General features: G+C 45.1%; 2 protein-coding genes across 11 annotated transcripts; one reads left to right on the top strand and one right to left on the bottom strand.

Annotated features, from left to right (window-relative positions):
- Positions 1-14,623: 14,623 nt before the first annotated feature.
- SMIM29 (small integral membrane protein 29) lies at positions 14,624-32,435 on the top strand. Of its 2 annotated transcripts, XM_084853016.1 has the most exons (6): positions 14,624-14,665; positions 14,867-14,944; positions 20,237-20,412; positions 22,323-22,348; positions 24,889-24,994; positions 26,997-32,435. In XM_084853016.1, the coding sequence occupies exons 3-6, from the start codon at positions 20,302-20,304 to the stop codon at positions 27,057-27,059; spliced, it is 306 nt and encodes a 101-aa protein (XP_084709142.1). In that variant the 5' UTR covers positions 14,624-14,665; positions 14,867-14,944; positions 20,237-20,301; the 3' UTR covers positions 27,060-32,435. The 2 variants fall into 2 exon arrangements, with proteins under 2 accessions (XP_084709142.1, XP_084709143.1); XM_084853017.1 differs by lacking the exon at positions 14,867-14,944 and having other exon boundaries at positions 26,997-29,125.
- On the bottom strand, positions 28,437-58,243 carry HMGA1 (high mobility group AT-hook 1). Of its 9 annotated transcripts, XM_084853010.1 has the most exons (6): positions 57,229-57,452; positions 49,900-50,025; positions 48,560-48,668; positions 45,538-45,621; positions 41,631-41,684; positions 28,437-34,130 (listed from the first exon to the last, which is right to left on the bottom strand). In XM_084853010.1, exons 3-6 carry the CDS (start codon positions 48,659-48,661, stop codon positions 34,074-34,076), a joined length of 297 nt encoding a protein of 98 aa, XP_084709136.1. In that variant the 5' UTR covers positions 48,662-48,668; positions 49,900-50,025; positions 57,229-57,452; the 3' UTR covers positions 28,437-34,073. The 9 variants fall into 9 exon arrangements, with proteins under 9 accessions (XP_084709136.1, XP_084709134.1, XP_084709141.1 ...); XM_084853008.1 differs by lacking the exons at positions 49,900-50,025; positions 57,229-57,452 and adding an exon at positions 57,869-58,243; XM_084853015.1 differs by lacking the exons at positions 49,900-50,025; positions 57,229-57,452 and adding an exon at positions 58,156-58,243.
- Between the last annotated feature and the right edge of the window lie 12,963 nt (positions 58,244-71,206).

Below are 71,206 nucleotides of genomic sequence, written 5' to 3'. Positions count from 1 at the left end.
AAGGGAGGCTGGAGATCTAGACCAAAGTTCAAGTGCATGTTTTAGAACCCAGTCCTGACACTGAAATTGGATTCCTTGTTGTTCCTTGGCTCAACTGAAACTCTGGGATTTGCAACAAATTGATAGAGGGGCTCACCTGGTGAGGCTGAGCCTAGTACCCTGTGACATTACACGTATACATAATGAAGTGGGGTTATGGTTATGCATTCCTGTTATAGCTCTATATTTAGGGTGAGTATCTCTGGTGTGAGAGAGTGAGGGAGATGAGTGACAGGAAGAATGGTGGATCTGCATATGTCTGATGATTGGCTGAGAAAGTGTGTGTGCGCGCTGTGTAAACAGAGTGCTGTGTTTAACAGAAAGACAGAGATAGGGTCAGATAGGGTTTATAGAAGAGATGAGACAGATATAGTTGAGATAGGATTTTAGGATTGAGACAGAGGTCTGTGGTAATTGTGAGGTGATTATATCACACTCTCAGTCAGAATATTGTGTATTATGAGAGATCATATATTGATAAAGCCACTGAAAGTTACTTATCTACTGTTCAACAGTTTAATACTGTAATAAAGTTTCCTTTGTTTCTTTTCCTTTCGGCGCCAGGTGAAGACCTTTTTATTTTCCCAGGCATTTTAGCTTTCTAAATTTTTATCTTTGCTGTTTTAAATCTGTATTTTAAACGCCTGCACTGCTGCTAGGTTTTATTGTGGTTGTATTGTTATATTGTGGTTTTAATGTTCTGTATATTTTAAATTGTTTTATTGTGTGTTGCTTGGATTTAATTTTTGTGAACCGCCCAGAGAGCTTCGGCTATTGGGCGGTATAGAAATGAAATGAATAAATAAATAAATAAATAAATAAATAAATAAATTTGTTTATAAAATCCTGCTTGTCTATATAAGAGTTAAGTAATAAAGGGAAATAGTACAGGTTATAGAATGAAAGTATCTGTGTTCTCATAGCTTGAGGACAGAGTAAGAAGGGTTGGACCTGAGCCTAAAGGTCCTAGTGGTAGCAAAACCGAGTAAGTGTGTGAGAAGGTGTTTCCTGCTGTGGTGAGAAAGGCCTTAAAGAAGGGGAATTCTCACTGGGAATAGGCAGGAACACCACATACCCCCTCCCTCCTCATCTCCTGTCTCACAAGGTCTAATGGCTGACTATGAAATAGCTACATAGAAAGAGATGCTGTCAAGCTGTTCAGTGTTTCAGGGTGCAGTATGAACAGTACACCCCTTGCAGTGCACAGATCTTTGGGCACTAAAAGCAAAGTTTGTGGGATCAGTGGGGATAGTGCCAAGGGTAGCAGCAGCACCAATTCCCTCCTGACTCTCCATACTGGAGTATCAGAACAACATCACAGTAAATTGCCAGTCATAATAGTTTACACTTATGACATGAATTAAATGGCAGCATTTCTGTTTTTAGTCCTGGTATAAACAGTGGTGCAGCTAGGGCTGGACTTTGGAGTAGTCAAAATCCAGGACCGCACAGCCCCCGCCCCCAATGACAACACAGAGTGGCAGGTGATGAGGGCAGCAGACAAACTCCTTTTTATTCCTGTAGTCATGATGGTGCTATGATTTAAGTGACTTTAAAATACAAAACTGCACATACTCAGAATATTTTTTTAAAATCAGGGTTGGCAAACAGTTCTGTTGTAGTGGTGGTTGTAACATAAGGAATATCAAGGCATAGGATGGTGGTTGTAGAGGGAGAGGGAAATGTTAGTTGTGTGCTTCACAACTGAAGTAATACACATGGCTGTCTAAAGTGCCCCCCCCCCCGCCCGTTAAGTCCAGGGTCTAAAATTACCTCGCTGCACCAGTGGGCATAAATGTACTGTTTAGGGGTTTTCTATTCACCTACACTTTAAAGTTAGGCATCTGCCATGCCACCCTCCCTTTATTGCTAAGGGACATGTCTTTCCCTATCCCTGTGCTGTGGCAATGCTTCAATACATTACGTTGAATAAAATATCCTTGAATGAAATAAAAATATCAGTGGCAAAATCATTGCTCCACTAATAATGACCTTTGGCTGCAATTCTATGCACACTTACCTGGGGGTAAGACCCATTGAATTCCGTGGGACCAGAATAAACATACATTGGATTGGACTGCATGTTTACATCAGGTATAGGATCATAGAATCATAGAATAGTAGGGTTGGAAGGGGCCTACAAGGCCATCGAGTCCAACCCCCTGCTCAATGCAGGAATCCAAGTCAGAGCATCCCTGACAGATGGCTGTCCAGCCTTGTCTTGAACGCCTCCAGTGTGGGAGAGCCCACCACCTCCCTAGGTCATTGGTTCCATTGTCGTATTGCTCTAACAGTCAGGAAGTTTTTCCTGATGTTCAGCCGGAAACTGGCTTCCTGTAACTTGAGCCCATTATCCCGTGTCCTGCACTCTGGGATGATCAAGAAGAGATCCTGGCCTTCTTCTGTGACAGCTTTTCAAGTACTTGAACAGCGCTATCATACCTCCCCTCAGTCGTATCTTCTCAAGGCTAAACATGCCCAGTTCTTTCAGTCTCTCTTCATAGGCCTTTGTTTCCAGTCCCCTGATCATCTTTGTTGCCCTCCTCTGAACCCTCTCCAGTTTGTCTGCATCCTTCTTCAAGTGTGGTGCCCAGAACTGCACACAGTACTCCAGATGAAGCCTAACCAGTGCTGAGTAGAGGGGAACTAGTACTTCCCAGGATTTGGAAGCTATGCTTCTAATAATTCAGCCCAAATAGCATTTGCCATTTTGCAGCCACATCACATTGTTGGCTGATATTCAGCTTGTGATCGACAACAGTTCCAAGATCTTTCTTGCTTGTAGTGTTGTTGAGCCATGTATTCACTATCTTGTAACTGTGCCTTTGGTTTCTTTTTCCTAGGTGCAGAACTTGGCATTTATCCCTATTAAATGTCATTCTGTTGTTTTCTGCCCAGTGCTCCAGTTTATCCAGATCACTTTGAATTTTGTTTCTGTCTTCCAAAGTATTAGCTATCCTGCCCAATTTTGTGTCATCTGTAAATTTTATCAGCATTCTCTGCACCTCCTCCTCCAAGTCATTAATAAAAATGTTGAAGAGCACTGGGCCCAGGACTGAGCCCTGCCATACCCCACTCGTTACCTCTCCCCAGTTTGAGAAGGTCCCATTGATGAGCACTCTTTGAGTGCGATCCTGTAGCCAACTGTGGATTCACCGGATTGTTGTTTCATCTAGTCCACTTTGAGCTAGTTTGCTCATCAGGATATCATGGGGCACTTTGTTGAAAGCTTTGCTGAAGTCGAGGTATATGATGTCTACAGCATTCCCACGGTCCACAAGGGAGGTGACTTGATCAAAAAATGATATCAGATTCGTCTGGCAGGACTTGTTTTTGAGAAATCCATGTTGGCTTCAAGTAATCACTGCATTGTTTTCAAGGTGCTTCCAGATGGATTGCTTTATAGTCTGCTCCAGAATTTTCCCAGGGATTGATGTCAGACTGACTGGTCTGTAGTTCCCAGGTTCCTCCTTTTTGCCCTTTTTGAAGATAGGGACAACATTAGCCCTCCTCCAGTCATCTGGCACTTCCCCCATCCTCCATGATTTCTCAAATAGAACAGACAGCGGTTCTGAGAGTTCTTCTGCCAGTTCCTTTATTACTCTAGGATGCAGTTCATCTGGCCCTGGAGATTTGAACTCATTCAAAGTAATTAGGTGTTCCTTGACCATATGCCTATCGATCTCAAGCTGCAATCCTGCCCCTTCAGCCTGTACTTTGCCTTTGCCAGGGGGATCATAGAACCTCTTTTGGGAGAAGACTGAGCCAAAGTAGGAATTGAGCACCTCTGCCTTTTCTTTGTCATCTGTTATCGTTTTGCCCTCCTTATTTAATAGCTGAACAACCATTTCTTTCCTCTGCCTTTTACTATGCACGTAGCTGAAGAAAGCCTTTTTGTTGTTTTTAGCATCCCTCGCTAACCTCAGCTCGTTCTCAGCTTTAGCCTTCCTGACGCCATCCCTGCAATTCTGTGCTACCTGCCTGTACTCTTCCTTTGTTACTTGGCCTTCTTTCCACTTCCTATATGTGTCTTTTTTTGTTTTCAGGTCATCCTTAAGCTTTTTGTGAAGCCACATTGGCTTCTTCTGTTGTCTTCCACCTTTTCTTCTTGTTGGAATTGTATGTAATTGTGCCTTGAGAACTTCCTTTTTTAAAAGCTCCCACCCATCTTGGACTCCTTTTCTCGTTAGCGTCGCTTGCCATGGGACCTTACTGATCATTGTTCTGAGTTTATTAAAATCAGCTTTCCTAAAATCCAGGGTACGCGTTTGACTACATTCGGCTTTTGCTTCCCTTAGAACCAAGAACTCAAGTACAACATGGTCGCTTTCCCCCAGAGTTCCTGTAACTGCTACTTTATCCATTAAGTCGTCTCTGTTGGTTAGGGTCAAGTCAAGGATAGCCAGTCCTCTAGTTCCTTCCTCTACTTTCTGTAGGAGGAAGTTATCCGCCACACAAGTCAGGAATTTCCTGGAGGGGCCATGTTTTGCAGAATTTGTCTCCCAACAAATATCGGGGAAATTGAAGTCCCCCAATACTACTACATCTGCTTGGCTGACCTTCAGCCTCTTGCTCACTCTCATGTAGGTTCCCCTGTGATTGTTCCTCTGCAGGCTGTCCTCCAGTCTCATCTGCAAGTACCTGGAATCGGTTCCACAGTTCCACTGCTTGCACTGGTGCAGAGTGGCATCTAGTTCTTCTTCTCCTGTCACCCTTTTCCAAGGAGTATCCTCTACTCCATTTTTCTTCACCTCAGCATTTCCCACTTCTGCCTCAGCTTGCTGTTGCTCTTCAAGCTTCTGGTCTTCCCTTTGCTGCTGTAGTTCCCCCATTCTGTCCAAGAACTCTTTGTGTTCTCTCATTCCCCGGAGGGTCGACAGTCACCGCTCCAGTCCACTTACTTTTTCTTCCAGCAGCGTGATCAACTTGCACTTGTTGCAGCTGTAGGCCATGTTGTTCTTAGGCAAGAAAACAAACACCGCACACACCTTGCAGGTCACCACCACTGGAGAGTCCTGTCCTTCCATTGCCTCTTTTCCCTTTTTGTGTCTAGCTTTGTGATTGTCCTAGACTAGCCTGCGCCTGCTCCTCTACTCAGTAGAGGTTAAAAGCAGAGTCCCACTGGTGTGGAAGTGTGTGTTACAAGACAAATAAATGAAAAAAAGTTAATTAAAAAAATAAAATAAAAAAAGGAAAAAAAAAGTTAGGGGCCTCCCCCTTGACCTCCCCTGCTGAACTCCCCTGGCCAACTCCTGTTTGCTCCCCCTGTTCACTCGCTCTGGTCGCTCGCTCTCTGGGAGCTTGCTTGCTTCTGTAGTCCCTGGACCAGCTGGAGCAGCTTGCTCTGCTCTGCACTGCTCAGCTGGGAGGCAGGAAACAGACTGAAGCTTCCCGCTCACTCAGCTGCTGGGAGTACTCAGGCCACCCCCCCCCCAATTCAGTTGGAGCTCTCAGAAGCACCTGGTGAGCTCACAGCCACTCAGAAGGATAAAGGGCAGCCCCCTGGGCTTCCTGCAGCCCACTGGGCTTCCTGCAGCCCACTGGGCTTCCTGCAGCCCACTTACCTCTTAGCCTCTGTCTCCTTTGCCTCCTTTGTCACTGCAACTCCCGTTGTCACTGTAACTCCCCTGGCCAACTCCTGTTTGCTCCCCCTGTTCGCTCACTCTGGTCGCGCTCTCTCTCTGGGAGCTTGCTTGCTTCTGTAGTCCCTGGACCAGCTGGAGCAGCTTGCTCTGCTCTGCTCAGCTGGGAAGTGGGAAACAGGCCTCCCATATACCAATTGGGCTGCCTTGGTATAAGGCAACCCAATTTTGTTCTATGGAACTTGCTCCCTAGGACAGGCATCTCCATCATTTTTGGACCCGTGGGCACATTTGGGAATTTGAGAAACTGCAGTGAGCACCACCACAAAATGCCTACTCAGTGGATTGCCTCTTTGGCTTCTACCTGTCATGTCTATGGATCCTAGGCTGTGTCTAGGAGCTTCTCTACATCAGCAGTTTATTGCATGCTTGTGATTGGCCACTCATGGAAGTTTGTGGGTCCATTACATGATGTCGTCAACATTCACGGCCCCTCCTGTGCTTTTTCAGGTTTATCCTGGGGCCAATCCAAATGGAAACGCATTGTGAAATGATTTGGGCAAAATCCGCATTTTCACACAAATGAATTAGCTCTTTTTATGGTACACATAGTGCTGTATTCCTCTGCTTTTGTGGTGTTTACAGGGACTGAAGCTGCATTAGTTGGGGTGGGCGAGTCCCGCCACAAGTAGAAATGAATGTCAGCAATTGCATAGGTGCAGGGCAGCCAGTGAGCAGAGGCTTGCTCCCCCTCCCTCACGTGTTCAACGAAGTGCAATGGAGGACTTGCTTACGAGCAGACGTTCATGACAAACCCCACATACACACACACACACACACACACATTTATGAGGCAAGCAGGCAGCCGCTGCTGTCTGGAGACTGAGCAGAATGAGCAAGAGTGCAAGAGGTGCTGGGAGTGGACAGCGCAGAGCCAGCGAGGAAGGAGACCAACTAGCACATTGTCTTTGATGTATATTAACTGCCCAATCAACAGGCTCCCCCCCACACCTCCCACAAACATGGGCTCAATGAAGTGCTTCTGAGTACATGTTCATCATCTGCCTTGGCATCCTTCCTTTCTTAGCTGCACAGCTTCGAATCAACAGGCATCCACTGTTTCTCAGCTATGCTCCTTTGTAGCTGCACAGTTTCAAAACAGCAGGGCTGGCTCCTGTCTCCACTCCCAAGCTCAATGACTGTTTAAAGTGAGAGGCAGTGACTTAGCCCATGTTCGCAACAGTGCAGTTTCAAAGCAGCAGGGCTGCTCCTGTACTCAACAAAATGGAACTGAAGGCAATGAGTTACTTCTGGGTAGACATGTTTACCTCTCTGCTCTCCCCATGCCCCCCCATTACTTTCCCTTCTGCCAATCAGTGCTACTTCCACCAGCTCACACAGAAGCCAGCTGAGGTCACACAGACTCCAGAACAACACTGAAGCCGCTGTGACAGGAAAATCCAATACAAAATGAGTTTGAAAAAAAAATAGAAAGATTTAGGGCAAGAAATGTCAGGCTAGCTATGGAGAGCAGCACGTGTCATCTGACACTATCAATTTGTGGGTGGAGTAGAACTGGAATAAAAGCCCCATGTAGATGGGGCGGCACTCTAAGAAACACCGGACTAAATCTGGTATTTTTAAAAAATGCACAAAATTGGTAGCATGTAATGTCAAAGGGCCGCGGTGGCTTAGTGGTTAAGACGCTGAACTGCAGACTGGAAGGTCGGCAGGTCAGCAGTTCGAGACCCGAGTGCTGTGTGACGGAGTGAGCTCCCGTCTTCAGTCCCAGCTTCTGCCAACCTAGCAGTTCGAAAGCAAGAAATTGCAAGTAGATAAATAGGTACCGCCTCGGCGGGAAAGGTAACAGCGTTCCGTGCACCTCGGTGTTCAGTCATGCCGGCCACATGACCACGGAAGCGTCTTCGGACAGCGCTGGCTCTTTGGCTTAGAAATGGGGATGAGCACCGCACCCTAGAGTCGGACATGACTGGTTGGGGACACCTTTACCTTTTTTTTTTTTTTTAATGTCACTGTAGTGCTATATTTCAGACACTAGATGGCACTGTCTAAAGGAAAACAGGAAAAGTGCCAAAACAGAAGGTTTCCATTCAAACCATGCGGTCACCTGTGTCCACCCCTGTAATGGAGCTGATTGTAATCCTGCAAAGAATCCAGAAGCAGAAAGCCCCGGTAAGGCAGTGGGATTTTCCATTAATGTGGAAAAGCCCTTACTGAGCAAAAACTGTTGTTTCGCATCTACTTGATACCACAATGTCTCTTTAATAAGGGGTTGTCTAATTTGGCTATATGCTGGCAGTGCAATATAGCTAATGCTTCTTTTATACATATGTTTTGGCAATGTTCAGTAATTAACTTCTTTTTGGGAGGAGGTTATTACACAGATAAATTTTGTAGTGGAACAGTCTTTAATATTTATTGATGTACATGCTCTTTTAAATTATTTACCTTGTTGTGGTGTTGGAGCTTGAGCACCTCAATGACGCCATGAGCTAAACCATGAAGGGACATCCAAGACGGGAAGGTCATGGCAGAGAGGTCAGACTAAATACGATCCCTGGGGAAGGTAACGGCAACCCACCCCAGTATTCTTGCCGTGAAAACTTAATGGATCAGTACAACCAGAGATATGTTGCATACCATCGGAAGATAGGACCCCCAGGTCAGAAGATGGTCAAAATGCTACCGGGGAGGAACAGAGGGTAAGTTCAACTAGCCCCAGATGTGATGACGCAGCTAGCTCAAAGCCAAAAGGACGGCTAGTGGCCAACAGTGCTGGCGGTGAAGAATGAATCTGATGTTCTAAAGATCAACACACCATAGGAACCTGGAATGTAAGATCTATGAGCCAGGGCGAATTGAATGTGGTTATTGGGGAGATGTCAAGATTAAATATAGACATTTTGGGTGTCAGTGAACTGAAATGGACTGGAATGGGCCACGTCACATCAGATGACCACCAGATCTACTACTGTGGACAAGAGGACCACAGAAGAAATGGAGTAGCCTTCATAATTAATAATAAAGTGGCTAAAGCAGTGCTTGGATACAATCCAAAAAATGACAGAATGATCTCAATTCGAATTCAGGGTAAGCCATTTAACGTCACAGTGATCCAAATATACGCCCCAAGCACAGATGCTGAAGAAGCAGAAGTAGATCAGTTCTATGAGGATCTGCAGCACCTACTGGATAATACACCAAAAAGAGATGTTATTTTCATTACAGGAGACTGGAGTGCTAAGGTGGGTAGTCAAACGACACCTGGAATTACAGGCAAGCATGGTCTGGAAGAACAAAATGAAGCGGGGCATAGGCTGATAGAATTTTGCCAAGACAACTCACTGTGTATAACAAACACTCTCTTCCAATAACCTAAAAGACGACTTTATACATGGACTTCACCAGATGGTCGACACCGAAATCAGATTGACTACATCCTTTGTAGCCAAAGGTGGCGGACATCTATGCAGTTGGTAAAAACAAGACCTGGAGCTGACTGTAGTTCAGATCACGAACTTCTTATTGCACAATTTAGAATCAGACTAAAGAGAATAGGGAAGACCCACAGATCAGTTAGATATGAGCTCACTAATATTCCTCATGAATATGCAGTGGAGGTGAAGAATACATTTAAGGGACTAGATTTAGTAGATAGGGTCCCGGAAGAACTATGGACAGAAGTTCACAACATTGTTCAGGAGGCGGCAACAAAAAACATCCCAAAGAAAAAGAAAACCAAGAAGGCAAGATGGCTGTCTGCTGAGACACTGGAAGTAGCCCAAGAAAGAAGGAAAGCAAAAGGCAACAGTGATGGCGGGAGATATGCCCAATTAAATGCAAAATTCCAGAGGTTAGCCAGAAGAGATAAGGAATTATTTTTAAACAAGCAGTGCGCAGAAGCGGAAGAAGATAAGCAAGGACAAGAGACCTCTTCCAGAAAATTAGAAACATCAGAGGTAAATTCCAGGCAAAAATGGGTATGATCAAAATCAAAGATGGCAAGGACCTAACAGAAGTAGAAGAGATCAACAAAAGGTAGCAAGAATATATGGAAGATCTGTATAGGAAGGATAATAATATCGGGGATAGATTTGACGGTGTGGTCAGTGAGCTAGAGCCAGACATCCTGAAGGGTGTGGTTGAATGGGCCTTAAGAAGCATTGCTAATAACAAGGCAGCAGGAGATGACGGTATCCCAGCTGAACTGTTTAAAATCTTGCAAAATGATGCTGTCAAGGTGATGCATGCCATATGGCAGCAAATTTGGAAAACACAAGAATGGCCAACAGAATGGAAAAAATCAACTTATATCCCCATTCCAAAAAAGGGAAGCACCAAAGAATGTTCAAACTATCGAACAGTGGCACTTATTTCACATGCCAGTAAGGTAATGCTCAAGATCTTGCAAGGTAGACTCCAGCAATTCATGGAATGAGAATTGCCAGATGTACAAGCTGGGTTTAGAAAAGGCAGAGGAACTAGAGACCAAATTGCCAATATCCGCTGGATAATGGAGAAAGCCAGGGAGTTTCAGAAAAACATCTGTTTCTGTTTTATTGACTATTCTAAAGCCTTTGACTGTGTGGATCATAACAAATTATGGCAAGTTCTTGGTGGTATGGGGATACCAAGTCATCTTGTTTGCCTCCTGAGGAATCTGTATAATGACCAAGTAGCAACGGTAAGAACAGACCATGGAACAATGGACTGGTTTAAGATTGGGAAAGGAGTATGGCAGGGTTGTATACTCTCACCCTACCTATTCAACCTGTATGCAGAAACATCATGTGACGTGCTGGGCTTGATGAAGCCAAGGCTGGAGTTCAAATCGCTGGAAGAAACATTAACAATCTCAGATATGCAGATGATACCACTTTGATGGCTGAAAGCGAGGAGGAGCTGAGGAACTCCATGATGCAGGTGAAAGAAGAAAGCTGGGTTGCAGTTAAACCTAACCCCCCCCCCCCAAGATTATGGCAACTAGCTTGATTGATAACTGGCAAATAGAGAGAGAAAATGTGGAGGCAGTGACAGACTTTGTATTTCTAGGCACAAAGATTACTGCAGACGCTGACTGCAGCCAGGAAATCAGAAGGCGTTTACTTCTTGGGAGGAGAGCAATGACAAATCTTGATAAAATAGTGAAGAGCAGAGACATCACACTGACAACAAAGGTCTGCATAGTTAAAGCAATGGTATTCCCTGTAGTAACCTATGACTGCGAGAGCTGGACCATAAGGAAGGCTGAGCGAAGGAAGATAGATGCGTTTGAACTGTGGTGTTGGAGGAAAATGTAGGTTGAATGTAGCTAGGATAAGAACATAAAAACCCTGCTAAGTTAGACCAAAGGTTTATGTAATTAAGCATCCTTTTCCCCACAGTGGCCAGCCAGATGCTTCCCAGAAGTCCAAAAACAAGGCATGAAGGCTAGAACCCTCTTCCACTCTTGCCCCCCTGCCTCATAAGTGCAGCATACCGGATCATACTGCCTCTGAATCTGGAAGTTCCATTTAGCTAACACGAAGTGGGATGTGCATTAAAAAAAAAAGCCTTTAGTGTATCTCTGTCCAGTAAGAGGAGTGTTCCTGATCACGGCTCTTTGCTAGTTTGGAAAATGAGCCTTGTAGGGCTGTTTGTTTATTTAGTGAGATCAGTCTGTAGAAAGTGAGGAATCCAAGATTTTAGCATACTTGAGATAGGGCAGCAGCGACCCCCCCAGTTGCCATAAAGACAGATGTTCCTGTGTTTTACATTCAGTGTAAGAAGTTCCATGTCCAGACAATAGGGTGCTTTACTCTAAATTTCTTATCTCAAGACATTTAGGAAGGGGTATTTTTTAACCTTGTAGCACATATTTTCCCCCAATCCTGACCCCCTCTCAATTTCATCTCTCCTCTGACTTCCACTCGCCACCCTTTTTCAGCTCACCCCCTCATATTCTGTGTCTCAAATGATCTCAATCATACACTTAATAGACCTACAAAGTCTAATTGACCTCTGAGTCCTGGAGGGAGCAATTCTATGGCCACTAGAAACTGTCTAGAGGGCCATAGGACATGCTCTTTTCTGGGAACTGACCTCAGAGCCCGCGCTCCAAGGTCGGTTCCCGGAAAACTAACCTCCCCGCATGTCTGCACTGCATGAGAGGCAGCGTGGAGAAGCCCCATTCCCCATGCTTGGAAAAGGAGTGTGGAGCGACTGAAAAGGGCCGGGGCCGGGGGTGTTCTGGGGCGGGGAGAGCAGAGCTGCGTGTATGACACATCCTATGTGTCGTACATGCAGCCTCCTCCCCTAGTTGCCCCCCCGTGTCTAGACAGCCGAAAAGGCTGTCTAGCAGAAAATAGGGCAGGAGAGGCATGGAAGGAACAATCCCCCTCTGCCTCTCCTGCTTTGCTTAGGATAGGTGGTCGCCTCCGAGTTCGGAGGTGGCTGCCTATTTTGATAGGATTGCGCCCTTAGACTCTCTCCACTCACAATGGGATAGAAGTGAGATCAGTCTGTAGCAAGTGAGGAATCCAAGATTTTAGCATAGTTGAGATAGGGTAGCAGTGCCCCCCCCAGTTGCCATAAAGACAGATGTTCCTGTGTTTTACATTCAGTGTAAGAAGTTCCATGTCCAGACAATAGGGTGCTTTACTCTAAATTTCTTATCTCTTTAAGATGAAGTACTATCAACATTCTCTAAGTCCTGGAAGCTCTTAGGTCCTTGTCAGGCTGTTTAGGGGATTTAACCCCCACCTTAAATTAAAAGACATTTATCTACCCTAGGTAGTTCCCCAACCCAAGTATGTAGAAACTACTACTTTGTTTATGGATGACCTTATTTCTCTTTCAAACTGATAGGGGCTCAACCACACAAGTTTACTATTAGAAGGAATGATGGCTAACAACTCTTGATAGACATACCTTCTATGAATTTGTCTAGCCCCTTTTAAAGCCCTATACACTTTTGGCCATCTACCATCACATCCATATTGGTTCTTCATTGTCTGAAGAATTTTTAAAATTAATTCTGAATCTACCACTAATCAATTTCCCTGATTTCTAGTGCTATGGGAGAGGGAAGGAAAGATTCTGTCCACTTTTTCCTCATCATATATAATTTTATAAACCTCTATAATGTTCCTCTTTGTTTTTCTCCCTGGAGCTACACACATGTAGCATGCTGCTGACAGCATGCTACATGTTCTCTTAACCTAAAGTAAGCATGCAGAGGCTCAATCTGGATTAGGACCACCATGTATAGGTAAGGGAAGGTTAAACCTCCCCTACTCATGTGCAGTGGTTCTGATCTGGATTGGGGATCAGATGCTTAATTTAGAGTAATTTAGAGAGGGTCAACTGCATGCTAGCTATTTAACATATAATGTTCAAGGGTAGACGACCTGGTTCCCTCCAGATGTTTTGGACAACTATAATTCCTTACCATTGACAATGCTGGCTGGGGCTGATGGGAATTATAGTCCAAAATGTCTGGAGGGCACCAGGTTGCCTGTAGTTTGACCATAAGGGTGCTTTGGAGGGCTCCTAGCACTAACAGTCAAAAGGCATTGTACAGGTACAGCTATTCCATCTTTTCTTCCTTATGGCGCAATCCTATGCTTGTTCAGATAGAAAAAAATGCCCTATAGTCCCAGCATGGCTGGCTGGGGAATGCTGGGAGTTGTACGACTTTTTTTCTGCCTAAATATGCATAGGACTGTGCCCTTCACATATTTTTCTGGTAAGAAAAAAGTGGTGAGAAAACATGGGAGGGTTACAAGATAAAAGACATCAGGGCTCTGTAAAATTCTGAGAATGAGGCAGGGTGATTGCCCAACAAAAGCTTTATGTTGAAGCACCCAAAAAAGCTACGAACAGGTTAGTTTCTCCTTATGTAAGAGAGAAGGTGGTTCAAACCTCTGATCCTTGTGGTTGCCTCTTTCTGCTCCTTTGTCAGTGTTGCAGTATCCTTTTTGAAATGGAGTAACTGGAACTGCAAGCAGTATTCCAAATGAGGCTGCATCATATATTTATATAAGGGAATTATGAGACCAGCCCTCTTATTTTCAGTCCTTTTCCTACTAATCGCTAGATTTGCTTTCCCCGCTCACTTCCACTGCACATAGTGTGGATGTTCTCATAAAGATACCTACCAGGACCCCACGAACTCTTTCCTGATGCGTCACTCTGCCAGTTCAGGCTGATTGTTTTTGCCCCAGTGTGCAGCACCTTTTACTTAATTCATTACACACCAAAACTCACTTGCCCTTTCCCCCCGCCCCCCACAGGGCTAAGTGACATCCATGGCTCTGTGGGGAAGAAGAAGGAGAGAGGGAGCAGGCAAAGGGAACATCAGGGCCTGCTCCAGTTGGACTGCCCCTCCTTTGGGAGATGAGAGGGGGGAACAGAGCCATCCCACCAGCCCTGCTGACAGTTCACCTAATTCTTTTTTCTCCCCTCCCCATTGCTTTTTCGTTGTGTGTCGTGTCTCTTTTAGATTGTAAGCCTGCAGGCAGGGGCTGTCTTCTTTGTTCATTGATTGTAAGCCGCTCCGGGGGCCTTTTTTGGCTGAGGAGCGGGATAAAAATACAGTAAATAAATAAATAAATTAGTTGACCACTCAGCACTCACCCAGTTCGGAAAGATCCTTCTGGAGCTCTTCACAGCCCAAAAGGATATCTCCAGACTGAAGGCATGCATGCATGCACGCACGCACGCACGGGTAAGAAAACAGCAAATGAGGATGGTGTACACACTGCCAGGCGCAGGGAGATAATCCTCTATTCCAGCAACCAACAACAACAGCAGAACCCCTGACGCTTTCCTACCGTCTTCGTTTAGGTTTATACAGGAGGCTGCTGCCCTCTGCCGCCCTCACCTATCCACAGCACGTTGCGCGGCCCGGCCCGGCCCGGCCCGCGCTCCTCCCCGCCAGTCGAGGATTGGCCGCGGCGCTCCCCCTCTGGCGCGCGCTGTCAGTCACGCGCCGCTCGGCCCTTCCTGGCGGTAGCTGTGGGGGCGTGAGCAACGGGGCGCAGGTGAGGAGGCGGTGGACCGCCCGGGGGCGCGCCCGTTTCTCGCTACCGAGCGGGGTGGGCATGGTGGGGGAATAGAGGTCGCCGCAGCCAAAGCCAATGGGGAAGTGGATTAGGCGAAGGCGAAGATGGCTGGGAGGAAGCGCTGAAAGCCGGGCGGGGGAGCATCGCCCATGCTTCCGTGTGCTCTTATTTCTCCCCCAGGCTCGGGCCATGCCTCTTGGCAGGGAGATGCGTCTGCCGCGGGAGCGGTTGTTGTAGCCCCCGCGAGTGCCGAAGCGGGTAAGTTATGCTCTGGCTTGGGGTACGAGAACGGGCTTTAAATCTCGGTCTGTTGAGTAAGACTCGGCCCGCCCTGAATTCTGGCCCCAGTTTGCCAAGTGACGCTGGGGACGCTCTCCTGCGAATCGCTGTGCCGTGCTTTGCATATATAGCGTCTGCTCCTCTGCGTGCCTACCCGCGAGTAAGCCGAGTTAAGTAGGGCTTATTCCCAAATGAAGGGGTAGATAGAATTATAGCCTTACCGTCAGATTCTGCCCCTGTCTGTTTGGAGCGCGGTGTGAGCGGGGCTGGAAAGAAGGTGGGCTGGAAGTGCTGAGATTCAGGGGGCCCCGTTTCTGAACCGAGCCCGCAGTAACTTGAAGGGGATCGGCTAACAACGGATTGATTTTATGCCGCTTTAAACCTGTCCTGCCATAGTTCAAGATAGAACAATGGATCCCTGCTCTTAAGAGCATCGTAGAGTCTTTTAAGGCGCAATCCTGTGCATGTTTAGACGGAACAAACTCCTATAACTCCCAGCATTCCCTAGCCAGCATGCCTAGCTGGGGAATGCTGGGAGCTGTAGGACTTTTTTCTCTCTCTGTCTAAACGTTCATAGGATTGCACCCTTAGTGTGAAAAATTTAGTTCCTTATGGGGGCAGGGCCTGATTGCATTTCTGGCATATCACTGCAAAACAGCAGGGTGAATGACCCCTTCCTTTTCTTACAGGTTTCATGCTTGCGATCATAGCTTGTTTGTTAGTTTTACCTCTGGATTGGGGTGATTCCATGAAGCCTTTCTGTGGGGTATGGATGGTTACTGTAATTCTGTTCCTTGAAAAGGGGAAACGGTGTCTGGTTGTTGAGGTAGTAACTTTGGGCCGGATTCCTGATGAATTCCTCAAAACCTACTCTGTTATTATTGTAGTGAAAAGTAGGAAGTAACAGGGGCTGTGAAATTGCAGAGCAAATGGTGCCAACACAGTTTGGAAAATATATATTTTTTTAAATTATGTTTATATCTCACTTTTTTCCTCTTGTGAGGAACCCAAGGGGCCTTATATGGTCCTCCTCCTCTCCATTTTATATTCCCAACAACCCTGTGACATAGGGTAGGCTGAGAGTTAGTGACTGACCCAAGGTTACCCAGTGAGCTTCATGGCTGAGTGGGGACTAGAACCTGCCTCTCCCAAGTCCTGACCTAACATGTGAACTACTACACTGCACTGGCTCTCCTTGACATTGTAATGGGCAGTGCTTCATACAGACATTTTTCCAGTCAGTATGTTCTTCATATTTAATGAAATCAAGCCAAGAATGTACGCTTGCAGAATGGGTCACAGAAAGCCAGTGTGGTATAGAGGATGGAGTTTCCCAGTTCAAATCTCCATTTAGCCAGCAACTCTGAGGGCTATTGCGGCTGTGAGTGTAAAATATGATAATATCCATGTAACATTCTCGGCTCCTTAGATAAAGGGTAGGGTATAAATGGACACATATTGGTGCTGTGTGTTTGGGCTTTCAGACACAGCAAAGAAAATGGCTGTATCCAAACAAATGCCTTCTGTCCATTAGGTTAATTCTGTCATGCATGTATACAGCATAGACACACCTCTCAGTTTTGAGCTTTCTTCACATGGTGTTGGAGATTTGCCAGCGTTGAACTTCTACAGTAGTTCTTTATGAAGCTCTTCTGCTTCTCTGAAATGGGTACTCTTCTTCTGGGTTTCGAGTTCACTGGATTCCTCAGTGTTTCCTTGACTTCTGTAGCTCAAGCTAGGTTCCATATTTGGTTTGTGTTTGCCTTTAATTGGTAGGAAACATAGGAAACTGACTTATACTGAATCAGACTATTGGCTAATCTAGCCCAGTTTTGTCTACACTGAATGGCAGCAGCTGTCCAGGGTTTCAGGTGGGATTCTTTCTTAGCCCTACCTGGAGAAGCCAGGGACTGAACCCTGGACCTTCTTCATGCAACACATGTGCTCTACCACTGAGCTATGGACAATGTTATAAAATTCCTTTTGTTCTTCCCACAATAACCTGCAGTCCCACAGTAAGATTTCTGTGCATGAGTTGTAATGGAGTCTTCCACTAGTGTCTTGCTATCCCGTTCCCTCCTCTTTCCCTTCCTAAACCCTTCCAGTGAGGGTTTATCTGCTTCAGTGTGTTCTTTCATCCTTAGTGCTTGTAACCATGGTTTGCCACAAGAAAGGTATTCGTGAGGGGCTGTTTGTTGTTGGAAGTTGTTAATATTAGCCCCAACAAGCTGCCTTGTGTTATGTCTGTTGTGTAGATATATACATACACTGTGTAATGCAACCTGTGCATGGCTGGCTGGGGGATGCTGGGAATTGTAGTCCCAACACATTTGGAGGACACCGGGTTGGCGAGGGGTGGTATAATACATAGTGCGTTCACACAGTCACATCAGAAGCTTTGTAGTTAGCTAATTGCCTAGGCTACCCTTCCCCAACCTTGTGTCTTCCAGAGTGTTTTGGTGTTCAGCTCCCATGCTCCTCAACCAGCATGGCCATGCAGGCCAGCGATTATGGGAGCTGTAGTCCAATACATATAGAGGGCATGAGATTGGAGAAGGCTAGCCTAGAGTGACTAACAATTCCTTCTAGGAGGTGAGTAGTTCGCTGGATGCATAATGCTCAAGCCATCTTGTGATGCGCTGGTATGTGTAAGTGGGCAGGCTTAAAAGTTTTTGTGGCCTGATAATTCTTATATGTATCTTCAAGTCTTCACTTGGATCAGAGCAAGTTGTCATTTGTTCTTTCCTGATATTTCTCTCTTTGTTGCAAAAATGCCTGGTATGATAAGGGCGAATCACCTGCAGTAACAGTTTATGTAATTGCAGTTTTCTCATGAAAATGTACTTGGAGAACTTACCTGAAGTGCTTGCTTAAAGACCTCACCCATCCTAAAGCTTTTGGATGGGTGAAGAGGCTGGGGGAGTGGGGGGAAGAGTTTGGTAAAAGGGCTTCCTTGAGGGGTCCACGAGGAACTTGTTTTATTGGACTTCCTAAATCTCATTGCTTGCACTGACACAAAGCTAGATGGTAGTTGCGTCCCAGGATGAGGCCAATATTTCAGCTGCATTTGGGATGAAGGTCTCTGAAGAAGTCAGTCACTTTGAGGAAAATGCACTCTCTTCTCAAGCGTGGAAGAGACCTCCAATTGAAAATCCCTAAGATGTTTCACATGGGAAGGGGAGTGCTCTGAAAGATATGGAGCTATGTGGTATTGTACTCTTTGGAAACCTTAAGAACATACAAAGCTGCCTTATACTGAGTCAGACTATTGGTCCATCTACCTCAGGGTTGTCTACCCTGACTGGCAGTGGCTCTTCAGGGTTTCAGGTGGCAGATCTTACCTGGAGATGCCAGAGCTTGGACCTGGGACCTTCTCGAGGGGAAGCTTGTGTTCTGCCACTGAGCTACACTCCTTTCCTTAGGAACAGCTCCCCACTCTCTTCCAGCAACAGGGCCAGAAGCAGCAACCTTTTGCTAAGCAAGTAACAGCCCTGACCACGCCAGCCAGCTAGCAGCAAACATTTTACTATGTCATCATCATCATCAAATTTTTATCTTGCATTTCTGCCAAAAATGGCACTCAAGGTGGCCAACAATAAAAATACAAACAAGATCTTGGTTAAAACATAACATAAAAACAAATCAATTAAAAACACAATGAAAAACACTAGAATAAAAGACACAGCACCCAACCAGTTAAACCCCCTTCAGCAACAGACAAGCTTATTTGCTAAAGGCCTGCATGAATAAAAAATCTTTGCCTCCTGGTGGAAGGATGGAGCGGGGGCCAACCTAGTCTTCCTTGACAGGGAGTTCCAGAGCCTGGGAGCAGCCACTGAGAAGGCCCTTTCTTGCATCTCTACCAAATATGCCTCTAATGGTGGTGGGACCAAGAGAAGGGCCTCCCCCAAAGATCTTAAAACCCAGGCAGGCTCATATGGGAGAATGTGGTCTTTCAGGTACCCTGGTCCCAAATTGTATGGGGCTTTATAGGTCATATATAACTGCCCTTTGAGTTGTGCCCAGAAGCAAACTGGTAGCCAGTGAAGCTGTTGTAACAAGGAAGTCACATGCTCCCTGTAACTGGCCCTAGTTAACAGTCTGGCTGCAGCATTCTGGACCAGCTGAAGTTCCCAAACACTTTTCAGAGGCAGCTCCGTGTAGAGTGCGTTTACAGTAGTCCAAATGGGATGTAACTAAGGCATTCATGACTGTGGCCAGATGAGACATCTCCAGGAATGGGTGCAGTTGGCGCACTAGCCTCAGCTGTGCAAACATGTTTGAACATAAATTGGGAGTCCAGACTCCCTGGCCCAGCATTCTAAGTCTGCATTTGCCTGTACATGGGGTGCTTATGTTTTGGTCCCAAGATAGGCTTTCCCATTTGGGCTGATGGGTGGGGCATATTAACATCACCATGAAGGAGCCATGCTCCCAGGCTGTGGAATTTCCTGCTGCGGGAGGCTATGTTCACTCTCTGTCTGCTGTCCTTCCACAAATACCTTTTTATTCAAGCAGGCCTTTGGTGTGTAAGCGGATCTGTTGGGTTGGATGCTGTTTTTACTCTGCTGTGTTTTTAATTGTGGTTTAATGCATTTGTTTTACATTGTTTTAATCAAGTTTTATTTATGGTGTAAGCCACGTTGAGTGCCATTTTTCTTGATAGAAAGGTGGGATACTAATCAAATAAGTCAATAAATAAATGCTTTGCAAACACTGCAGACAGATGGATGTCTAGTGAGCTGAGGGAGGCTGCCCTTCTCCACGATCCCACAGCATGTCCCTATTGAGGAAACATCTAGAAGCAGGGATGGATGAGTAAGCTTCTGCTCTACTTTCTAGAAGGAGCCTAGTGCTAGGTGGGCCAAAATTCTAATATCACTGCCTTGGCTTTCCTCTCCAGTATTCTCTCTTTCTGCCTTGTTTTGGACCTGCTTCTTCAGAATGCAACTGTCTCAAGCAGACTGCACTGATTGATTGGAGAGTGGTGAAGATAAAGCATCTCCTTTCATGCCTTTTGATCCTTTGTCTCAGGTTCAGTCAGCTGTTGACCATGGCTCAAGGCTAAATACTACTTAAAAGGGTTTTGTTCTCCAGGACTGTAGCACTGAATCTAGTGTGAGCGGTGACATGTGACTGCCCTGTGACTTAATGTACTGTCCTTTCATGCACAGCTGTTTGGTGGTGGTGGTGGTGGGGAGCAGAGAAGTGGATTATGGCAGCTTGAAGAATGTGTTTTAATCTTATACTGTTTGTTTTTGTGATTGTGAGGTGGACTTCCCAATGAAGACAGAAGCTGCTTCTCTGGTCCACCTTGAGCAACAATTTCCTATGCCATGAGTAACACCACCATGCCCACTTCTGCTGAGCCAGCTCATGACTCTTTGGTGGCCTATATTTTGGTGCCGTTTTTCCTTATCACCATTGTCGGAGTCGTCATGGCTGTGGTGAGTGGCTTGAATTAAACGAGAAGAGCTCTACCTCCACGCTTTATTACAATTACGGAATGCGCAGAACTATTTTTTCCCTTGAAAGAACAAATGTTTCGGTATACATTCCTGAGCAAACAGCCATCTGTTCTTGTAGAAGTAGCTGGTTCCAATTAAGGTGTTGGACAAATGATTGCTGCCATAGTCTTTTGTGCTTGACTGCAGAAGTGTCTGTTTCTCACCAGCAGCATTTCCAGATTGCCCCTAGATAGAAGTGAGCCCTGTGTGGATGGACAGGACACCTGGGATAGGGTATTTGGGTGGCTTGGCATTTTGCTGTTTATGCTTTGCTTGCTTTGCCATGAGAGGAATTCTTGACTAACTGTAGGAGTGCCGTAACCGGAGATGGGGGAATGGAGAAACGCTTTGGTCCACTGTAGCCTGGTGAGCCTTGTCTTCTTTCCTCTTCCCTCCCGTTCTACAAGGCAAGATAAAAATACACCTTCTTTCCAAACCATTTGCCCCTTCCTGATGAGCTGGAGCAGAGTTAAGGAACCTTTTTGGACCATGGGCACATTTGGCAATTTGAGAAACCATCCTGGGCACCACCACAAATGCTCCATGGGAGGCATGGCAGATGTAGGGTCTGAGTGCCAAGACACTAAACGACTCCTTTGAACCCACAGTTTTCAGCACCAACAGAAAACTATTTTACAGCAGTCCCAGGTGCTAATAAGAAAATGTGTTAATTTTTTTAAAAGTGGGAGGGGTAAGACACCAAAAAGGGGTCTGTAGGCACATTGGTGCCCATGGGCACCACATTGCCTATCCCTAAGCTAGAGAGACTCTCTCAGGTCTCAGACGACCCCTCTCCCCTGTCCTGCAATACAGGTAGCTTTCATTTACACTTAGCTTGGCCATTACTAGAATCTGTGAGATGCCTACATATTAAACAAGGTCTGGGAAAAGTTCATGCATTTGTTTACCTGAAATTAGATGCTGGTGTCTAAGAGCGCCTTCTGATGAGATGTCTTTGTAGTCCCAGATTGCTGGGACGAGGAAGAAGCTTTAAGCTTGCCTTCCTCCCAGTGATCATGATTCAAGTTGCTGGGATTAGGGAGGAAGTGTGTGGCTGGGTTCACACAACACACCAACCTAGCGGTTGAATGTGGGTTGACGTTGAACCGTGGGTGGTTGTTGTACTATGGATTATCATGTTGTCTGAATGCAGCACATTTTCTGCAGGGTGGGTTATTGTGTTGTCTGAATGCAGTGTGATTTTCACAGGGTGGCTTGTTAACCATGCCGTGTGGCTTATTTTTCTCTAACAAGCCATCTTGAGAATCCATGGTTGTTGTTGGGTTGTTCAGGGTGGTTAACAAGCCACATCGCATGGTTAACAAGCCACCGTGTGGAAAATGTCCTGGGTTCAGACAACATGCTAAACCACAGTTCAACGAATAACCTACACTCAACTGCTGAGTATGGATTAGTGTGTTGTGTGACCAGCCCCTGTGTATGCATGCATGGCAGTGGGGGCACAGCCTCTGGGGGGTTGAAATTGGCCCCCGAGGTTGCCCACCTCTGGGCTAAAGAGATTGCAGTATGGTTTGTGGTATTGTCATGGAGCTGCTTCTCTCAATATCTTTGCTGTCATCTGACACCCAAGAGCCAATGTTTCTAATGAGCTGAGTGCTCCACATACATCCGGTAGGCTAATATCTCGTGACATCCCCATTGCCAGGATTGTGCCTTAAGACAGGTGTAATGCAGGCAATGCTTTTCTTGCTGCTGGCATCTCTTGCACTGTTACTCTTTCTCTTTCTTGTTCCATGCTTCATTCCCTATAAGGAGAAATAATCCGCAGAACAGACTTGTGTATATGCTTCTCTCATAATTGTCTCCCCCCCTTCCCTTTCACATTGCAGATGATGTATATCCAGAAGAAGAGAAGGTAAGAGAATGCATGGGGAGAGTAATCAGATCGTGTTAGAAATAGGTAGTTTGAGTTATGTGGCTCTTCAGAACTAACTCCTTTCTTTCTAGAGAAAACAGCTTTTGACTCAGCATGAAAATAGAGGAGTCTTTGTGTATTGCTATCAGCTGTAGGCTGTTCTAGATATAGAGCGGTGATAGGTTACTTCACGAGATAACTTGAGGTACAATAATGCTAATTATTAATGGTGGGGTAGGGGGTTGACAATAATGAATATTCAACTGTTGCAATCCTCTTCTGTTTCTGCCATTGAACTGCCCTGGAAAATGGGTGTATTTCAGTGAGGGGACACACTTTGTTAGCAAACTAACCAGTCCACCCTTATCTTATATTGTTAAAACAATAAACACCCTTCAGCACCGTCTCCACGTTTCTTGGAAAAAGGCCTGTTTTAACTCTCAAATGAATTTGTCCCACGAGAGTTTTTGTAGAGCAAGAGTGTATATAGATCCATTTTGCATATAGCCGCTAGTCTAGCCATCTGTGTTGAATGAGAATATCTTCCAGGCAACCAAACAGGGAAGATTTATAACAATTGGGAGTCTGACTTTTGTTTGTTTACAGTACAAATGACTAATATTGATACGCAGGGTAGGCTTGCTTGCTAATGAATGCTTGTGTGGACTAGTAATGTTTGTTGGCTCATTTGCAACGAGGTTAATCTAGAACCATCCACGGAATTCTTAGTGTTTGGGGCCTAAAATTGTGCCTGGACCTACCCCTGCTTGAGACAGCAGGGCCTTGCTGCACTGCCCTCCGAGGCCCAGTGAAAGCCAAGAGTGAAGCTGTGCCTTCCCATAGGCAGAGGCAGGCTGCCTTCTGGGCTTGCTTACAGCATCAAGAAGGAGCAGCATCCCCCTAGTTGCCAGGGTGATAGGGCTGACGCTGTCCATCTTGATGTCTCATGAGATACCTGCAGGGGAGACTTTTCAGGGGTATGGCTATAATGGCCAGGTCCTGCCCGCCCTCGCCTCTGGAACACTCCGACAACCATGAATATTTTTCGCCTGGTGTGGCTTGTTGGGATTTCTTTTTCACATTGCAGTTCTGGGGACTGAGTTTAGACGTCTAGTAAAAATATGCATTAGGTCAAGCATTTTCATCTTTCCTTTATTAGTAATGTATAGCAATGGAACACCTATTACACAAGAATTATCATTGTCACTGGTGACACAAGTTTTCAGGTGGCTGCTATGAGCAGATTGGCATCTCATCTTAAGTGGCCAGTAATGACAGGAAAGGATGAATGGGGTTTCAGCTAAAGGAAGAACATTTAGGTTACATAGTAGGAAGAATTTAGGTTCTGAGAAACAGCTCAGCTATAAAAACCTGTCACCACATGGGAAATGGGTTGTATGAATACTTCTTAGTGATAGTTAAGGTAGAACTGGGCTGCCACATTGGAGCAGAGGAATTGTCCTAATATTCTACAGTTAGGGTACCCCTGTGGCCTCCAGACATCGTCTGAGGGGCTACAGGATACTGGGGATTCTGCCCTCACAGGATACTGGGGATTCCTACCTCTGAGGTCAGAGACAGTGCAGAAAGAACTGCTCTTGCTGCCCTCTGAGGTCAGAAAATCAACCTCCGAGAGTAGGAAAAGGGGCAATTCCAGTGGGTGGGGAGCAGAGACCGGAGAGGCTAGGATATGAGTTATCCTAAGCCTCTTCCAGCCTCCTTTTGCTCGCCCTCAGAAGTGCCACTAGATGGGCTAAAAAGCCCATCCAGTGAAAGATGCGGGGCAGGAGCACGGGGAGGTGGAGATTGCCTCTGCCACTCCTCAAACTCTGCATTGAATGATCGGAAGCCTCTGAGTTTATTTTAATTCATAGATTACATTTTTACTATGACTACATTTGCATATATATTGCATATAATATACATACTACTTGTGAATCTATAGGTATATGTTCATAAATATAAGACAAAAAGCTGGAGGTGCTTGCATGGCTAAGGTTTAAAATGTGCAGAGCGGTTTGCCCCATCATTAATAGTGAAGAATTTGAGAAATGCAGGATCATCTCTGCTTTGCTGTTGTTTTTCTTGTTAATTTGGGTAATGGTGGAATTTCAAATTGAAAATACATTTTCAAAAGATACTACATTTAGTTGAAAAAATGATGGCTGGGTAAACCCACTCTATGAGCTGAGTCTTGGGTCCTTGTATCTACTGTGGGGATAACATTTCTTCCCTGTTTGATGGAAGAGGCTGGGAGAAAAAAAGGGGTTAATGTTTAAAACTGTTTAATGTTTAAGGGTTTAAAACTGGGTTTGTGCCCAGTCTTTAAAGCTGATAGGTTTGGAATTATTTGTAGTACAGAAATTGTTATCTCCTGTACCCATCCCGTGAGATTACTTCACTGACCTAGATCAACCCTGATTGACACTGTCATGGTTTTAGCGGTACAGCTTGCTTCCAGTTGCATGAGAGCAAGCGTAGGTTTTATTTTGATAAAGGCTGTATATCAAAGGGGTGTCACATGCCAATCTGTGTCTCAGGTATGACCGGCTACGTCATCACTTGCTGCCAATGTACAGCTATGACCCCGCAGAAGAGCTGCATGAGGCTGAGCAGGAGCTTCTGGTGGAGCCAGAGGACATGAAGGTGAGCTGAATTGGGACCTATTTTACAATCTACAAAGAACCATGCTTCAGTGTAGGACAACTCTTCTTGTGGGTCTGTGTATGTGATTTGCTTTGTGACTTGGATGTGGGTTGATTCCAGGAAAAGGGAAGAAGAATAGATCTAAGCACTAGGTTTTCAAACACTTTTGTTTGGTTTTCTCACCTCAGCAGTTTTGTATGTCTGGTTCTGTTGTACTTGGGGCACCTAGGCTAGAAGGCATGAATAGCCCTATATTTGTGTGTGCAATGAATGAGTTCCTAGTGCTTTCATTTTTGCTGGGGAAAGGGATAAATAGCAGAGTAGTCCATAACACGCATCCCATCTTTAGGTGTGTGAGATGCTTGCCAAGCATAGGAATTCTAAGCTTAGGTGAAAGATCCTCTAGGATTGGGCAGCTTTTTCCCATCAAGGGCCACATTCCCTCAAAGGTAATCTCTCAGGGGCCACATGCCAGGAGTGGGCAGGGCCATAGCTACCTCCTCCTCCCTCCCTCCCTCCCTCCCTCCCTCCCTCCCTCCCTCCGTGTGTGTGTGTGTGCGGGTGTTAAGATGATCACACCTCAGTTTTTATCTCTCTTGAGAACAGTGAGATAACAACACCCCCCCTCCCCCAGCCACCTACATGAAATTAAACTGAGGGTGACATGAAGTCCTGGGGCTACAGGTTGCTGACCCCTGCTGTAGAGCGCTGTGGCAAAATTCCCATGTCGCAGGTGTGCTGTTGTTCATGAAATGTTCCCTCTGAAAGTGTCTTGAGTCTCTCTCTACCTTCCACCTTTTGCAAGCTTGTTCTCTGGCACTTCCAGTTGACAAAAGAGTACACGAAACCTTCCCCTGAAGAAAGGAGAGGGTCAGTTTCCAGAAGTTTGAGAACCATCATGTTAAGCCAGTGTGATTCCATGGACAAGCACTATTGCTCAGTTACCATGTAAAGGGTGTGAGCAACACTAAAGAAGCCAAGCATTCTTTTTGTAATGCTGACAAGCATGAAGCTTGGCTAAAAGTTTGGTCAGTGACTCAAGTAATATTTATGTGTTGGGGTTGTACTAATAAAGATATGTGCATAGCTTTTATATTATGTGTACCTAATATTTATGCTGTATGTATTAATAATGAGCTTGATTTAGGCTCTGAAATGTGCAATCCTTGTCCGTCCCTTTTCATGGTGGCATAATTTAGACAGTGATCTGTTAACAGAACCATGAAAATACTTTGAAGCCTACCAGGGCTGGAAAAACTCCCAGATACTCAGTATCTAGAAATCTGATTCTGTTTTTTAGGAATCTGAAATTTTGGTTCAGCTGTGTTTAGGGCTGGTACTTAGGACCTTAAAAGTTTTTTTTAAAATAGTATTTCTCAGCTTATTTTCACGATCTGTCTGTAAAATATAAACACAGTCGTTTTCTTTGCATTTGGTTTTGCTAGCTGAAGTTCTTAGAAAACAGATGTAACATAGGCAGCTACAGGAAGGATGCCTGACACCTGCCCCCAATAAAGTTCCACCAAGGGGTAGCTCAGAGAATTAAGATGAAAGTTTCCATTGGCTTAACTACTGCATCTGCCAACAAAAGCTACATTATGTGTAGCCCCAGTTACATAAGGCGCCCCATAATATAGATCTTCAGCAGAGGCTTTATTGAAAATTGAGTCTCCAGTGTACTGTATTTCTTTGGTCGATTTCTTTGGTTGTATTGATTGCCTTTATCTCAAGCAGTAGCTCAGGAGTGTCCAGGTTCTTTTTTTCTGGCCCTGGCTTGTTACAGTGGATTTCCAGTTAATCAGCTGATTTGGCTGAAACAGTAGGATGGCAAAAGCAGAATCTCAAATGGAAACTGACAGTTCATTGCTCTTAATCACAAATGTAGCCTGTTTTCAGCTGTGGAAAATGTCCGTTCTCATAAGATGAGACTACTGCTGATGAAGGTATGACAGTTGTACTAACTGATGGTAAATGCAGTGAATGTGTCTGTTGTATGTTACAGGTGATGCAAGGGTGGGGAGGATACCAGCCCTACCGTGGTTCATTTTTGGATGTGAAAGCTTGATGCCACTCGGCTCAGACTGACAACAGGGCGTGGATGGCTGACTTCATCTACCTGGCATGCGTGCCAACTTGAAGTGCTCCCAAATGCCATTCACTTTGAACCTGCTGCCTTTCTTCCCAGTTCAATACTGTCTCCCTCCAGTATTCTTCCTTTCCATTTTAATACTGCGTCCTCCCTGTCTTAGCTTGCAGTGAGAGAAGGTGAGTGGGTTCAGGCCCTGCTGTCAACACAGCTTCCCTTATGCATCCAGTGCACAGGGAGTTTGCATTTGGATCTGGGAAAGCTCTTACCTGGCACGATAACATTCCTTATACTTCTCCTCCTGGTCTGCACTTGATATGATGTTGAGGAGATGCCGGAGCTTCTGAAACATTAGGTAAAATGCAACTGAATGGCTGTTGTACTATGACCTACAATCCTCAAAAGGCTCAGCTTTATATATAAAAAAACCCAACTGATCTCTGCTTCTGTTTGTGAATAAGCAGCGTTGAAGCTGCAGCTGCTATAATATTTCAGCTCATTTGCTAGCTACCACCTGTGCTATGAACCTATGCAGATAATGGGTATATCACTTAGCTGTTGGGTACCTGTGATGTGCCCCTTGATGGATACAGTGAAAATGAATAAAACAGCGAAGCTACACAGCTAGGTACTTGGGGGGTGGGGCAGCAGAAGAGTGGGGTTGCAATGTAATATCCTTCACTTTACATCTTGAAACGTGTGTAATGAACAGATGCTGAACGGTGCGAGAAATCATGTTTGCATGGCTATATGCAGGTTTGCTGGCAAGGTGTTTAGCAAAGAGTGTTTAGCATGTCGGTCAGAAGGGGCCTTCATGTATTTCTGAGCAGTTGTTTCCTTCAATGAAACTTTTGAGTTCAACCAGGTGGTTCTTTCTATAATGATGACTTTTGTATTTGGGCGCTCATCTATGTTTTGTAAATAAAATTCATTCTAAACAGGAGCATCTCTGGCAAAAATGTCAAGCTTTGCCTGTAACCTTTAATGCTTGTCTTCTGCGAGTACAACTTGTTACTATTGAACTAGCTGTGGCGGACTGAAGAAGTGTCAGTGCAGAGATACCACGCTGGCTTTGTTGAAACTGAAAAGCCCTTGCTGACTGTTGCTGCTGAGCTAGGAATTAATGGACATAGCCTGTTGGCGTGACTGGAAAGCTGCACTAGTGACTTGGGCAAAACATGTATTAGGACTGTTCTATTTGCCTTTGTTGTCCCAAGAAAGTGTTTCAATTTTCAGTTCTTTGGCTAGTCTTCCTCACACACAGACTGTAAGAGAGCGTATGTCTGATGCTTAATGATGCAGTTTTTGGTCCCAAATAACTTCACTGTCAAAAACACACACAAAGGCTATGGGTGTGGAAATAAAGTGACTTTAATTTGCTAATTACAAATAGACCACTAGGGAAGGTCTCATAATGCATATTGCACTAATTACCTCCATTTCATTAAGTGTGCACAGGTTTAATTCACTCTGGTAGAGTCAAACTTGTGGAGCAGATATGTGGCTGAATTAATCTGAGTTGAAGTCACCACATGGGGAAGTAGTAATCTTACTGTCTCCTACAAACAGCCTGCAGTTCAACGTATTGGTATTCTTCAATTGTAACCTTTTGTCTGAGTGGTCCCACATCTGTATAACCTCCAAAGTGCTGCTTTGGTCATGTGAATTGACACATTAGTAGGAGTAAACTAGACTGCTAGGGGTCTAGGCTCACTGAAGGCTACCATTTTGTCTCCTTAGGCAAATACTTAGCTATAGAACAATATAATTTCAGAATCCTGTTCTCCCTCAGTAAGCGTTTGTGTGCACAGAGAAGCTCCAAGTTAGTGTTGCTCTTCATAGCGCTACTGAAGGCTTGTTTTCTCACACAGATATGCTGTCCGTCATCGATCATGAGAGACAAAGGCTGCAGTTACCTATTGTAAGATTCTCAGATTACCCCATCAGTGCTAGGTGTCTGCCTGTGACTAACTGGAGGTAAACAGCTTGCACTGGTGTCAGCATGTTACATTGAAATAAAGTCCTTTGAAGGTTATGTGTGCTTGAGAAAACTCTGCAAGTTGCATCCTTTAAGCTTCTCCCTACTTTTTACAATAGCAAGGGGTTCAAGCAACCCCCTGCGCTGAAAGCTGTAGGTCTATGTTTGTAAACCTCCTCCATGAGAGGGCAGTGGAGGGAGATCTAGGGCCAGTCAGGATTCCCTTTGCCATGGCGCAGCTCTATACATATGTAAGTAGTTTACACATACAGCCTCTTTTCATGTGTGTTGACACCATAGCCATCTGGCTAGCCAGTGTGGCCCCACAACCCCCTCGTGATGTTTGAACAGGGAAGAAGACGGTCTCAGCTCCCCCAGGCATGATATAGATAGTAACGTCTTATTTTTACTCTTTGCTGGTAGAAGGTCCTTGTTTATTTTAGGCCTTTGATAACACAGCAACTGAAAACTGATTCAAGTAGCTTTTCTTAACCCAGTATGCTCCAGATATGTTGAACTACAGCTCCCAGCATCACAGGAAAGTTGGATTAGGTCCAAATTGTGCCAAGGAGGCACTGTCTCCCTCTTCCATTTTGTGTCTGTAAAGGGAAAAACTGGAAGGAAAAGGAGAGGACAGGAGACACTATTCGTTGTTTGCCTTTCCAAAATGAATTATTCAAAATGATAAATACATTGGACTGGATCCTGGCTTATGACCGGTAGACATCTGATCCCTCCTTCTCTGCAGATTTGTGCTGCTGGGTTGGAGGGACCCTCCAGAGGAGCATGGAGGACTGAAGGGGAATTTGGCAAAAATGGTCTCCCATGTCCCACAGAGACTCTGCTCGGCCATTTGTTCCACAACCAGAAGAGCCCTTCTATTAATAGAGCCAGTCTGGATCTAACCTATTATAACTTGTGAAATTTAAAAGTACTGGGTTCCTTACCTGCTGGACCACATCTTTTCTCAAAAACAGAATTCACCCCTATCATGTTCAGAATATGGCTAGCAACAATGGTTCAAAGGGTAAAAACAATGACCAGAAGTAACATCCCAGTGCAAGAGAAAAACAGCTGAGAAGCTAGTTTTAGGGAGGAAAAATGCAGACAGGGGGAAGGTCCAGCACTCCCTTCTGCAAATCCCAGCTGTGATCCATCCCCACCACATAGGAATTCTTACTGTTACATCTACCTTAGATATACATGTCACATGTTAGTATTAAATCAGATACTGCAGTGCATCTATTCATTCATGAGCAGGAAGGGGGCTGCATCCTTCTAAAAGGGATGGCAATATTAGTTATAAACACAGTCAGATCTAAGCTAGGTTTGTCCATGGTGCTCTTAAACAAAACAGGAGAACTAGGACCAGTTTGTTGAAACTAGGAAGAAAATCCATGATTTGGATATAGTAAGACCAGAAAGATCTGGTCTTTCACTGGAGTTACTGTCACACCAGTGGGTGAGGCCAGCTTGACTTTGTCTGAACATGCATAGGAATGCACCCTAAGTCCTACAACACCCAACATTCCCTATCCAGCCATGCTGGCTAGGGAATGCTGGGACTTGGAGGACTTTTTTTTCCTGTCTAAACATGCATAGGATTGTGTCCTTGATGTATCTCTCCCATAACTACAGTTCAGACCTGGCTATGAATACCCGCTCTCACCCAAAGATGTTTTCTACATAACTACTGAAGGGTTGTACACATACTGAACCCTCCCAATGCCTGTACCACCCACTCCCAGACTGTTTCTTGGCTGTTTTTTCTCTGAAGGGGTAGAGTAGTGGTCTGTGTTACTAGCATGAAGATGGCCAAAGAGAAGCTGTTTCAACGAGAGAAGCGTAGGCAGGGTTCAGCAGCTCCTGCCTGCAGTAGGCTTTAAAATGCTCCTCTCTGCCCCACTTTGTAGGGATTTGGTGGCATACCTGATTGCAGCATGGACTTCTGCCAAACCTAGTTTAGCTCTAAATACATACTGCAAAGCAAGCAAACTGAATTGGGGCAAATGGTCATGCCCATCTGGGGAACTCCAGAGGGCTGGATTTGGCCCGCGAGCCTGAGGTTCAACACCCCTGGAGCAAAGGAAGAAGTGGCAAGTTTAGTGCCGTGACAGATAGGATTCCTCTTTGTGCCTTTTAAGGAGGATCCTCCGAGTTCACAGGCCTAAACTGTGTACAAGTGCTCACTGACTACAGCTTTGGAGGTAGCATGGAGACATTCCCAGACGCTCCTCAAACAAAACTCAAAAGGGAAGGCTTGAAACATCAATTAACTGTTTTATTCAAGTAAACTGCAAATAGGAGATCAAGAAATTGTTAGCAATGGATCAGAGATTCACACAACAACCTACAAAACCACCGGTCACCCCATCATTTTTCCATCACTGCCTGTTCTTGAATAGTTGCTTTATAGGCAACTTCCAACACCACCAGCATCAGTAAACAACTCACAAACTGCTTTCAGACCCATGGCTTCAGCTAGCTTAAAAGTTCAAGCAGGATGGGGAAAGAACCATCCAGCTGTTTAACAGTTTATGATTGCAATCCTATACACACCTTGGAGTAAATCCCACAGAACTTTGTGGGACTTAGGTCTGAGTAGACATGCATCGGATTGCACTGTAAGAGGCAGAAATAGACTGTCCCTTGCTTGCAACTTCCCTGATATGTCAACTATAACATTGTAAAAATTAAAGAGGACAGGTAGCTGGCTAATGGCAGACAAACAATGAAGTTAGACTCCCCTTCAACTTCATGCTGACATTATTTAACCACCACATTAATCCTCAACCTGGAAATTGAAGAAGTGATTTGTTCAGGCTTTGTGCAAATAACGCCAACCTGGTTTGAGAAAGATGCCAGTCTCGGTAGCAGCAGGGCCAGTACTGCATATATTTTGTAAAGTACTTAGGCAAAATAGAGGCAGAGCCATGCATTGGTCTTGGCAGATGGAAAACCATCTCTCCAGCAATTATAAGAACTATACAGCAGTTCAAGGAGAAAGTTCTCTTAATCTTCTGTTGGTTTTTGTTTTTAACACAGAAGTTGCCACTGGATAGAACGTCTCATGCTAGGATGCTGAATCTTGGGTTATATCCAGACAGCAGCTTCTCTAAGCAAGGTAGTACTAAACCAGAACGTGTAAGTATGGGAGACAGATACCCAAGCCATTTGAGATAGGAGTTGCACCAGAATCTAATTTGGAAAGTGCCACCCATTACATATCTCCATGTGGAAGTGATCAGCACAGGAACTGACACAACCCTCAACATGGTTTGTGGCTGTTAGGCATATTGACAGAGTGAGCATTTGCCAAGCTCTCTACCTGGAAATACTCTTAAAAATGTGAGCTATCATTAAAAACTATCCAATGGAGTTGCCTCTAGTCTATTACTTAGAAAAAAGAGAGATGGGTATCTTTGAGCACCGGGGCCTAAAGGAGCACGGACCTACTTTCAGAAGCAACTGTAATTTTGGGATTCTGTAAGTGCCAACAGCCGACACTTGGAAATTATGCCATCTCCAAAGAACCTCCCTCTCCCCAATCACTCATCAGTCTGACAAATGTACGCTTTTATCCCTTTAATAGCACAATAGTTTTAAAAGTCAACTCAAACTAAATGATCTATAGTGTAATATATCAGTTCCAGAGAAAAACCAGACAGATCCTGTTGGAATAATAAAACTTTGTAACCAGTACAGCAGCATCAGAAGCAGCAGCAACAAACAGCAGCAACTCCATGTTTTAAGAGAATGAAACTTAAATTATCCAGAGGTAGTTGTGAATAAAGGAAAGAGAAAAACCTTGAAAGACGATGTGTTTTGGAAAGACAACTGTAGCTAACACACTAACTGTGTTATTATCAATGGAGAGCATCACCAAACCCAAAGAGAGGTGGGGCGTGGGGGGGAGGGGGGATTTTGCCATCCTGCTTTCCTTGGTCTTGGCAAACCTTTGTCCGGTTTCAAAGAAGATTCATAGTCCTTTCTGTGCAGAATGACTGAGCACCAAGGGAAAGAGCTTTCAGGTTTTAGGCTACCTGGGCAGTGGCAGTTGGGATTACAATGGGAGTAGATCAGAGGAACTATTATGTGGTTACTGGAAAAAGCTCCCATTGGCAAGATGAGAGATAAAGAACAGATCCTGGCAATCTTACCTATAGCAAGCCTAAATGCTTTGGCTCCAAGGCAGCAAACTGGGGCTGAGCTGCATACCATCAACAACAATGTACAGGGCTACTGCAAAGAGCCATATTATTTTTCAACCACAGGAAATAGAGTGAGAAAAGGCAAGGTAACATCCTCTAAAACCAGGACCTACACAAATGGCTTACAATAGGAAACATTTACTGTCTTCCTCCTTTTCAATTTTGTGGCTTTTCCCACTATACTGACATTCCAGAATAAAATGCACATAATACTCCCAATTCGCTATGGCATAACTTCCTGCTACTGCCAAGTATCCTTTTGGAGGGTGGTATGGTCTCTCTAAAGGGGAAATCAGGGTTGATTTCAGGAATAACTAGGCTGTCCACTCTTTTTCAACATGAATAAGTGGTTACTATAAAGATTTATATACCCCTTTCTCTACAAGGAGTGTACTGAAGAGACAGGCCAAAAAACAGAATATAGAACAGTCTTCCCCACCTGGTGCCCTCCAGATGTGTTTTACTTCACCTCCCATCAGTCCCAGCTGGGAATGATGGGAGTTGCAGTCTGGAGGGCACCACGTTGGAAAGGTTGATATAGAACTACATGAATTGGTAGGCTAAAATTTTAACCCTGTCAAATGAGAGGGGAAAACAAATACGTGGTTCTCCCATTAAACATTACACATCAAATGTGATGGCTGATCTGTTTTACACTGTACTCCAGTGTTGCTGTTTTGACTGCGAGGACATTGAGGAAGTGGTGGTCAGGAAAGGGGTGAGGATTCTCTGTTCCTTCCTCAGTCCCAGAACTTGAGAAGAAATAGGAAAACTGAACTGTGAGGTAGAATCAGTTGGCTATTTTCACTGCTCCTCTTCCGACGACTCCTGGGAGATGTTGACCTCTTCTTCATCTTTCTCCTACACAGGAAGAGAAAATAATTGGGAAGGTCCTGGGGGGGTTATATTATACTTGGCTTAAGGCTAATCCACATTGCATATTATCATCACTAGAGTAGCTATGAAGGCAGAGGTGCAGGAGCTTGACAATGCCTGCCTGCCGATTACTCTGACATGGATATCCCTACTCGTAGCCACAGAAGTGTGGTAATTGGTTGTATCTCACATACTGAAATCCACGCTACGTTAAGAATCACGAAACTACTACTTTACATTACCCAAGACTCAACTGTGGTCTTGGAATGCAAGTATAAGGCCAATTTATTGCACCCTGGTTCAAATGAAGTGCTGAGACTACACACCCACTCTCTTCTCAAGTATTTAACTACAACTGTATTCACAACTATTTAACTAGCTGCTTTCTGCAGTTCTGTCAGGCTCCCTCCTCTGTCTTCAAAGGAAGTAAATATGAGCAATGTGTTTTCAAATCTATGCTGCAGCTTCCTCCTAGAAGACACCTGTAATAAACTCAAGCCTTCAGAACTTTGGACAATGGGCAGAAAGTGGCAGACCTGTATCATGCCGGCACAGATGGTATAGTCAGCTGTGACAAAAGCACAAGCAAGTCTTTTCCCCACCAAAGCAGGCACACAACGCACACCACTGAACGGGACCTGAAAAGGAAGCAATTCTGGCACCAAGTAAAGAACCACAAATCATGTCATCAGGATAGTGCAGAATGCACACTGTACTCCCCCATCATAAGTTATCATTTGACTGTTACTATATTCCAACATTATATAGAATAAACCAGCCTCCAGATTTGTTGGACTAAGCTCCCACTGACTGAGGGACAAAGGAAGTCCAACACATCTGGAAGGCACCAAGTTGGGGATGGTGCATAAATGAGTTCAACAACAGATAGGCATGAAGAGCCCTAAATATGGTGTTTTGATTGTCATATATCCAAGCTTCCACAAGAGGGACAGTAGCATTCAGAAACCCTGTCTAATCCAAAATTGAAGCTCGCTCTCTCTCTCTCTCTCTCTCTCTCTCTCTCCACTGTCTCCATTGGTTCACCCTGCTCAATAAGTAGGATTCCTACCATCCACACCCTTCCAGCCCTGAAAAGCAATTGTTTGTGTACGAGGGGAACATATTTCTTCAAGGAGGTCTCTCCTGTCTGCGCTCTTTAAAGAAAAACAAATGCTGTCAGAATGAGATGAGTCATGGCCGAGTGTGCGTGTGAGTCAGCAATCTCCACTTCCTTGTGTTTCATTCATAAAAAATATACATTTAAGCCACTGTGGAATGTGCCTGCCAAGTCTGTACAGCAAGTTCCAGGGCTAGAGACCTCATTTAGCAAAGGAAGGAAATGACTGATGCTGCATAACCCCTTTCTGAGAGGGGGGGGGGGGCTGCAACTGAACCAGGCTGATAGCCTAACCCAAGTCAGAAAAAGGCTGGCAAGCTCCCAGGAAGACAACTGAATGGCTGCATACAGCCATTGGACATCTGCAATATAAATGGAAGTTTAGTTCAGTGTAAGTTAATATTGTCAGGTGACACTACAGAAAAAAATGCAATGGTTTTAAGCATCAACATTCAGAGTTGTTGCAAGTAACCCAGTATTATCACTGCTATTGCTAATACAAGCGTTGCCTATACTCCATGGGCCAAGGGTCTAAAAAAGGTGGACGATTGTTGTCATCTGGAGTAACCATCTGGCATTTGTCAACTTGTTTTGTCAGATTTGAGTACAATTTAGTTCTGGCTTAAAAAAATAGGAAATGTCCCCCCCCCCCCCCCAGTAAGAGTCACTCATTACCAGTGGGCATCATGGCTAATAATTTTACTAGGGCCATAGGCTATCAAAAAAAAATTATTCACTCCAAATGGTAATGGCCAACCCTCTGGCCCATGGACTACTAGAACACAACCTTGTTTATATTATACATCCGCATTGGGCAGATGGATGAACCCAAAATCTTCAAAATAAATAATATACATAGCTCTCCCAAACTATCTTGTCTTTCTCACCTACAGCCTCACTGGAGACCTTTCCAAGCCTTTTCCCATTACCTTCTAGTCTTCCAAGCAGGGCTTGAAACAAGAGACTTTAGCACTATCTGTAAATCTGAATTTGTGTGTAGACTGTTGCAAGCCTGACAATTACAGATAGCATTTGAAGAATCCAAGGCTTCTGTTGCCAAAATTCTAGGTTTTGAGAAATTAAAGGCCAAATGTGTTGTCTTGTTTGTACAGTTTGATGTCAGGGCTGCAAGGCGAAAACAAACAGAACACCAAGAAGTATATTTGCTGCAAATCTGGTTCCATGTTTTGGAAGGCTGCCTCTGCCTATTAGGAGTGCTTCCAATCAGCTGCTCCTGGCAGGGTTGCCCTACATTCAGTTCATACTTTGGTGGCTGGGGACAGGTTTGAGATGCGGTGCCATCGGCCACTTCTAGTGCTCTGGGTAGGATGGAGAAAACAGCATATTCTACACTTAGAAACAAACAATGGCACACTTGTCTGCCACTAGATATGTTAAGCTTGCTTTTGGGAACAAATGAGGCTGCAACAAAATGCTGCAGTGAAACCCCAGCCTCTAAAATGAGTGCTTCTGTTCAGGGTTCCACCTGCCCTGCAACAGAAGCCTTCCAGTGCTATTCAGGCCTGGGGGAGAACAGTCAGAAAGAAGGGGGGTGGGGAGAAACACTTCAACCCCATCTGTCTCCTCCTGTGCTATATAGTACTGGGGGGCTCCATTTGGGGCTGGCTGTCAACCCTGAATCTGAGCATTTCAGTGCGTGTGTGTGTTCGTTCTGTAGCTGGGAATGGGGAAGAGTGTCCTTTTGCTTTCCTTCCTCTTGAAGCATCCCTGTAAAATACAGGGAGGCTGTGAAAGTTTGAGGCCTACAGAGGCAAAAGGAAAAAAGGACAGGCTTAGAAGCCTGGAGTTTATGTTGGGAGGGGGTATCCCTCCGTGGAGTAGTTTCATTTTCCTGGGTAAGTTTCAGTTTCATTTCCCCAGTTAAGTTTAATTTCTTCAGGTTTGAAGCAGTACTTCTGGTTTTGAGGGTGAAGGTTATAAAAAGAGAGCCAGTAAGAGCAGAGTCGGGGAGATCAGAGCCTGAAGAGGAAGCAGAAAGATGCAGCCCGGAGAAGTCTACATACAGCTAGGGTAAAGGAACTTGCGTTTTGCAACTTTTATTTTTCACTTTTTTAAAATTTTATTTTGTATCCCTCAGCTCTATTGTGTAAATACCTTTAGTTGTGATTTGCTTGCTTTAATTTACCAGTAAACTATTTTGGTTAAGCACTGTATCTAGAGTGTCAATCACCCCATGCCTACAGCCTAAACCCACATTAATTGGAAAGGGGAAGGCAAAAGAAGGAAAGTGAGACTCTTAAGGAGGCAAGAGATCCTTAAGGAGTTGCTCAGAGGATCTTGCTCATAAGGGAAACGCTGAGAGAGGGATATTTAAATCTCAAGGCACACATCCCCCCCGCCCGCAAACCATTCAAATCTCACCCACCAAGATATTTACTACAAGCCAGCCTTCCCCAGCATTTGGAGGGCACCATGTTTTGGACTGGAACTCTCATAATCCTTGACCACTGGCTATGCTACCTGGGGCTAAGGGGAGTTGTAGTCCAAAACATCAGGAGAGTACGAAGTTGGGTACGGCTGCTATTAGGGCTAAGATTTGACACGGTACCCGTGGGTAACATAGTGCTTGCAGAGTTAACCCCAGCACCTGCACAGTTATCGGCTCCTCTGTCTGCTCCCATCATTGGATCATGCTCCCATCCATCCCATTGGGGCCATAATACCTTCCTAGGTCTGATGGTGGTGAAGGCGGTGGTGGCAGCAGCACAGGGCAGGGACTGGAGGAATGGAGTGGCCAACCCCAAGGGACAGGTAGGAAGAACCTTTTTTTCCTTTTGGGGCTGGAGGATTTAGGGCTGGAGAGAGAAAGAGGAGTGGATGGACAGAGCAATCCTAGGCAGGTCTACTTAGCAGTAATTCCAATCAAGTTCAATGGGACTTATTCTCATTCAGCATGTACAGAATTGCAGCCTTAGAAAAAAAAGAGGGTGGGGGTGGGGAATGAAAGAGGGTGAATGTGCGTGTGTGAGGGAAGAGGGTGAGGGATGTATGGATTTCTGTCAAGAGATGGATTGTCTCTGAGCCTCTCACCAGGTATTTGGGGCTCAGACCCAACTTCTTGCCTTCTATTCAGTTTCTTGGGCAAGTTATTTGTCCTTTGTGACTAGTCATACCCTGACAGGAGCCATTTTATGGTGGTCCTTACAACAGTTGCTCAAATTTCCAAAACGTGTGCACGGGCTCAAAAAGGTAGGGAACCCCAATATTAGGGGCTTGAGCAGATCAGTTTCCTCACCAGGAGGAAAAATTATTCCCCCTCCCAGTCTCGTAACAAGGGTATCCTATCTTTTGGGATCAGTTTCACAAAGGCACGAGAAGGTCACAGATAGAGCTTAACCATTATTAGAAACAAGAGACACTCTGCAGTTATAGCAGAGTCAACTAAGCCTTCCCCACAGTGGCAGATAGGGACATGTGTGAGAAAGATCAGTCCTGGAAGCATTGTGTGCCATAATTGGAGAAGCCCACTCTGATGGTGAATTCTTAAATCCAGACCAGAACACCTTAATGGGCTGTGAAATGCAGTGGCTGCTCTAAACAATGAAGGCCAGATGAAACTGCCTGAAACTCACTCTGCAAGAATGCCACACTGGTAGCACCAAATCTGAGCCAGCTAATAGGGAACAAGCCACTTCCTGTTACTCAGTTCAGTAGAAAAGAACACTAGGAATAATTACAAATTAAAACACAGTGTGGGGAAGATGCCAACGCGACAGCTGTGTTTTTAACTGACGTTACAAGAAGACACCAAGCAATCATCAAAGAAAGAAATACCTGTGGCAGGAAGCACAGGGCTTGGGGCTTCCAGTAGAGACCCAAACTCCCCTGTGCTGCACAAACAGAAAATATTCATATTTGCATCTCATCCCATTTTGTTACAGTAGTGCCTCCTGGATTTAGAGGGACACCCACAACCCACAAAAGAGCTACTGGGTCCTCTTTTTTGTATTGCCCTCTTTTTAACTTGATATTTTAAGCAAAGCTGAGGTTAAGGAGAGGAAGAAGGTGGCCTGCCAAAGACTTCTGGAATGGGATCAAAACCTGCCACCTACCAAGGACCCTTGGGGCAATAGGGCCCTTGACGGGGTGGGCTTCCGCCCCAGAAGATTCACAGCAGGGGGGCTTTCCCCCTCCCTATGGAGATACTCCCCTACTCACTTGAATCTGGAGGGGAAAAAAGCTCTCCCTGCCAAAAAAAACGGCTGGGGTGGAAGCAACCCCTTTCCTTCACCACCACCATCACTAAGGAACCTTCTCCCCCACTCCAGCCAATTTCCAACAGGGCAGCTTCTCCTCACCTTATGCTGGGAGGGGGAGCAATCTCCAGCCTGCAGGCCTAATCCGGCCCATGAGGTTGCCCAATCCAGTTCACAGATAGTTGGCCAGCCTTCGTGTGTCCATCCCCAAGCCCCGCCCCCTGTCCTGGGGAGAGGAATCTCCATGTTATCTCCAAATTCTAATAAGGGGATTCCCATGTGTGCTGCTTGTCCTCTCAGTGATCAGAGATAACAAAGGGATTTCCTGCAATAGGCTAGGGGTTGCAGGACTGAGTCACCAAGCCCTGGCCAACTCCCTTCTTGCGTCTTGATTGAGATGCGAGTGGTGCGGGAAGGAGACAGCTGACTCTGCCGGGGTTACAAGACCTGGTCCTGCAAGCCCAGGTCGAGACACTTTCTCTGTGCAGAGGCACGGAGATCCGTGCCTCTTTCAGCACTGAGAGGGGAGCAAAAAAAGTGGCGGGTAAGATGGATGATGTCACAGGACAGGGTGGGACTTGGGGGCACAGGCTAGCCCCTCTTCATCCTGCCTGCTGGCTTTGTCTTGGGGGTGTGGCCATCCAGTCGCTGGACCAAATTAGGTTGCCTGCCCTTGTCCTATGCAAATGAATGGAGAAATGGCTCCATTCACTTGCATGGTGATGGAGAGAGAAAGAAAGAAAAGAGGAGCCGGAGAGAAGGCACACACACAGGATGCACATGCACACAGACACAAAGGGGGGTTGCGCCCCCCTTTTCAAAATGCCAAATGTGCCCACAGGTACCCTTGGCCCAGTGACAATGGGAAAAGAGTAAGCCAGTCTCCTGCTGACTGTGCTGAAGAGAAGCTACCAGGGAGGAATATGAGTCTATTTTGTTGTTACTGCTGACAGCCCCTCTTGACACCCCCTCTGAGATGAATGGTACTAAAGATTGGCCTCAGGGCATAACAGGTTCACTCCTTTTCTTTCTGCAAGCTGTTTTAGGGCTTTAAAGGTAAGCACCAGCACCTTTATTTATTTACTTACAAGATTTATATATTGCTGTACATTCAATAACATATCCGAGCAGTGAAACAGGGAGAAATGATGATGAAGGTAATAGTGCAAAATAAAAACCTTTAAAATCAGATTGTGCCAATAAAACATTGACCTGTTTAAATAAAAATGTCTTCAGCAGATGCAGACAATGAAACAACGTTGGTGCCTGCCTGACATCAACAGGCAGGGAGTTCCATAGAGAGAGAACCAGTACAGTAAAGGCTGTACTCTGAGTGGACTCCAAACATACCACAAGTCTATCTGGGACCACCAGGAGTGCCTCATCTGATGACCTCAGTAACTGGGCAGGTTTGAATTGGGCTTGGTAGCCAATAAGCAGCCAGTGTAGCCCTTCAGAACAGATACAACTACACCTAGAAAACCTTTCAGGCATGCACCACCCCATTTCCACATGCAAGTCTTGTGCTGGGGGTGGGGGCAGGGAGGGCTCAGAGTCTACAACAACTGGGCTAGAGGACACATGTCTATGTTTGCTTCACAGCAGATTATACCATCAGTGCTTTTGTGGTGGGTTTCTACCAATTTCTCAAATTTTTGTGGACTGAGCTTACTGCTGGAAGTTTTTACTAGGAATGTACAGCATCACTCATAATTGCCTCTCCTGAAGCAAGAGGGTCAGAACTAGGTGAAGGAGTAGACAGCCTCCCATTGCACCTTTCAGCCATGGGTCCTGAAGCAGACAATCATATGTCATGTCTCAGGGAAAGCTCAGCACCCATCACAGCAAAATTCAAAGGTCAAGAATTTATTATAGGTCTGAGGAAACAGTCTCTGCAAATTCTAGGTTCATAAGCATATTCAATGGCATCCAATACGGAACATAACAGAATCACATGATGTTAGCCACTCCTCTTGATCCAATAACTTGTTTTTCCCATCTGGAGAGACCACTATTCATGAACAGACCTGAAGTGCAGAGCCCTTCACTAACTGAAATGCCAAGCATCTTTTCTAAATACAAAATGAACTCCAAAAGAAAAAAAAATCTTCCTGGAGAGGTGTTATTTTCCTTTTAAAAACAAAAACTTACTGATTTTTTGGGTCGGCCTCGAGGTTTCCTCCCAGATGTTGTTACAGCGGCTTTCTGGACAGAAAAGACACAAAGAGGAACGTTTTACGTCAAGACAGTGTTACAAGGCTTTTGCCACCCACCCCAAGCCCAGACCTAGTTCAGACCCTTTTGTATTTGGGATTTCTGCTTTCTGATTAAAAGGTGGTTATGTTGTTGGGCAACTCCTTAAATAAACACATCACCGGATAGTCACCGGAAAATAACATCGAGAGTAAGAAAAGTTTCATGGTAACAGGTGGCACTCTTTGTAGAGGAAGCTCTTTGGTGTAGTTCCAATTCTGGTCTGTGAAGGTTTCACTTCTAGGTTTTGCTCCTGAAAAGCCAGTGGCTTGGTTTTTGACATTACGCAAGCAAGCCTCAGTGACTCCCACCTCCCCTCCCCAATTCACTTACTTCCAGTTTCATGCAAACTATAATATGCCATTACATCTTAACTGGCAAACTATGATTTATACTAAACAGGGAGTGAGCAAATTGTAGCATATGAGGGAAGATGTGCAACCCCAAGGCTTGCTCATTTAACGCCAAAATATATTGAGTGTTGTGGGAACCAACCCATTAAAGAATTAGGAAAAAGGCACCAACATTCTTGCAATGTTGTTCTTGATATCTGGATGGACATTGTAAGAAAAACCATTCTCTCCAAGATTGGTGCTTGAAATGGCCTATGGAACATTTATCTGCAAGCAGGGCTACTTGTGAGAAAGCACCCTAATGCTACTTCAGATGGTAAACCATTCTCCCTCAATATTGCTGTCCTGATCTGTGTTTTTAAAATCTCTCTCTCTCTCTCTCTCTCTCTCTCAAACATCGAACTAGCAGCACAAAGGACAAAGGGGAGAAATAATGAAAGTGAAACAAAGCAACTCTGGTGCAGACACAGGCTTAAGCTATGCTGTAGGGTATATGAATGGGGAATCTCACCGTGTGTGTGTTTTGTGTGCGCGCATGCGCACACACGCACCCACACACAATGTAATCACAGCTGCCAAGAACAACAAAACTAACAGAACTCCTCAAGTGTATGCAAAAGTATTACAAACATATAAAATCTCATGAATTTTAAGTTAACCTCGCAATCTGAGGATGTGACTCACGTGCTTTGAATGCTTGGAGTTGGCAGTAATGTCTCTTTCAATTGGCCTTTCCTCTTGCCTTATGGGGCCAGTGCCACAAGTCCCTCCCTTGTCATCCCTCCCCATCACAACAATTTTCAACAGGAGCCATCTGGGCTCCAACCCCATGACTCAGGGAAGTATGCAGGATATGAGTCGCGTATTTTCAAAACAGGTTTGAAACCAAACACAACACACACACACACACACACCCCATTCTTGGAACTTTCCCCCCCGAACATCTTCGCTGGTGCTTATACCTTTTAAAGAGGGAGCAATGAAGAGGACCAAGGTTTGGCTTCTATGATCACAGACTGACATTCCGACAGCTGGAACCCTGCTGGGTCCCAGCTTCCAGCTAGAGCATCCCAAAGCATTCGTACCCTATAAGTAACCCAATACTGTTACTCTGCTTTAAAGGCAGTGGGGCAAGCTCGGGCTGTATGATTCAAAGCAGAGGGCTATTTGAGGGTCAGGCATCACAATTCAGCACACCAAAACCCTCAAATCTCGAACACCTCTGAAGAGCAGATGAGTAATTAGCAGGATCAGTATGGGTGACAAGAGTGTAGAAGAGAGTTTCTGAAAGACCTTGTGGGTACATTATTTTCATGGCACCTTCCTCCTGCTCTGGTTTAGTGACACCAAGAAACCAGCAGTAGGGGAAGCTGTCTGAACAAGTGCTAAAGTGAGACCATCGGGACAGCCTGGTGCAGTAAGTTTGCTTCAACCTCTGCAATAACTATTCTGGGCCCCAATGGCTCAAGGAACAGTCTACAAGAGGTCTGGAGGAAGGACCGATGCAGGTATTCTCGCAAGGAGCCGCAGGCAACTGTTAGAGTGACAATACCAAATGCTTTTGTGCTGGAAGTGGATTGCAGGCAGGAAGGCATCAGTTATCCAACGGTGAGAAGTAGATGTCACAGGTGATGCAATGTGAGTGTACCTGATAATTTTTCCAAGTCACAGAAAAGTCTCTGTATCAAGTCACTCCAAAGCAGACAGCAAAACTTAGGTCCCCATCTCCTAATTGAAGATTTCAACTGAGCCAACCAACTATAAAAAGTCCCCATTACAAAGCCCAAGAGGAAGAGGAGGAGAACACAGCAGCTGCAGGGAGCCAGGTGCACAACAGGCAGAAGCAACTGTCTCCAGAACTTGCTGGAGAAGGCAGCATCCCTTTTCTTTGCATTTTATAATTTGAACAGATGGCAAAAGGCTTGGGCTAAGCCGAGGTGTCCACTGAAATAACCTCTGCAGCTTGGCCGCCAATTCAGGACCAGGCATCTGCTTCTCTAAAGCAGCTGGGACACTTAAAGATCCTTCTCAGTATCTACTGGGGGGGTGGGGGAAAGGAAGAATATGCCCTTTGTGAACTGGTTTAGTCTTTTCGATTTCATACGCACACAGCTGCTAAGTCACCAAATGTGGGGTCATTTATTTACTCGCTGTTTTCCCAACTCTCACCCAGTTTCAGCCACATTGCACCCAATGACATGGAAGGCTTTACTCTCCACCAGCATGGAGAATGGTATGACCAGGTGCTGGATAAGCCACTAGAAACTGAAGGGGCCAGGAGTTCAAGGGCCCCAAAGTATGGGAGGGGCCGGGAAAGCCATCCACAGCACTCCATTTCCCCAAAGAATTCCTTATCTTCCCCCGGCATGAGTGACTGGGGCATATCCCTTTCTGCTCCTTTACAGCCATACAAACTCCAGCTGCCAGGACACATACAAAAAGCAAATTCACCAGCTGTCCAGCTAATTCAAATAGCTTCTGCACAAAAAAGCTTAGATTTGGATGCCTGTGGGACTTCTGTATTCCTCCTCTTCTCCTCTCAAGCTCAAAATATTTAAAACAGAATACTAACACAAGTCAAGCATCTTTTGAAAAAATAAAAAGTTTCCAAGACTGACACAGGACCAAATTAGATGTTATCTCAGCAAATGTGTGGTCTCCAGCCCCTCTGTTTGCCGAGATAACAGAGAACGTCAATGGGGTGGGTGGTGAGGGGATATCCTTTATAAGGAAGGACTGGATGATTAAGGGAGGGATACTCAGCCCCTCCTGGGTCAACCCATTCTGCTCTTCAAATGCTCTCCCACCCCCAGGTGGTTTAAAACAACCTGGGAGGGGGAGACTGTAGAGGAGAATCAATGGCTAGCTTTGGTAAAAGAGTAAGTACCCCCAACTCCTAATTTTGCCTGGAAAATATCCTCCAAGCCCTCATGTTAGAGTTCCATGGAAAACCAGACTTGGGGACCCCATGTTTCCTCTTCAACATCTAGTTTTGCCCCCAAATCCTCCAGGAACTGAATTTCAGTACAAATGCATGAACAGAGCAGGATTAGAAAACAACCACACTTTAAAAAAGAAAAGAAAAAGAGAGACACAAAAAAAAGCAAGAAGCCTTGCTGGCTCACTTGATGAAAAACACACACACTTAGAATAGGAACCATGTCATGACCCTTTTATTAGAACCACAGCTCACCCCTTTGCTATTGTTACTTGGGCCTAGTAAAAGGTATTAGGAGACTGTCCTAATAAAACCTAAAGCTCTGACTCTCCTTGTGGCTGGTATGCTCCTCCATGGGAAAGGGATTTATGTCCAGATGCAGTCTTACAGTCATTCCCAGTTGGGGAAATCATATTTTCTTTACACACACACACACACACACACACACACACACAGAGTGTATGAGTGGCTGGAGAGGATATGAAATTTGCCATCCAGCTCCCAGAATACCTACCCTTCCCTTTGTAGTGGCCTTGTTTTTGCTCCCCTTTGGTCTGCCACGTGGTCTCTTGGGTGCTGGTGCCTCAGTGGGTTCTTGCTACAGAGAAAGAGCATTACAATCAGCTAAAGGGCAAAAAAGAGCAGACACACCTGTGCATCTTTGACTAAGACAGGGCAGGTTATGCTCCTTCTGCTCCCCACCCAGAAATCACAGTGAAAGAAATGCCCCCACCAAACGGATCCCATCAAACTGCACTAAGGAAGACGTCTTTACAAGCATGACATCCACAATGACATTACTACGGAGTAATTTCTGGTGTTTGCTCATCCCATTAAATGACCCCACCCCCCTTGAGTGTTCATTTCATACCTGCATTTCAATCTCTGTTTAAGCAGGGAGAATATTCTATAATGTTTGAAGTACAATGCTGGAAAATGTACCACTCAAGCCATACCTCAAGTGGTCCAGGCTACATATTTTTTCTGCATGGAGAGTGCCCAAAGTCAGTGTTGCAATGCAGCAGACACAACCTTAAAACTATAAAAACAATGTACTCTTGAGTTTTGTACTGTTCCCAGAACAGATTAAACCCAGTCTACCCCACTGCAAGGGGAGAGCAAAGGTCCACTTAGAGACTACGTGTTGCAGGGATTAGTAGAAGGATGCGTATCTTGATAAAGGCTTTGACAGACCAGGAAGTGATGATCAAATTTTGGGTAGAACGTCTTTCAATGGGGAACTAGTACAGGCTGGAAAGAGAAAACCTGCTTAACAGAGATGTTAAGAAGAAGCCCTGTTAAACCAAGATCTTTTTTCTGAGAGATGAGCGGGGGCATTTGTTACTTTGGAAACCTACCCCCACCCCAAACACACAAAAGCACAACCCAGAGTCTTCATACCTAGAAATTAATAAATATTTTATAAATTATAAATTTCTGTCAGGTCAAGTGTCACACAGCTACTGTTTCTAATTTCCTGTCATACCAGCAGCCTTGTCCCCTCTTTCTCCAGAGCACTTGCTGCACTCTGCCAGTTCAGGCAGAAGGAAGAGGAGATGGGTGGCAGCTGCTGCCTCAGACCAGCTAAAAGAAATGTCCAAGGAGACCAGATTTTGATCTTACTTCTTCATGTAGGACCCAGAGTAACTATTAATTGGGGTCAGAAGTGTAAGCCCCAAGACTTGGATGAAAGAACCCACAAAAAGGTTTCTCTTTTCACTTCATCAGGAAATATACACACACAAATATGGAGAAAAAGCAGTAGAAGGACAAAAGAATCTAGAAGACATCAATTCAATGTTAGAGTATTGCCAGCCAAAGTCAAAACTATGTTCAAGTCCTTGGCAGGTACAATAAAAAATATTTCAAATTCTTACATTGACCCAAGATATGTACATTAAGTTACACACACATGCATGCACTTAAAAGAAGCCCTAATTGTTAGGGCCTAATGCAGGGGTTGCCAATACAGTGCCCACGGACACATTGGCACCTGCCAAGACTCCCAGTGTGCCTGTAAGGCCACCTTCCCTCCCTCTAGTAAAGTTAATGAAGCGATATTGCTCCATTGACTTTAACAGAGATGGGGAAAAGGGTGTCCTTCCAAAAAATGCCTTGCAGGTTGGGGGGGGGGGGAGACCAGTCCCATGAAAGATGCTTGGGACAACGGGGTCCCTGGAGGTGGGTGGACCTCCCCTTCCCTCCCCATTGGAGGCAGGGGACTCTTTTCCCCCACCTCTGTTGAAGTCGCTCCATTGACTTTAACAGAGGTGGGGACAAAACCCCCTGCCAAAAAACGGCTGGGGTGGGGGAAGAGAGAATCCAGAGAAGAAGATAGTCCTAAAATATCCCCATGGTAATTTGCGGTGGTGCCTGGGACACTTTTTCAAAATGTCAAATGTGCCCATAGGCCCAAAAAGGTTGGACACCCCTGGCCTAATGGAAATAAGCTCTAGCAGCATCCATACCTTTAGCAAACCAACTGAATGAACTTTCCCCCCCAAACATGCAACAGAGAGGAGGTTAGTGCCATTACCCAGCCATATCTCCCTCTTCCTCATTGAACTCTATTTTACCACACACAGCAATAGATGTGGGAGGGGTCGTAATCATACAGGTAGATAGCCAGTTTAAGAGAGGAGGAAGAAGAGGACCCTGCTCAGCACAAAAAGTAAGGTGTCAAAGTTGTACAGGACACTTTCTCCCGGACACCTACAGACAGCACTGAAGCCTGTCAATGATACCCATGAGAAAACCAAAGCGAAGGGAAAACCAAGAGGAGAAGAAAATGAAATCAAAGCATGGAATGATGACCCCAAAAGGCTTGTGAAAGGGCAACCCCTTCAGTGGGTAGGATCTGGCCTTTCCCTAGGATGAAATTACAGGTAACAACTTGACTGAAGGCCTTGAGGGGCTCCAGAGCTGAAACCATCTTTGCAAGGAACCTCCACTGTCCCTGGGCTACTACCCTAGAGCAAAACCAGATGCTGGGGCATGGAAGGCACAAGGATAGCAACATCAATTGTAGGTTGGCCAAATTTCCTTTTGTGGCTGAGATGTCTCCCGGATACATCAGGGATGGAACATAGGAAGCTGCCTTATACTGAGTCAGATCACTGGTCTATCTAGCTCAGTATTGTTGACATGGACTTGCAGCAGCTCTTCAGGATTTCAGGCAGTTTTCCCAGCCCTACCTGGAGATACCAGGGATTGAACCTGGGACCTTCTGTATGCAAAGCAGGTGAGCTATTGCCCTCTCCCTCTAGCTATGATAGCATTCTGATGCTTGCAAAGCCCTGAAAGGTTCCCAGAGATTCAGAATCTACTTCAATACTGCTCTATGGAGTTGCAGTCATCGTCAGGCAGAACTGCCCTTCTTCTCAGTGGACTTGCAACAACAACTTTGCTTGCACCATGATAGTGTTCCCCTTTTACCATGTCCCAGCTGTTTCTAGCAACAGCCAATGAGAGGCGATAATCACAGTACTGCTTGCAAAAGCTTCCCCTAGCAACTTGAAGGGAAGCGGTCCACAAACCTGAGGCTGTTTCCTGGGCCGCCCTCGTCCTCTCTTCTCAGAGACATCCTTGTCTTGCTTGGCAGCCAGGGCTTGGCTCGATTTTGCACTGGATTCACTCATCTTCCTTCTTTTAAACGACAGAAATAAAAATAAAGTTAAAGTAAGTTTCTTTTTCAACTCCCATAATATAGAACTTAGGGGCACTGTTCTCCACAGGGGCTGAAAGTGTATTTTGCCACACCGGCAGCTTCAGGATCATCAGGCTTTATAAGCAGAGGTGGGCTCTCCCCATCTGGGCAGGGAGAGAACAGCCTGCTGCTTCTGGCTTTGAAAGGGTGTCCCTGACTGGTGGAGATGGTTTGCTTCCCTCCAGGGCAGGGAGAGTTTAGTGCTTTTAATTGGTAGAGCTAACCAGATTCACTGTCAGAGGACACCCAAAGGGCCCCCCTTTGTGGATTAGAGAGAGAGAGAGAGAGAGAGAGAGAGAGAATATATGAATGAATGAATATGGATGCATGGGGAACTGGCCACACCCACTGTCCCCCATCAGATTTCTTCTGAGGGAATGCAGCCCTTGATTCTAACTTTTTTTCTAAGTTGCCCACTCCTGCTCTGTAATAAGGCTGGTGCACATAATGCTCAGAATATGTAGCTCATTGAAGTACAACATGCAGAACAACATGAATAATGGTCACTAGAAGAGTTGGCTGTGCTACTCTGTCACATTGCCAAGCATGACAATAGTGCATTTCTGATGTATATTGAAGTCTACATGTTTTACTGTGCTAATGATACCAGCTTTCAGTAGAAGTGATCAGACTCACTCCAGCTTTATCTTGGTGCCAATAGACTATAAGTTTCTTCTTAAACATCAAATGTGACTTTTAGGGCTGCCCCTGATTTAAGGAAACCTTAGTTGATTCGGCATGAGCTTTAATCAGCTGAGTTATTACTTAATCATTAAATTCACATATGACTGGAAGAGCAATCCTATGTTCCCTGGAGAGTGTCCCTGGGAAGCCAGGATTCTTTGGAGTCCCCCCGCCGAGGCCATAGACACTGCTATGACCTTGGAAGGGGGACTCCGGAATCCGATCCCTCTCCCCAGCCCCCTCTCAGTCACCGTGGAAGAACCACACTGGCTGCATTAGAAGGTCAAAAAACGGCCTCAGAGGACCTCAGAGAAGCCTGAAAGGGGGCATTGTGGTGGGTAGGGAGGGGAAGACAGACAACAGGCGAGATTACGAAGAATCCTATGGTTTCTCCAGTTCTAGCCCTGCCCCCACCAGTGGATCTCCACTAGATGGGCCCAGACACCCATCTAGAAGAAAAATCAAGGACGGAGAGGCAAAATTCACCTCTATTGCTCCTCCCACCCTGCTGGCAGCAGTCCAGCGGAGCACTGGATACTCCAAAGCTTCCAAGATCGGAGGCTTCCATCCAATGAGGGCACAATACATAGGATTGTGCCCTAAAACACAGTCCTGAAGGAAAAAGAGCACACTTTGTTTTAGATGGTGCCTGTGGTAAAATGCATCATAGGAAGAGGGATTCCCTGCTGTGTAAGAGAGAAGGGGGAATGCTTCTAACATGCCACCCTCACTTTTTTTTAATAATAAAAAGAGTACTTGTATTGCATGTTTCTTAATAGGTTCTTTTTAAAAGTCTAATTGGAACACCTTTCTAAATTGATTGGTTAACCAATTATTCAATTAAGCATAGCAGTCCTAGTTATTTTATCATGACGCTACCAGTGACAGGTCACAAAAAAGAGGAACTGACACTCCAAAGTTGCGTTACTCAGAGATCCCATCTGAAGTTATCACCAGAAGCATCCTTCAGAATTACTGAACAAGTGACCTCTCACTCACACAAAGGACTATTAGTAAGACACCAGCATTCAGATAACTAGTGGTGTCCTATAAGCCCAGCGCTATACACCAATGAATCCAGACCACCCTTTGGCCATCTAAATGGGTACAAGCTATCCTGGGGCAGCTTGGGTACTTGCATTATCCTGCCTAGCAATAGTGAGGATTTTACCATTCAACTGTGCAGCCGTGTGGTAAAGCCGTTGTTGATGCAGGGAAGTCACAGTGGCAGGGGGGGGGGCAGCCAGCACAACCCCCCTCCATACATTCAGTCCACACATGGAGATTATGTGTGAACAGGCCTATAGGAAGTGAACTGCTCCAAAAGGAATTTATACACTAACATAGAACAAGCTGCATTTGAATAAAAAATAAATGCAGTAAACATATTCCAGGAAGTGTAAGGCCTCCTGTAAGGAAAAAAAATGAAGTTAATTCTACAAAAGTTGTTAGAGCCAGTCAAAGCAGGAGTTTGGTGTACTGTACTACTCAGGGCTGCAATCTGAGTTAGCCTAGGCTGCTTTTCCTCTTGAAGGCCAGAACCCATACATCCACTGTGCTATTATCACCATGACAACAGCACTTTGCTCTGGGTGGGGCAAAAGCCATACAGACTGTGCCCTGGAAGGAACAAGAAGAGGATGTTCTCCTGAGATTACCTGTATTTTATTTTTCAGCTGCAAAAGCTAAAAGCTTTGGCGAGGAAAGATTTAAAACAGTGTGTGGTGTTGGTGTTGCAGGGGAAGAGGATTAAACACATCTCCCCCAGCACCACTGCTCCAACTGAAATCTCAGCTTTATGATAAAAATATGAAAAATGTCAGGAGACCCAAACATGGTTTGTGTCATTTGGCTCTTAAGCACTCTCCCCATGAACCACAGCAGTATACTACTTCCTCCTGATATGTACATCTGCTGTCTTGACAGCTGACAGGATCTAACAGGAAGGAGAAACAGGGCCACAAAAAGAATGGCTACTTGCAGAGCTGTTGCCATAGTGACCCCTGAGACCAGGAACCACTGCACACCAACTCCCACACAAAACAGATACCACTGCATGAACATGCAATGCCAGTGGAGGGGCACCACCCTGCCCCCAGTTCTAGATGAAAGGCATCACTGCATCTAGTACATGGTTGACCAAACAATCCCAAGAGCCACAGGTGGTTTCTGGGCAAGTAGAGCGCAGCATCTGAACAATGGGATTTACACACATTTTGTCTACGGGCCATCAAACAGAAAAGTCCTCGGCATTTGTGCACATTTTGAGTACAGACATGCTCACCTAGACATAAGCATACAAATCAGTTTTCTCCTTGCTACTTGGAAGGAAGAGCAGCCTCCATCTTCCAACCAGAAAAGCCTATGCGGTGTCCCTGCTATTACAAAAGAAACCCAAATCCAATGAGAGGGTTATGACTAAGAGTTAGGACTGCTGATACGTGATGGTAAGAGGCCAGAGATTTATGGTGGTTGCACAGGAGGGCTGGGCCAGGTCTGAGCCAGATCCAGCCACAAAGGAGCACAAATACTTAACTATTCCAAAGAAAAACTATGTTGTGTACCTCTGTGACTACAACAAACATGCAAAGAAGCCAAGCCATACAATATGAGATGCCTTATACAAGCCACCTCCCTGTTCTCTCCTCCTTAGGCTAAATACCTACGCTTGTGCTTAGTCTATGCCAGTGGCAACATGAGATGGACACCTTGGGACTCTCCATGTGTGAAGATTTGGTATATGGTTCATAGGGTTGTGAACCTTGGTTTCTATTCAGAAACAACTTCACCTGCGGCAGTCAAAGCAAGACTAATTTTCACATGTGTATCCTTATTTCTAATTGTACAGCATGCAGGTAGAAGATTCTGATTTCCTTAAGGTTGAGATGTTAGTGAAACCATTTGTACTCGCAGCTTATACATTTAAAAAGCTAACGAAGGTCTATTTTACTAACTTAAAGTTATACTGCAGAAAAATCAATATTTGCCCCCATCATATGGGCTTTTACAGGACCGGTAAATTTTAGGACTTGGAATCAGCAGCCTGCAGGATATAGGTATTTCTAGGAACAATGTTTAAAAATAAAAATGTACCCTAGCCAGACACATGAAATTTGAACACAGAGACCTCCTAGTCTTTTTACAAATATGTAAATTGACTCATGCTCAATTATGGAAGTGACTCATGCATTTAAAAACATCCTCAGGATTTTTTTTTAAGCCACAGACTCATATAAACATTCTTTAAAAGCTTAGATATTTAAAAGGTGCTTTATGGCTGCAATCCTAACCACACTTACTAAGAAGTGAATCCTACTGAACTCAGTGGGACTTGTTTCTAAATAAACTTGTTTAGGGCTGTACTGTAAGTATTCTCTTTCAGAAACTCTCATATGAAAATACGTTGTGGGTTTCAACATAGATAAATATATCTGCTTGTCTGAGATTAAAAAACCACCATCACCAAAAACCTCATTGTGGAAGCATCAATGCATCTTTTTCTCTTCTGAAAGCCTGGCAGTGACGTTGGGGTGGGCTGTGAAATGTGCAGAATGTTGTGGGCTCCATAAAATTGGTTCTTTCACACAGTGGGGAAACTCTTGCAGATACAGGCTGGGTAAAGATGGTCTCTTTCTGCTGCAATACTCAACCCTGATCATCAACCAGCTGCCCACAAGGATTCCCTTTCTACTTTTGGATCCTCTCTCTAAGTCCAGAAGAAGACACTACCCCAAAACCGGAGGATGTAGCGATGGCATCTTATACCCTCTACGTGTGTTCTGAATAGTAGAGTCTCGGGGGGAAAAATAGGAGAACTAACAAGAGCTCAGAAGCAATCCATAGTGAAGATGTCTGAGAAGAGGATAGCTCTGGTCTGTTGTGGACCTCTTTGTGGGAGATTTACAGAGAATATGTCAGCATTCCACAACTGGGTGCCTGTCAGATGTGCTGGACCACAACTCCCATCATCGCAGTCAGCATGGCTGATGGTGGATGGAGATGATGGGATCTATAGCCCAAAACATCTGTAGGATTCCATGTTGGGGGAAGGCTGACATATGGGCTGGAGATCTGCCAGTTCTGTATGTGGCTAGAGTTTACAAAGCCAAAATATCTGTCCACTAGAAAAATATTTATTATTGATATCCCATTCTAGTAAAAGTATCCGGAGTGGCATACAGCATAATCCTAAAACCATCTAATATAATCAATAAAGATAGTACAAGTAGAACTAATCACCAGTTTCTAGAATAACAAAAGAACATACAATACAACCAACCCTTAAAGGCAAAAGAAAAACAAAAGATGTAGCAGCAGCAAAGGTAATATTATACATAAAACCCAGCAGCAATAAACTAGATGTTATACTTTAAAAGCTTGCTGAAACAAGAGTATCTTCAATTTCTGGTGAAGTTGGGAGCCTGACAAATTTCAATTGGGAGAGCGTTCCAGAGTTGTGGAACCACCACAGTGCTAGCTTGCATCTCCCGTGCTAACTTGCCAAATTTCCCCAAATGACCAAACTATATGTACAAGTCTTAACAACTCAGATGACAGATGAAATTTGCAAATAACCTATGGATTTGTGTATAGTGTGTCCACAGTACACGCAACTGTGATAGAGATACAACTCCAGTGATACTATGAATTATAAATAAGCTGGTACAAAGTACAAATACCGAGGACTGTACTCCAAACGTCTGTTATGACAGGCTCAAGCCTTAGTTACTAAGCCAAGCTGTAAATGCTGTTCATGACGTCCTAGTCAACTCACTACAAATATGCGATCCTCCTCTAGCAGTCAAAGAAACGGGTGTTTAAGATCAAGAAAACAGAATGTTCAAAAGCAGCTTGATGATCTACCTAAAGTAGGACCATAGAATGAGGAGGGGGGGACCTGTGGCCCTCCAGATTTTTGACTCCCAATTCCCATCATCATAGCCAATGGTCAGAGATGATGGGAGGTCTCATCTAACAACATCCAGAGGGCCACAGGTTACCTACTCTGCCATAGAAGGACTGACACTTTGGTATTATAGCACCTGGTGGGGGATTCAGGAGAGATAAAAGTACTTCTTCACACAGAGTTCCATAGTTAAACTATGGAATTCGCTACCACAGGTGATGGCCACAAATTTGAATGGCTTTAAAAGGGGTTTGGACAAATTCCTGGAGGAAAAAGCTATCAATGGCTACTAGTCCTGATGGCTATATACTACCCCCAATACCAGAGGCAATGAGCCTATGCCCACCAGCTGCTGGGGAACATGGGTAGGAAGGTACTGTTGTGCTCATGCCCTGCTTCTGGGTTTCCAGTCGACAGATGGTTGGCCACTGTGTGAACAGAATGCTGGACTAGATGGGCCCTTATTCTGATCCAGCATGGCTCTTCTTATGTTCACCTTGACCACTGAAATCATCCATGAGGTATAGAAGATCAACTGGCTGAATAAGACTTGTTACAAGTATAACTAATGGAGAGCAGCTCTTAAGTTTGTGTCTTACAGTAGCAGTTCCCAAAAGTTTTACTGAAGTCATACCACTAAGAGAGGTATCTTTGGGATCACATAGAAGTCATGTACCTACCAAACCTTTGCCCTTAAATGGACTGCTGTCAACAAGGCTCCCGCTTACTTCTTTTATGAATTTGCCCCTTTCAAAAAAACAGACAGTGCTATGGCCAGGTCAATTCATATTCTTATTCTTGAATTTCAGCATCCCTGGAGGCTAGAGAGCCACCTCAGTGCTCCACAGCATGTACAGACAGTGTGCGGGCCACATGTGGCCCTTGCAGGTCTTCCAGGTGGCCCAGTCAGGTACCCAAATTGCTTCCTGCTGCTGAATTCTCTGCTGAGGGAGAGGAAAGTGCGGAGGTGAATCATCCCTGTGCGCCTTCCTCCCCACTGTAGATTGATCTTCTCCCAGCCTGTCAAATAGCTGTTTGACAGGCTGGATGGAACCAACTGCGAGGGGAAGGAAGGCATGCAGGGAGACACCACAGCAAGGGCACCCTTTAAAACCAGGATCCACACTTTGAAAAGTATTTTAGCATTCCGGAAGTGGAGGTTTAAACCTCCCCATCCTTGCAAGCTGAGATGGGTGTTGGTGGTGGTAGTAGAGTAAGAGTGTGTGAATGCTTCTGTGTGGGAAGAAGCGCGCGCGTGCATGTGTGTGCATAGCTCCTCAGGTGAGGGGGAAGGCTGTGCATGTGAGTGCATAGCTCCTGATCCACCACTCATCACTGCATGCAATCTTAGGTGCAAAAAGGTTGTCCTCTCTTGCTCTCACAGAAATTAAATGCCAGCAGCCACAGCTCGGCACCCTATGGAACAACAGTCCTCTGTTGTTCCTTGCAACACAGAAACTTGCTGAGTCCTCTCCCAGGTTCCCACGCCCCCTGGATGTGCTAACACTTCACTTGCGCCATAACTCCTGCGCTTCTATCTGATTAATAACAAAATAAATTTTGAATGACAAATGGTTGCTTAAGTCGAGAGTGCTTCAAACCCAAAATGGCTGGCCTGATTCCAAAGAGAGTGGTGTCCCCGTGGCAGCTCCCAGGAGATGGATCAGTTTCTTACAATATGCTGGGAGAAAATACATACACATACAAAACCAAGAACTTGAAGAGCCTGTTTGATTGAGAACAGGATTGGCTATGGAGACCCATTAATGGACGCATTCCAAGGGGATTGTTTGAAGCCCCAGAAGATGGGCTGTTAAAGGCAGCCCACCCAGCTTAAAACTAGCACAATAAAAGCAGCGATAAGGGAGTGGGGTGCGGGCCACACAGGAAGGCTAATACCCCAAGATTTTTTAAGAGCTCTGTCTGCAGGGTACATCAATTCAACCCCGGAGGCCATGATTACATAGTGAAAGTGTGGTCCCCCTCCTCAAGAGGAAGTAACGACCAAATAATTTTTAGTTAGCAGTAAGCTTTCGGGGGGGGGGGGCGTTGAGCTTGGGGAGTTATGCCACCCCCTCCATTTGCTTGCTGGTCGCTGAAGTCAAACCCACCTAAAAACAAAGTAAAGTAGTTGAGGGACACACCCATAAGATCCCTCTCAAGCGTTGGATGCAATGTCGGGCTTTTCTCTCTACGACTGCCCCCCCCCCGCGCCCCGGTTTAACCCCACTTGAACTACGACGAGTTAGCCAAGCACCAGTATTAAGCCGGCCAGCCACACCGCCTGAATGCATTTAAAAAATTTCAGTTCCCCAAGTATTTCCAAACGGAGTAACGCACCGACTGAGGCAGATCCTGTGCCAAGACCTAAGAAGAGCCCTGCAACTGAAAAAGAAAAAGCAACAGCCGCGAGAATGGGTGCTACCTCATTGAAATCACACGCCACATTTCACGGGCAGAAGAAGCGTGGAACCCCAACAATAGCAAAACCGTTGCTCAAAAATACATGCCAGAAAAGACAGAAGAGGTTTTACAACGCCTTGAGAGAAAGCAATGCAAATACATCAAACCGAACGGGCATCCAAACCTACCAGTCTTTTTTTAACACCTGCAAAATTATAGCCCTGAGTATGATGCCGAGTCTCTTTAAAGGGAAATGAATGTTGCGAGATCTTCCCCTTTAAAAGAGCGGAAGGGGGTGTTTCTAGTAAGCCCAATGCACTACCTGCTATTTGCACACACACACAAAAACTTCCAGATCTGCATGTCTATTGGAAGAAATATAATGCCCCCAAAAATTTAATAAGTGGAAGAAAGTAATGTCGCGCGATTTGAAAATGAAACAACCCCGGCGTGCGTGTATTTGGAAGGACCTCGAGAAAGAGAGCAGGGAAGGGGGGCAGGGCAACCTGAAACACCAGCCGCCGCAGCAGCGGCGTTCCCGGAGCCCCGCAGACATGAGCAAGTTGCAAGAGGCAGCGCAGAGCCGATCACAGCCTTTCAGGCAGGGCAAATCCGACCTTCACCCCCTCTCTTCCAATACGGGGGCGACGGGGCAAGAAGAGGGAGGAATCCCGGCCACTGGATCCGAGACCTGCTGCAGAAATACGCTCGTCAAGCCATCCCCCACCCCGAAGAAACCCGGATCATGTGCCCTGGAATTTAACATTAATGGAGAAGTGCCTGGCAGAATCACCCCACACCCCCGCCATCTACAAATCACCAGGCCACTTCGCCTTCACCAACCCAGCGAGCTTTGCCAAGAATCCCCCACCCTCTCTTTTTCTCTCTCTCGCTCACTCTCTCTCCCTCACACACACACACACCCTCCTCCACTTGCAAAGCACGACGAGAATAAAAGGCAGGAGGGTGCGTTATTCCGCATGCCTTATTTGCTTCCTATTGCAAATTCCGAGCAGAGACAAAATCCTCTTTTTTTGCAAATTGGAAATGACTTTGCAAAACGTATTTCTATTTTTTTTTTTTTGCAAATGCTAATAAAATTAATGCAAACTTTGTTCTTTTTTTGGTAAGAAATAGGAAACTTACAATTGCTCTTATTCGCGAATCTGTGTATGTTTTTTCCTTGTGTGTTGTGATGAAATTAAAATAAACCCCCCTCCTGGCTGCTGATGGTTGCAAATGCAGATCTGAAGCAGAAGGCAGAGTGGAAAAAAAAGAGAGAGAGCAAGAGAGAGGGAGAGAGAGCAGACAGGCCCCCTCTTATTTATATAAATTTAAAAAAATGTTCCAAGAGGAAGGAAGCTGGGTCAAAATCATTTGCAGAATTAAAAAAAAATGAAGAGGGGGAAAAAAACCCCTCCTCTAAGTCTTACTGGAAGGAATCCAGAAGCTAAAAATAGCAAAATCACACTCCAAATTAAATAAGGGCAGGCTGGCTAAGGGAAGCTTAGCCCTTCCAATGGGAGAGGGAGAGGGAGAGAGAGAGAGAGGGTAAAGGGGAGGGGGCGGAGCTATTCGGGGACTGCATCATCACCTGTGGGTGGAGGAAATGTAAAGAAAGCAGCAAGGGTGATTTAAAAGGACTGCCTCGGTTTAAAGCAAACGTTGAAAAGAAAGGTGGCGGCGGCGGCGAACTGCAAAGAACAAAAGGAAAACAATGGCAGAAGTACTATAACAGCTGCTGCTTCCCCATAGTCCATAAGATGGGAAAGAGATACAAGGGAATAGTTTCCAAAACTTTTTTTTAAACAGGGGAAGCTTTCATTGATAAGAAAGAAGAAGGGGAAAACCCAAACTTCTGTGAGTTGGGAATGTATGGACCTAATAAGGTTGAAGCAGGGGTCTATGAGGTTGAAGCGGGGGTGCATGGGAAACTCGTTTTTGACTAGAATTTACTCAGTCCATGCATCCTGGAACTGAACATGGACTCAAACGTAATCTGGTCAAAGCCTGTATATTTCTAAGCTTGCAATGCGGTTTGTGGAACAACAAGTGTGTCTGAAAAATGTGCACATTTGAAAAATGAGCATGAAAAAATGTGTACATCTGAAAAATTCCCACAAATGTGCTTTAATCAAAGAGAGAAAAAATGTATTTCAAAAATGTGCACAATTGATGCGTACAGTTGGAAAACTGTGCAAGAAAATATACATGCTTTGCATTGTGGAAAAAAAGAAAAAAGCATGGGATCTGATAGATACAAGTCAGAACGAGTTTTGAGGTGGAATTTGGAGAATCTCATTGAAGTTCAGTTTTGCTGATTCATATATCCCTAGGTGGAGGTGGGTTACTACTTCCCGTTACATGATTTCATGAGGTTTGGACATATGTTTGAGGTGGCCCAAAGCTTAATTTGTACTATGCAGTCCCAGTTCCTCATTCATTGTACATATATTGGGTATTATTGGTAATGGATCATTATGCTTCACAGTGTCTTGCACTAAAATGAAGGGCCGGGCCATATGCAACACTATGATGTATCATATGGGACAGTCTGGGTGTATTATTTGGGGTGGCCCAAAGCTTATTTTGGGGTAAATGAAATCCCTGGTCTTTATTTGGCCCGGGGTTGTTACATTATTAAAGTAAACTGTGAAAAAACAACACTTGACTGGAGAAAACGTTCATCTTGAGGGGTGCAATCTCCTGGTCATAGAAATATGTATATGGGGTAGCCCAAAAGGTATTTGGGGATACAGGGACATATAAACGTTGGCTCCTTATTCAGTCTGCAGATGCAGCTCTGTTTCAAATAAGGAATTGGGGACTAGTAACAAATCTCACCCTGTGTCTGCCAAGGAATAGTGGGCAGTGTGACTTGAAGCAGGTTTACTCTAAAGAAAACAATATATTTTTAATGGATCAATATTTTACAATAGAAAATGCAGATATGGGTCCCATGATCTGCATCAGGCCCATAGTGTGGATGTGTGTGGGGAGAAGGGTTAAAGTCCTCCTACCCCTGGGTTAGGTACCAATCCAGATTAGCCTCCCCCTCTGCCTACTCTAGAGTAAAAATGAAAGTACAACATAGCTACTAGTTAATCTTTTAACATAATGTCTGTTTTGGCCCACAAAGTTCTCAGGGATTTACACTCTAGTGCATGTGTTTATCTTTGCAGCCTTAGACAGCAAATTTGTAATGGCCAAAATCTTGTTTCATAAAAGCATAATACTTGGAATTGTTGTCGATCACAAGCTGAATATGAGCCAACAATGTGATGTGGCTGCAAAAAAGGCAAATGCTCTTTTGGGCTGCATTAATAGAAGCATCGCTTCCAAACCCCGGGAAGTACTAGTTCCCCTCTACTCAGCACTGGTTAGGCCTCATCTGGAGTACTGTGTCCAGTTCTGGGCACCACACTTGAAGAAGGATGCAGACAAACTGGAGAGGGTTCAGAGGAGGGCAACAAAGATGATCAGAGGACTGGAAACAAAGCCCTGTGAAGAGAGACTGAAAGAACTGGGCATGTTTAGCCTTGAGAAGAGAAGACTGAGGGGAGATATGATAGCGCTCTTCAAGTACTTGAAATGTTGTCACAGAGAGGAAGGTCAGGATCTCTTCTTGGTCATCCCAGAGTGCAGGACAGGGAATAATGGGCTCAAGTTACAGGAAGCCAGATTCCGGCTGAACATCAGGAAAAATATCCTGACTGTTAGAGCAATACGACAATGGAACCAATGACCTAGGGAGGTGGTGGGCTCTCCCACACTGGAGGTGTTCAAGACGAGGCTGGACAGCCATCTGTCAGGGATGCTCTGACTTGGATTCCTGCATTGAGCAGGGGGTTGGACTCGATGACCTTGTAGGCCCCTTCCAACCCTACTATTCTATGATTCAATGAATACTTATAAGAGAGAGGAAAGTCTATCTGGTTTTGTTACTGTGCTGCATGGTCACTAGCATAAGATGCATTTTGAGGTGTGATGATAAGCAATATTTAACAGCAGTTTTTTTTAAAGAAGTCAATCTCAGTAACGATGCCATTTTTATTTAAATTCATTGGACAACGTCCAGTCAAAGTTAAGATCTTTTAATTTCTATCAGTTTCAGTTGGAGAATAAAGCTTAGCCCTCTCTTATTGAACATACTAAGTGTTAGGAGTGCTTAACTTTGTCTGGATCAAGCCCTTTATATGTGAGTCTGAACATAGCTTTAATGTAGTTTATTTGAAAGAATTTCCACTGAATCCAATGAGACTAACTCACAAGTAGGTGTGAATAGGTTTGCAGCCTTCAAATGTTTATAAAGATGCCACATTTTCAGGAAAATACAAGAGAAATGCATTCCGGATATGCTCTGTGTATAGGATATGTTGGCTTGGAGAAGGCTAGTGATAATTATACATTTTCCCCTTCCAATTCCAGGACTGCAATCTTAAACAAATGCACTAGGAAGTAAATGCCACTGAACTTAATGAGAATTAATTTTGTGTAATCATGATTAGGACTTGGCTGCAAGGTTGTAAGTTTAAGCACACATACAACAATCTGATCCTATGCATGTGTAAGTCTCAAATAGTTGAATGGGATTTGCTTCCATGTAAGGTCACATATGCAACAATAGGTCTTACTGAAATCAGTGGGAGTGCTTCTGAGTAAAAATGGATAGGGCTGTCATATTTACATCGCAAGACTACGCAGGTGTACTCATAAGCATATATTTAAATATGGCTTACTTCCAGGTAAGTCAGTGTACTTAAGATTGTAACCTTCATGGTGTGAAAATACCAAAGAGCCTAGATCTTTTAAAGAACCGTGCGTTACAAGAACACACCTATCCTTTAGGGTGATCTTATGAGCACACCTCTTTTCTATGTTTTCCATGTTATAGCATCTGGGTGGCAACAGCAGCAATTGTTTCCATGGAAAAATAACATTGTGAAAGTATTTAATGCATTATTTAGTCTCTTTTAATGTAATTTTAGCAGCTGGAAGTTAAGAGAAGTCAGTTCCAGGTGACCAGCTATTTTTCTACAGAAGCTGAGCCGTGCAGAATGGTTGTTGTAGACAAATCTGTGTTTTTCACATGTGTTATTATTGTATCAGAAATCTAACAAGGGGTAGAATGTTTTAGAATTAAGGCTCTGATTCATGAATTACTAAAACTGGGCAAATTGGATCTAGCCATTTTATGCTGGCCAACAGTGATAGCCCAGGAATGGTGGTGCTAGAACTCTTGCAGTATCCAGGGCTGGGCAAGTAGGGCAGAGCTTCCTAGTTTGCTCTCTGCTACATCCGCCCCTGCTTTAGGCATACACAACCTAAGGCTTGCAGACTATTTATTTGTTGTTGTTGTTCAGTCGTTCAGTCGTGTCCGACTCTTCGTGACCCCATGGACCATAGCACGCCAGGCCTTCCTGTCCTGCGCTCTCTCCCGGAGCGTGCTCAAGTTCATATTCATTGCATCCGTGATGCTATCTAGCCATCTCATCCTCTGCCGTCCCCTTCTCCTTTTGCCTTCAGTCTTTCCCAGCATCAGGGTCTTTTCCAGGGAGTTTTCTCTTCGCATTAGGTGGCCAAAATATTGGAGCTTCAGCTTCAGTATCTGTCCTTCCAATGAGCACTCAGGGTTGATTTCCTTTAGGATGGACTGATTTGACCTCCTTGCAGTCCAGGGGACTCGTAAGAGTCTTCTCCAGCACCACAGTTCGAAAGCATCGATTCTTCGGCGCTCAGCCTTCCTTATAGTCCAGCTCTCACAGCCATACATTACTACTGGGAAAACCATAGCTTTGATTAGACGGACCTTTGTCGGCAAGGTGATGTCTCTGCTTCTTACTATGCTGTCTAGGTTGGCCATAGCTTTCCTCCCAAGGAGCAAGCGTCTTTTAATTTCATGGCTACAGTCACCGTCTGCGGTGATCTTGGAGCCCAAGAAAGTAAAATCTGTCACTGCTACTATTTATAGTCCTCTCCTTATTTGTGCCCTCTCAGAGGAATACCAAATCCCTATTGATTGTGGCCCATTCCTACCTTTGTGTGAAGATCTGTGTCCCATGCAAGCCCATCAACAGTGGGGGTAGGAGAATGCCTGCATTATGTTTTGCATTATTTTTCCGTTCCCTGGATTCAGAGGCATGTGCTGGGGTTGGCCATTTTTCCCAGCCTTTTGTAACAAGCCAGGCATGCTTAGCACCTGCTTCTGAGAGTTTCTCATGTCCAGTTGACACATTACATTTTTAGACGTACAATCAAAAAAACGACACTTTAGGTGTACACCTAAAAACGTAATGTGTGAATGAGACAAATGTACTTCAAAATGCATGTCACAGCAGAGAGCCAGGATTGGCTACAGATCCTTATTTATACCGAGTTGTAAAGCTGGGTTTACTGCTGTGTCCTATGTGGATACTAAGAACCTCAGTGGATAAACTGCTGGATGAATGGATGACATATGTGATGTTTTTGAGCTCATGGGAGAAGAGGAGAGATCAGAAGGAAGGGGCAGATGCAGAACATACAGAAGGTAGGCATGCTTGGGCACCTGTCAAGGGCCTCACACCACAGTAGGGGCTCACTGATGAGAACCCCATGGAGTTCCTCCTCACCATTGCAACCTACTTATTCTTCTGCCTCTTGCTCTGTCCCAGATGACAGTGGTGGTGAAAAGGAGGAGCAGTAGATGCCAAGCCAGCAAGCAGTAGCAGTGATGAGAAATAGGATGAGGAGCAATAGCAGCTGATGACGAAGCCAGTGAGAAAGTAGACTTGCTGAGGGAGGTGGGCCATTGAAGATTTTATTTATTTATTTTATTTAAAACATTTGTATCCCACCCTATATCATTAGGATCTCAGGGCAGTGTACAGATAAAATAAATTTAGGGAGCAATCCTATGGCCACTAGACACTGTCTAGAGGGCCATGGGATATGCTCATTTCCAGGAACCGACCTCAGAGGCCATGCTCTGAGGTCGGTTCCCGGAAAACCGACTGCCCCCTCGTCCACGCTGCTTCAGAGGCAGCACGGAGAAGCCCCATCCTCTGTGCTTGGAAGAGGAACGCGGAGCAACTGCAAAGGGGTATTCCGGGGGGCGTTCCGGAGCAGGGAGAGCGGAGCAGCGCATACAACACATCCTATGTGTTGTATGGCAGCTTCCTCTCCTGGTCAGCCCCCGCCGCTGCCGCTGGACAGCCGAAAAGGGCTGTCTAACGAAAAATAGCAAGGCAGGAGAGGTGCGGAGGGAATGATCCCCTCCGCGTGCCTCTCCTGCCTTGCTTTGGATAGGCAGTTGCCTCCGAGGTAGGAGGCGGCTGTCTATCTGGTTAGGATTATGCCCTTAAACAGTGTAAATCAATAAATAATTTAAATAGCTAAAAACATATTAAATCAATAAGCTAGCTAATACCAATTTAAAATCTAAAACAATAAAACAGTTAAAACAGTGTACAAACTCAGGGAATCCAATTAGCCCTAAAAGGCTTTGGTAAAAAGCCATGTTTTAACTTGGCACTTAAATGAAACCAGTGTTTGCGCTAATTGGGCCCCCAAGCTGAGGGCATTCCACAACCAGGGTGCCACAGTGGAAAAAGCCCTCTCCCACGTCCCACCATAATGTATGTCTCCCACTGATGGGATGCTGGGGAGGGCTCCTCCAATAGATCTCTGTCCTTGGGCAGGCATATATAGGGGGATATCTTGGGCAAGGCCACTCAAAACCCTGGAGCCAGCACTGAGAGCATACAAAGAAACTGAAGGAGGAAAATGGGGCAATAGTGATGTGGGTGTAGAAATATCTATGCGGTGAGGAAAGAGAGAAGAGTAACCAAGGGCCAAATTAGGTGTGATGTGAAACCACCACCACCACCACCACCCTGTACTGCTGTTAGCCTTAGAAAATAAGTTTGCATTGGAACCAGTGTGGGCTTTCCTCTGCTAAGGCTAATAGCAATGCTGGCCCATTCCATGATGAACACAACTTTGCAAAAAGCATACCAGTTCTCCGATTTTGATAAATTCTGTGTCAAACAATGTGCTCTTTTAAAATGTTTTAATTGTTTTAATGATGGGGTTTTATTCTTTTATCTTGTTGTTCACCGCTCTGAAATCTTTGATGTGGCACAGTATATAGCTATTGTAAATAAATAAATACAATGCAGAAGCTATAGGGGATTCATTTGGGCAGATATTTTGTCAGTATTTATCCAAAATTATCCACAAACTGCCTGTCATCACCATCATAACTGACACACAACCACTAGTGATGTCATATCTGTTCAGAGGCCAAGATTCTAGAAGTGGTGGATGGTAGCGTTTTCATACCTACTACCTTCTCTTTGAGGACCCTGCAGAATTTTTCTCTAAGCATATTAGTGCACCCAGAATGGTATCTAAGCATAGGACTAATTCCTCCATCTTCTGCATGAAGTAAAATAAATGGATGAATGCCTGAAAATACAGTCACGTAATCAAGGAATAAAATAAAAGGTGAAAAATGTTGAGATGCTGATTTCTATACAAGCAAACCTTTTATGAAGCTCAAAGTGGAAGTTCAGAATAAGAAATTATGAATTTTCAGGCAGTAATTCTACGACAATCATAAACTTTCGTTATGCTATTATTTTCAAGGATATATTATTTACTAGGATGAGAAATAAATGCATAAATAAGGATGGGAAAATTTGCTTATCTACAGTTCTTATGACACTTGCTGTTTACGATGCTGAAATAATAAAATATACCAGTATCATAAAGTGTAATTTAATAGCTAAATTTATTGCTATTATTTAATTACATTAGAGGGATGTTTATTTTCTGAGTTGCAATCCTAAACACACTTACTAGAGAGTAAGCCCTATTGCATAGGATTACACTGTTAGATAGGGGCCCCCGGTGGCTTAGTGGTTAAGATGCTGAACTGCAGACTGCAAGGTCGGCAGGTCAGCAGTTCGAGACCCGAGTGCTGCGTGACGGAGTGAGCTCCCGTCTTCAGTCCCAGCTCCTGCCAACCTAGCAGCTCGAAAGCAAGAAATTGCAAGTAGATAAATAGGTACCGCCTCGGCGGGAAAGGTAACAGCGTTCCGTGCACCTCGGTGTTCAGTCATGCTGGCCACATGACCACGGAAGCATCTTCGGACAGCGCTGGCTCTTCGGCTTAGAAACGGAGATGAGCACCGCACCCTAGAGTCGGACACGACTGGCTGGGGACACCTTTACCTTTTTACACTGTTAGATAGATACATGGAGGGAGCAATCCTGTGGCCGCTACACAGTGGCTAGACGGCCATGGGATATGCTGTTTACTGGGAACTGACCTGCCCCCACTTCCACGCTGCCTCCGAGGCAGCATGGAACAGCCCTGTCCTCCGTGCTCGCAAGAGGAGCGCAGAGTGACTGGAAAGGGACGTGGCTGAGGGCGTTCCGGGGTGGAGAGATTGTAACTGCCTGTATAACACATCCTCCTTCCCTGCTCAGTCGCCCCATGGCTAGACAGCTGTCTAGCCGAAAAAGCAGGGCAGGAGAAGTGCAGGAGGGAACGATCCCCTCCGTGCTTCTCCTGCCCTGCTTTGGATAGGTGGTCGCCTCGGAGTTTGGGGGCGGCCGCCTATCTAGATAGGATTGCTCCCTTAGTTTTCATTGAAATCAAAGGGACTTAAATAAATTTGTCCCATTGATCTCAAGTCAAACTCACTTAGGGTGCAATCCTATGGCCACTAGTCAGTGGCTAGACAGCAATAGGATAGGTCGGTTTTCTTAGGGCGCAATCCTATGCATGCTCGCTGGGGAATGCTGGGAGTTGTAAAACTTTTTTCTGTCTAAACATGCATAGGATTGTGTCCTTGAAGTGTTTACAGTTTTCTAGGCACTGTCCAAAAAATAACAGTCTCTGCCTGCAGGCTTGCAACCTAACAGATACAATACAAAAGGCAAAAAGTGATCCGGGAGGTAACAGGAAAAACAAGGAATTTCAGGCTCTGATTCTTTCAAGTAAGTTTGGATTTGGTAAGAGAATAAGTATTGCTTATATTTCAACAGTCCCCCCACCCCCTGATTTCTGGGTTGTTTTTTTCTAGCTGAAACCACAGAGAAAATGGTGTCTGGTCCAAGGTTTAGTTTGTGCTAGGGCTCAGCAGGGCTAAAACCTGTTTTCGGTACAAGGACCAAGTCCTGAAATATGTGAGGGAAAGTGTCTCTGAGCATGTGTAGAATGTATTTACCTCACTACTATAAGTAGTGAGCTTATTGACTCTACATGCTTACAATTAAGGATGCAGGCTCATAAAGCATATGACATGATTCTCACACATTTCTCTTTTTGGCATAGCATGCAATCGGAGAACTCAGCCCTATACAAAAATCCACACCTGTTTCCACCACCAACCTGCTACTCCCATTTCTAATAACTTTGCTCTTCACAGAAGAGCCTCCTTTTCTCCCTTCCCCACCCCAACCTCTCTGCCTACCTCCCAGCAAGGTTCTCCATTCTTCCCCCCACTCAGGGCTACACCATGTCAGGGCTCAGCCCAAGAATGTGTTTTTAATACCAGGGCTGACTGGCTGGCAGTTCCAATATCATGGGTAGGTGTGGTTGGGCACCTGCTGAGGGCCCACACCCTAACAGGGTCCCACTGACAAGAGCCCCCTGGAGTTGCTTCTCACCATTGCAACCTGCTTGTTCACCTGCCTCTTGCTCTGGCCCAGACAACAGTGATGGGGAGAAGGAGGAGGAGATGTCACTGCTTGCTTGCTCCCTGTCAAGCAAGCTAATGGTAGCAATGATGAAAAAGAGGATGTGGATCAATAGCGACTGGTGATGAAGGTGGTGAGAAGGTAGACTCCCTGAGGGAGGGGACCCATTGAGGGTGTCTTGCCCAAGGGCTCTCAAAAACCTGGAGCCAGCACTGTGGCTGGCGGAACTCTTTATTTCCCCTCAAAAGGCCACCCTAGAAAGATAGGAAGCTGCCTTACACCAGGTCAGACTACATGTCCATCTAGCCTGTTGCTGTCTACTCTGACTGGTGGTGGCTCCCCAGGGTCTCTTTCCCATTACCTGCTCCTTTTGACTGGAGATGCAGGGATTGCACCTGGGACTGTCAGCATGCAACCCATGTGCTCTGTCAGTGTTCCATGGACCCACCCTCTAGTTTCCCTCTCCCCTTCTTCTGGCAATCATTTTCTTTCCCTGATTCATGTAATATTTGTGGTAAGGATCCACCGGGAAAAGGCTGTAGCTCAGCAGCAGAGCACATGGTTTATATGCAGGAGGTCCCCGGTTCAGTTCCTGGCATCTCCAGGTAGGAAGGGGAAAGGCCCCTGCCTGAAATCCAGAGGAGCTGCTGCCAGTCAGTGCAGACAATATTAAGCTCAATGGATCAGTGGTCTGTCTCTGTACAAGGCAGTTTCCCCCAGTGTTCCAAGTGCATTACTTTACAACATGTCTGTGTGTATGCAGATATCTGGAGTCATTCAGAACGGAGCTTCTGCCATTTGCATAAGGGTAGGAGTTGGCATCTAGAACAAAGCAGATATTCATTGCTTTGTTAAAGGAACTGAAGTTTCAATCACTCTATTACCTTTAGGGATAGGTTCCCAGGGGTAATGTCACAATGCCTTAAATAATGGAAGGAAACTGGAGCTGTTCCCTTTGAGCATCAAAGAGAAAGAGGGAGAGATGTGGGGGACAGTGCAAAGAACCTTTTGCAGGACCGGAGGCCATTTCCTTATTGACATTCCAATGTGACTGTCCTTAAGCTTGCCAAAACGGTTGGTACCTGAGGCACAGTTTTTTTTCCAGAATAAAACTGAAAGCATACAAATTTATTTTATTTAGTAGACTTAGATACCTTTCTTCCCACCTTTCTTCTGTCAAGTAACTCAAAAGTGGTTTTCTGGTAGTCTCCCATCCAGGCACTGACCAGATCCAGACCAGCAAGGCTAAAATATGTACCCTCAGACCATTAGACTTAAAAATTTAAATATATACTTTCTCAATTTGCTCCCCAAACGATGGGCCTCCTCCTCCTTAGAAGTTGGTTGAAGCTCAGGGATGGGGCCATACCTTCTGGGCAATAGTGATGCTTCTGAGATTCCCCTGCACCTGACAGTTGTAGGCTGCACCAATGCATTGTAATGCATCCATCCTCTCTCAGGATGATATCACAGCCCACATCTTGGTGCAGAAAGGGATGGAAGGGATCAATGCTGTAGAGTGGTGACTGTATCCAAGATGGTAGTTTAGTTTTTCAGGGCACTCTTTAGCTCAGGCATAGAGAACCTGTGACCTTACAGATGTTGCTGGACTCCAGCTCCCATCAGCTCCAGCCCACATGGTTTTAATATGGGAGCATTGTTTGGTGCATTTGTAGTTGAGAGAGAAGCAGCAAGCATAGGAAACGCCTCCTCCTCTTTTCTGATGATGATGATGAAAATTTAACTCATCCTTCCTCCAAAGGGCTCAGAGTGGTGTATGTGGTTCTTCTTCCCCCTTAGTGCATCCTCACAACAACCCTGTGACTGGCCCAAAGTAATCCAGTGAACTTCTTGGCTGAGGGAGATCTGAACCTAGTGCTTCCCAGTCATTACCTAAGACTCTACCCACTGCACCACACTGGCTATATGAGGAACAAATAGTTCCCCACACACCCTCTGTTGAGATGTGCAGATTCAGAATATAATTTGCACGTTGCTTGTGTGGCACTGTTTTACCCAGGAAACTGTCTTATACAGGTCATCTAGCACAGTATTATCTGCTGTGACTGGCTGCTGTTCTCTGGCAGAGGTCTTTCCCAGCCACTTAACTGGAGGTTGAATCTGGGTCCTTCTGCATGTAAAGCATCAGGGCTGGCCCAAGGCATTTTGCTGCTTGAGGTAGCACCTCTCCCGTTCCACATATAGAAACCAAGTAGACTGGCAATTGACTCTTACTTCAACATTGACAACAGGAAAGTGTCCTCCACTCCACAGGAAAGCAGCAGGCTTGCTTAGGGGGCACAGGGAAGACTGCATGCCACACACAACTGAAGGGAAGAGCCAGGGGGCTGTCACCACTGCCCCCAACACCCTAACATGTGCCATCTGAGGCATCTGCCTCACTGGGCCTAATGGTAGGGGTGGCCCTGTAAAACATGTGCTCTACCACAGAGTGATGGTCCCTCTCCCAATCCTTTTTGGGGTCTTTTATCTGTGGCCTGCTCAAAGTCCTTTGTGAATCTTCTGGCAGGAGAAGAAATTGAAATTGAAAGTGTTTGGGCTAACAGGGCTCAGCTGTCAGTCCAAACACATCCTTCTCTTTGCTGCAACATGAAGAGGACTTTGTCATATGTGCTTTTATTCCATTATTATTTTGAATGTGGGCAGTGGACACACCATTAATTTGCCGAGTGAATCTCCCCCAAAGTTTATCTATACAAGATGAGATTTTTGCTGCTTGTTAAAAGTATGCATTTTACAGCTGGGTGTAGGAGTAGCTACTGCACAAACCTTTATAGATTTATGCTTTCCTTTCGGACAAGGCTTACCCATGTTGGTAGAATTATTTGATACCCTGATTCTGAGGTTAAAAAAATAATAACTTCCTCAGGGTAGAGATTTTTCCTGTACATAGTGTTGACAAAGGAAGACTCATAATGCCTCCCTGGAGTGTTACTGATAACCACTTCTTGGGAACAATGCAACACTGTTGGGCTTATCCAAGGTACTGCCCAGATGTTTATAGGCATGGCAAATAATCACTGTTACCACTATTAATCGCTAACAATACAGTAGCACCCTGTTATCTGTTAGAACCCTTCTGTGCTAGGTAAAATAACACCATGATATAAACCAACAGATGCAAGGCCAAAGTGCTCACAATATATCAGTATAAGATGGGATAGTGGGAGTGAGAGGATAACAAGGAGAAGACATTGGGCAGAAGACATGCAGGCTCTTGCCAATTGCTTCCATTGGCATCACAGAAGGATATTGGCCTTGGAGATATAAATAAATGGCAGCTTCCCTCTTAATGGAACCTCACTATGGATACACAAAGAAGTCGGTGTGAAAACATGAAGTAAAACCTTCCATCTCTTGTGCAAAGCACACAAATGCTATTTTAATCTCCATCGTGCAAATGGGTGCAAAAAAACACGTCCACAAGAGAAGGGAAGGCTTGACCAAAGTGATTGCTTCACTCACTGTTCTGGAAACCCACTGGACTATGACTCGGAATGATACAAAACAGAGCTAGTTTATGCCCCTTGACCATTTGGCCATTTTGAATGTTGCTTCTGATCCACCGCTGTGGGAACTGTAGATTTGCCAACATTTTTTTTTTCTGGCAGGGCTCCTGTGCCTTTCACAACTGCATGATGGGCAAATATTCCGCATGTGAAGGTGTCTATGTCAATTCCTCGCCCAGAAAAGCTTCATTTGCTAAAAGTCTGCCTCTATGGACCTATTAAAGCAGGGATGGGGAACCTCCAGCCCATGGGCCAGATGTATTTC

This window comes from Heloderma suspectum, chromosome 4 (genome assembly GCF_057233095.1).
Source record: "Heloderma suspectum isolate Gila_16-S chromosome 4, 16-S_ref, whole genome shotgun sequence".
In the NCBI taxonomy this organism is placed as follows: Eukaryota; Metazoa; Chordata; class Lepidosauria; order Squamata; family Helodermatidae; genus Heloderma; species Heloderma suspectum.
The sequence above is the reverse complement of the archived record's forward strand: the minus strand, read 5'-3'. Positions and strand labels throughout refer to the sequence as shown.

Excerpts from the sequence above, each read along its gene's own strand:
- SMIM29 (XM_084853016.1), top strand. The coding sequence starts at position 20,302 with ATGAGTAACACCACCATGCCCACTTCTGCTGAGCCAGCTCATGACTCT. Across the intron at positions 20,413-22,322 it reads TCGGAGTCGTCATGGCTGTG|ATGATGTATATCCAGAAGAA; the intron begins GTGAGTGGCTTG and ends TTCACATTGCAG. Across the intron at positions 22,349-24,888 it reads TATATCCAGAAGAAGAGAAG|GTATGACCGGCTACGTCATC; the intron begins GTAAGAGAATGC and ends TCTGTGTCTCAG.
- HMGA1 (XM_084853006.1), bottom strand. The coding sequence starts at position 57,278 with ATGTCTGCGGGGCTCCGGGAACGCCGCTGCTGCGGCGGCTGGTGTTTC. Across the intron at positions 41,685-45,537 it reads AGGCCACTACAAAGGGAAGG|AAAGCCGCTGTAACAACATC; the intron begins GTAGGTATTCTG and ends TTTTCTGTCCAG. Across the intron at positions 34,131-41,630 it reads GAGGCCGACCCAAAAAATCA|GAGAAAGATGAAGAAGAGGT; the intron begins GTAAGTTTTTGT and ends CTTCCTGTGTAG.